Source organism: Nicotiana tabacum, chromosome 24, assembly GCF_000715075.1.
Source record: "Nicotiana tabacum cultivar K326 chromosome 24, ASM71507v2, whole genome shotgun sequence".
Taxonomy (NCBI): Eukaryota; Viridiplantae; Streptophyta; class Magnoliopsida; order Solanales; family Solanaceae; genus Nicotiana; species Nicotiana tabacum.
This window is the reverse complement of record NC_134103.1, coordinates 109589651-109661739: the sequence shown is the minus strand read 5'-3', so window position 1 is coordinate 109661739 and position 72089 is coordinate 109589651. Positions and strand designations below refer to the sequence as shown.

Below are 72089 nucleotides of genomic sequence, written 5' to 3'. Positions count from 1 at the left end.
ATCAGTGGTTGCACAATAGGTACCTTACCCGACCTACTATAGCGTGGCTCGGTAGAGTAAAATAGGTACATATATATAATGCATGCTGGACTCATGAAATCATATTCTGAACCTTTCGGAGGTACATAAGGTTGGTAACCTCTGTATACGTTATTAGAGCTAACTCGTCATCATGAATATTATAGGAATCAATGTAAGTACTGCTAGCTTCTATGAGTGAAGTATATTTGGAGGCTCGTTCGTTTATATTACGTACAATCGGAGTCATGCAAAAGAAAGAAAGAAAGGAATAGTCTCACATACCTTGTATATACTGCCCAACCTCAAGTTGTGCAAAAGTCACGACTCTTTAGTCTACAATAAGAGAAATGATACTATCGTTATCTTTTAAGCATCGTAACTATTATATGTGGACCACGACCTATTTTATAATAAAACGGATAGCACCTCCCCTGTTTATATGGTTTTCCACAAGTTATAACAACCCACAACAACCAATATACATATGTATATGATAGCTTTATACACTTTTTTTTTTCAAATTCACGAAGCATAATAATAACAACACAACCACAACATCAACTAAAAACTATAGCTATACCGACACTATCGTTAAGCAATCAAAGAGCGACAAGCTCCCGAGGCTTTATACAATGGTGTACTCCACACCTAACCTCCTTTTAACAACAACCAAGCGTTACACGAGCTGCCACACTACCACCAATCTCCATACCATAGGGAAGGAGCCCATAACCTATTTATACAATTACTATGACTTGAACTCACAGCTTCTGATTACCGTCCCGTGAGTTCTCAGTAATTACATGCCTTAAAATAAAACTTACATTAACTGGATGTAAGAAAATATGGAGAAGATGTACGTAAAAGAAAACTTTGTGCACTTCATTGTTTTAGGGAAAAAAGAACGAACAAGATGGAGTTTCTCCCCACATAGTTGTTGGAGTGTAAATATATGTATCTAATGATTACCTCATTTTCCAAATGATAAGGTGTCTTAAACACTATGTTTATAGAGGATATGGTCGGCTGAAATACATCCCGTCACCAACTATTGCAAAAGTCTATTTCTTAGTGTAGAAGAACTCAAAGCATTTTGAATATATTGAAATGATTTGTCCTTTACCAAGACTTCACTAACTTTAAAATTGAGTAAAATATCATAACATGCCATGTAATACTAGGAAGTCTCTTAAACAGATTACTATATCTACTTTGATAAAGATAAAATACTTATTCCATAAAAGTTAATACTTATCTAATAAAAATATGTGGCTAATGTTATTTACAAACTTATATATTAATTGGTAATTATAATATATGGTAACAAAATAAATATGTTAATATTTTATAAAGGTTAGGACGTTGACAAACAAAATTATATCCTATCAAATTCTAATTTTTCCCAACATAATATCAAAATACAATTTTTTCTACTATAAGTTCTTAAAACGATAAAAAAATAACTTTCTCGCTTTATGAGAAATATTTTCTATTTTTTATAATAAAGAAAATCTCATTTATAAACTTCCTCATATCCCGTACTTAATTTAATGCATGTCCAAAAAGTAAAAATAACAATAACTACATAAAAGCAAACTTAGAGGTCTTTTTTAACACTGTCATAAATCCCCCTGTAACCGTATGAGTAACCTTAATCCCTTCAAGCTTATATGGATTTAATACGATATATCCTAATGCCCAGGTGCGGTATATTACATTTATTACGTTAGCAAAGTTTTAACGGGAGCATTAACTCGCTACCTACATTTGAAAAAACTGGCCTTAGCTCTCGTAGTCACCGCTCGGAAGCTGAGGCCCTACTTCCAATGTCACCCGATAGCTATGGTGACTACTTTCCCTTTGCGGAACATCCTCCATAAACCCGAGCTCTTGGGAAGATTGGCCAAATGGGACGTCTAAATGAGTGAGTTTGACATGGAATATAAACCAAGGACTGCAATTAAGTCGCAAGTCTTGACTGACTTCGTGGCCGATTTCAGTCCGGAACTACTGGCTCTGGCAACCAAAGAGGCAGTAATGGTGTCAGAATCGACATCGGGGGTCTGGACCTTACTTACGGACGGAGCTTCCAGCGTAAAGGGGTCTGGACTCGGAATAGTCTTAATCACGCCTTTGGGGAAACCATAAGGCAAGCCATCAGGACGATCCCTTTAACTAACAATGAAGTAGAGTATGAAGTTTTGATTGCAGGGCTCGAATTGGACCGGAGACTTGATTCCGAGGTGATCGAAATTAAATGTGACTTGCAACTGGTGGTAAATCAGGTCTAGGGGATCTTTGATACTAAAGAAAAACGTATGAAACAATTCGTGGTAAAGGTCCAGGCTCTTTTGCCGCGATTTCGGGAGTGGTCAATCACTCACATACCGAGGGAGGATAACGCCGAAGCGGATGCATTAGCAAACTTAGGATCATCGACGGAAATAAAGGGATCATAATTCAGGATGGTAGTACAACTGATGAGCTCGGTCCTGGATATGGATGGTTACTATGAGGTAAATTCGACTAGTGTGGTTTGGGACTGGAGAAATGAAATGATCAACTATCTCGTGCACGGGAAATTGCCTAAAGACCCCAAAGCATCACAGGCATTACACGCCAAAGTTGCATGATATAGCTTCAAGAGAGGCCAATTGTATAGAAAATCCTTCCAAGGCCCGCTGGCCCGGTGCTTAGGAGCTTCAGAAGCTAATTATGTCATAAGAGAAGTTCATGAAGGGATACACGACAATCACTCGGGCGCAAATTCTTTGGTGCTAAAGTTGGTACGAGCAGGATATTACTGGCCTCGCATGGAACAAGACGCCAAAGACTTCGTACGTAAATGTGATAAGTGCCAACTCTAGGCACCACTAGTACATCAACCGGCATAACCCTTACATTCAGTTGTGTTCCCATAGCTATTCATGAAATAAGGTATGTATATCATCGGACCGCTGCCACCAGCTCCCATAAAGGTAAGGTTTCTTTTAATTTTGACTGACTATTTCTCTAAATAGGTATAGGCAAGTCCTTATTAGAAGATCGGAGAACGCGAAGTGGTCAATTTCCTGTGGGAAAATATAATTTATAGGTTCAGAATACCAAAAGAGATAGCATGCGACAATGAGTCATAATTTATAAGTGCAAAAGTTACAAAATTCCTCGAAGATTTGAAGATAAAGAGGATCACATCTTCTCCTTATCATCCAAGCGCAAAACGGTCAAGCGGAGTCAACAAACAAAGTGATTATTCAAAACCTCAAGAAAAGATTGGAAGTAGCAAAGGGCAAATGGCCCGAAGAATTGCTCGGAGTTATATGGGCCTACCGAACAACGGCCAAATCGAGTACAAGGGAAACTCCTTTTTTCCTCGTGTATGGTGCTGAAGCCTTAATCCCAATGGAAGTAGGTGAACCAACTTTGAGATATTTTTGGGCAGATGAAGAATCGAACAACGAAGCAATGTTAATTAACTTGGAACTGCTGAAAGAACGCAGGGACTTGGTGCATATAAGAATGGTATCTCAAAAGAAGAGAATGTAGCCATATTATAATCGAAGAGTCAACTTCCATTTTTTCAAAATAGGAGATTTGGTTCTGAGGAAAGTAACCCAAAATACCCGGAAGCTCAACGCGAGGAAGCTAGGTCCAATGTGGGAAGGTCCCTACCGGATTTCAGCTATCACTGGGAAATGTTCATACGAGTTGGAGAAAGAGAATGGAAACAGGTTGCCTAGTAACTGGAACGTGGCACACCTCAAAAGATATTATTGCTAATGAACGTTAATCAAGCGGAAAGTATGTGCTGCACTCTTTTTCCCTTCGTTCAGTTTTTGTCCCAATTGGGTTTTTCTGGCAAGGTTTTTAATGAGGCAGTGACAGAAAGCATACTACGAAGACAACATCAATAAGACCTTTGATAGAAAGTCAAACAAACAAGCTTCCACTCGGGGACGATTAGATAATCTTTGGTTCGATTGCAAATTTCCACTGGGAATTTAAGTTTGCTACCGAATAGAGGTTACCCGACCGTTCACGAGCACAAACCACTAGAGGACTTTTAGGTATTCTTTCACTCGATAGCATGGATTCCTAAGGGGAAGTAAGGTATGTTGCCGAGTGAAGGATTACCTAGCAATTCATTAGTGGAATCTTCGAAGATGCAAGACTTCAGTGTTCCAATTCGCACTCTTCGCATGATATGAGGATACGGCAATCTGAAAACTAAACGCATCATCAGGACCGGGGATTGCGCAGCCAGCCCCGTAGAAACAAGTTGTACAAGATAGCCACAAGTAATGGCAATTTCTTTTCAGCATAGCAAATGCTTATGTATTTTTTGAAAATAGAAGGAATAAAATAAAATCCTTTTGTTTTATCTTGTTTCTTATTTGAACGATGAATAAACTTTGTCATTTGAAAGTTAAATAAGTACTTCAAATGTTAGTGCTATAATGAACATGAGACGTCCTCTTCAAGAGCACCGTAAACATAAGAGGGACCTCTCTTATAAAAACCCTCACGTTAAAGGGTTGGTTCCGGAAGAATTTATGCCCGAAATCTGAAATGCCATCGGGGAAAAATACACCCGAAGTTGCATATGAAAAGGACGCAAAAAGTTAACTTGAGCAAATACTTATAGAAACCCTCAAGTAAAAGGGACAATACGCGGAACCAAAGTGCTTTAAGGAAAGCACATTCGAGACCACACATAGTAAAGCGCGAACAGGAAAACATGCGCAGAACTCTTGAGTAAATGCAAAGATTAAAAACTTGCATGGATATTCAAACGAAAGTAAGACTCAAACGATACTTGAGAAAAAATATGTATTTATTTACAAGAACGTGCCAAAATGGTAAAAGTAAAAAATGGGAAGAAAAAAGGAAAAATTAAACTGCAGCACCTCGAGAATCAGGAGGAAGAGAAGTGTCTGCATTCCTGGGAAATGTAGGTGAATCCACCGATGGCTCAACATTTTCCCCAGTTTGATCTTCAGAATCATCGCCTTCCGATCCCTCTTCAGTTTCTGAAAACTCGGAACCAGAACTAGAAGAACCAGGAGCATCAGACTGCACCGGGAGTCCATTCTTAGCAGCCAACTCAAGCTCTCGGGCCTTAGCAATTTCGGCATCAACGTCAATGATACCATCTTTGGCCTCTTCCAAGGTTTTAATCCTCATGTTGTACATGAAATAAGTTTTTTCGACAACGAGGGAAGCCGCTCGGCGCTTAAGTTCTTCTTTGAGTTGGGTAACCTCGGCAGAAAGTCTTTCCCGGGCGGACCTAGCAGATTTAAGGCTGACGTCGAGGTCGCGGACATTTGAAATAAAGATCCTATTATGCTCAATAGTTTTCCTGTACTTCTCTTCTAGCTGGGCGTGTTTCACCCCCACAGTAGCAAGCTCTTCGATTTTGGAGCAAGGCTGCCTCCAAGTTAATCACTCTTTCAGCATAGGAAGCCTCATGATCGGTTGCAGCAAGAAAGGCATCTTGAACTTCAGCCCATTTGGCCTTGGCTTCATCAAATCTAATCCTCAGCGGGCCAATCTCTTGGCTAAGAATTACCACTTCTTGCTCGCTCTGCTGCAAACGAGCCTCCAAAACAACGGCCTCAGTAGATTTGGTGTCCAGTTCTGAGAGGTGGAGAACAGTTTGGTCCCGTTCCACCAAAAGTTGATTCCGTTCAGAAGTAAGTTCTTCCTTTTCACGAATCAACCTTTGAAGGCCCTCAGAAGTAAGAAAGTTGGCCTACAAGACAAGAAGAAGTAAAACTTAGAATACATTCATACAAAAGTAGAAGAAGTAATAAAGGAAGAAAAGAATGTACCGCTGCAGCATTGTGCATGGCATTGTTCAACAAACACCCTCCCGAGAGTGCCTGAATCTTTTCCCAGACTTTTTCTAAAGCTAATGGCTTCAGATAGTTAGCAAGCTCCATCGGCCGGGATAGCAAGTTGCATCCGATAGAGACCGAGAGAGTAACGTTCCTCCTCTTTTGTGGATATTCAAAAAGGGCAGCATAATTTTGCCCCAAATTCCCATGAACTGGGGACTGTGGAAGAGGAATACCTTCTTCATGGTCAGGTGCGGCCGATGGAGGTGATGTAGCAATTGCTGGTGGAAGAGTGGATGAAGATGGAAGTGATGTAGCAGTTGCTGATATTGGTGAAGGTGGAGATAAAGCTGATGGAGTTGAAGAATGAGAAGCAGTTGCATCAAATGCAGTGTCGGCTGTTGGATGCTCGCCAACTAAAGACGGTAAGGACCCGGTACTCAGCTCCGCAGCACCTGTTACATCAGTTGGGGCCCGAAAACGGGAGTTGGCATATTCTACCAAATCAGATTCTCCCGAAAGTGTCGAGACATCATCTTCAGCTGGTGTAACTATCTCAACAGGTCGAGCATCCTGTTGAGATGATGAGGATCGTCGACTTCTGTGTAAAAAAAACTCCATCATCAACAGCTTCATCATCATCATCAATCATCACAGTGTCTATGACCAGCCCGGAAGGAGGACCAATCATCATCGCCACCGAAGATGACTCGGGGGCATCAGTCTTTGCCCTCTTATTATTTTCCTCGGCCGCGGAGGAACATCTTCTCTTTGGTTGCTTATCCTCCGGCCGGGGACTCCGTAAAGAAGTGTTTGCACCCGAGACAGGGCCGAGGATACCTATTTGAGTAAGTGCTTCCTGAAGCAGCCTCGCTGCATCAGCAGGATCAGTCAAAACGTCCTCCTCGGGGACAGCAACAGAGCTCGCAGGTAGACCTAATTTCATGAACGAGTCAGAAGGGTTCAACCAAGTTTTTCATAATGGAAGCAAGGTAAATTAAAATTGCCATGATTTTTGGCCTTCCACTCTTATTTAAGGGTCAGTTCTTTCCACAAATGAGTTTCGGGCATCGTGACGTCCAAGATCTTCTGAACCCACCGGTCCAAATCTTCCACCACCGATGGGATCCATCGAGTTGCTAAAACATGCGAAAGGTGAAGAGTTGATACGACCACAAAGGAATATCTAGTAAAAAGAAATACAAAACAAAGAACTTACGAGTGCAGTTCCAAGCGACCAGAAAGGATGAAGCCGTTGTCGGAATGATGTCGTTGGTGGCAACTACAATGAACTGTTCCATCTACCCACAATCGTTGTCATCGTCCATGCAAGACAGCAAAGCATAGTGGCCACGCTTGCAGAGGTTTATCATTCCCCCGTAGAAGATTTTGGGGGAATAGAGATTCATCATATGAGCTAAGGTTAGCTACTCTCCAGTTTCCTGGTACAAGCATCGAAGACATGTGACCGTCCTCTACACTAAAAGACTTACCTGTGCTAAACACACTTGGTAGCGAAAGCAAAACTCCGCAATCACGGAATCAAACTCTCCACTCAAAGAAAACGCACCCAAAGTAAAGGGATACGCGTAAAAGTATGTAAAACCTTCCTTGGGAAGGGTCACTCGCTCTGATAGATCAGGAGCAATGATATTCAACTCATGGCAGCGACAGTCTTCCTTCACAGCAGGAATACTGGAAGGACGAATGGAAGAAGAGTACTTACTAACATCCAATATACGAGGGTTAGTAGTAGGGAATTTCTCTTCTAGGTCCTTTTTGGTATTGAGTTTTCTTGGGATGATGGAACCAACCGTTGGAGAAATAGAGTCCTCGATTTTGTTTTTGTTCTTTGTAGAACCAACACGCTTATAGGAAGAAGCCATTGAAAAAGAAGAAGGAAAAGGTTTAGTGTTTAAAGAGAACTAGAGAAATAACAGAAAACAAAGATGCAAATCAGGATTTCGAGGAATTATGAAATGCAAAGGAAAAGAATACAGCGTATAAGTAAAATTTTGGCGGCTAAATTCATGGCCATGATTACCTCGATAATCAGAAAAAGTTGTGCTGAATCATGGGATGATGCGTGTTCGGGATATTAAATGCGGAGAGACGTGCGTCTAATCAACTGCCAGGGACCTTCAGAGGGAGAGATAGTAATTCCCACCAAAAAGGTGCTTCTACCAACTTTCCGGTAACACAAAGTTATGTCACCAAAAAGCAGGGGGACTATCTTTATAGGGTGAAATATAATATGATATGTGGACGTCTAAAGAGAGGACACGTGGAACCCAAGACAGGAATGACCGAAGACCGAACGCAACCATTCCGCTTGTCACCAGAAAGGATAACGTTCATAAAGGTGTGTTAAATGCTCTGCGCCCGATAGCATTTAATTGGAAATATTCTGCAGCATTAAGAGCGACGGTCCGTTACAAAGAATTTGATATTTATGTTCATCGTTATGTCTTTATCAATGACCCTCATAATTGACATTAAAGGAGGACATGATTTTAGGACTTCCTTCACTAGACATAACTATAAATAGTGAGCTCAGTTATCATTGTAAAGGAGACGAATTTTCCTGCTAAACTTACATTCTATTCCATACAAACCTTTATACAATTTTACTTTCTTGCTTTTTGATCTCATCATCGCTGTGCCCGGAAACATTGTTCCCGAAATTATCATCTCTGTTGTTTTCATCTATTTTTCAAGGCTAAGTATTATACATTTCTCCAATTATTGAATTATTTCACGATCAAATTAATTCACTTATCTAGAAACCACGTATAAATTCAACTGTACCGTTTTACGGGTAAATAATAAGATTATTTATTTTCTTAATATTTAAATGTATAGTTTTATTAAAAATTGATAAAATACAAAAGAAATTACGTAAAATACTAATTAAACTTAATACTGTATTAGTAAAAATTTATTAAAATTATATGATGGTTGGTGGTGGTGTGAAACAGTGATTGTTATGAGTATTGACCGGGATGGCAGTTAGTGGTGGTATTGACTGACGATGGTAGTTGTGAGAAATAGTAGTTAAAGGTGGTAGTTGATAGTGTAACTAGTAATGATGGCTGATAATTATGGGGGATAATGATGATAACTAATAATGATGGCGACCAATAGCGATAATTAGTGATGGTAATGGGTGGTGATTTGTGGTTATAGTGGTCGGTAGTGATGATTTTAAATGGTTATTGTGGTACGGTTGATTGTGTTGATTGGCATAGTAGTGGTAGTGAGTCATGAGTTTTAATGGTAGTGGTAGTGAGTAGCGACAATGGCGGGCAGTGGTATAAGCGGGTAAAATATTAGTGAAACGCCTTCTTTGCATAAACCCTTAAAATGAAATAGCAACATCTTAACAATATTAAATCTTTGTTATAAACCTTAATCATTCAAATTTATTTAGACACATGTAATAGTTGTAAAAAACTACACTTAACGATTGAAACCTAAATAATTAAAATTCATCAAGGGCGAAAAAAAAAGGGTCTTATTGTTGTCTATTTGGATTCAAAACACTCCCTTTCGATTGTCGCACTCAATTCTTTAACTACTAAATCACCTTTTGTAAACAGTAAATACAACGAAGTAATTTTTTCCCATTCTTATTTAAGTGGATTTGTGAAATAAACCTATAAATGTACAATTCTTAAAAAAAAAAAAAATCCAACTTCAATCCCGCTATTAACTCATGAACCAAACATAGGATCCTATTATCTTAATCTCATCGACAAGTCTCCTATCATTTTGAACACACGTCTTGTTTTCTCTACAGACATGTATATACATCTTACTTTCTCTATAACAATTACTATATTTTAAGCTCACCTGCTTCTCTTTAAGCCAAATGGACTCGAACAAAGTGGAACGAAACGGAATAAGAGGAAAATTGTATAGGCCTGTATTTAACTATGTTTTGTTTTAGTACAGTATTTCAACCGAATACCAAAATATCAAATTGAAAATTTCCAAAACTATTAGTCACCTTAATTTCAAAATTCAGCCAAAAAATATAATTTCTTGTAAAAATATAATATACAAGAAGGCTCCTTACCTTAGGAGTGAGATGCCTTAGGAGCGAGATGAGTGATAGATCTTGCAAGCACCAATGAAGAATGTAAGCAAAGCTGGAGCTCGGGTATTGATTTCCAGATATCTTAATATTGTGAGAGCTTGTATAATTACATGCAAAATGTTCAATATTGATTCTTATAGTACTGCTCGGGATGTGAACTCCTTATACCTATTTATAATAAAAATTTATATTATGCCAGAAGTATACTCGTCTAGCATAATTTAGAAAAGATGGAACCAGATAAGTTTTTTGCTTTTATAATATGTCCTGCCTATAATAGAGAGCGGAATAAAACAAATACAAAAATAACATAATCAAAGTATGCTGGCTAGAAAATCATTATCATTAACAAATATCTGACACATGCAAAAAATAAAATCTAAAAATATTAAATGACTAATTAAAAAACCATTGTACATTTATCAAATCTCCACATCTATGTGTACTTGACATGATTGCCACATCATCTAAAGCATCGCTTTAAGTTAATGTCAATGTAGCATGCCATATCGTCATGTCTGTCGTCTTATCTATGTTTATGTCGCGTTCCACCTCAACATAAGTAATGGTCTTTTCATGTGGCTTTATCGAAAAAATAACCCGCAAAATTGTATTTATTAGTGATTATAGGTAATGATATTCAACTTAATACTACCTATGTGTTCACCGTTGCATTTAAACAATACGACAACATTTTTACGGCGTTATAGGTGACATATGTTGTTAGAAAATCAAACTATATCGAATTTAATTACGTAGAGTTTTTCAAAACCGTAACCAATAAACACACCAAAGAGCAGTCCGAGCTGTATCTTTGCCTACAAATACCGCATGCTGTGCAAATGCTGTTTTACATTTATACTTGAATTTTGCTATTCTTTTGGGAGCTTACTTGACTGCCAAGAAAAACAAACCCAGAAACTAATCATGCATTTGACAGCTTTGAAGTTTGAATTCATCGCTTTCAAAAACACATCAAAATTATTTTTATATCCCATTAACAGCTGCAACACACTGGCTTCTACAAGAAAGTGATTTAACTTCACCCAACTCGATCTATTACAACACCAAACAGAAGCATACTATCTGAAAACAAATTATCAAAACGAAAAGATACTAGTAAAAACCACAAGGTAATTGTAAGATTCACATGCTCCTAAGCGATCAGGAAAGGTAAAACGGTTAGCATGAAGGACTCGTAAGAGAATGTAGCCGAGCCAGAATATGAAGTATCCTTCTCCTTGAATTTGTCAGTTAGTCCCTGCAAAAAAAAAAAAAAACATGTGAGAACACAAACACCCAAGTGACTATATAAAATGGTTGGATCCAGCTCGGAGAATGTATTCAAATGCCAGAATAGACAGAAGACAGTGTAGCTTTACCTTCACAGTGAGGCAGCACCTGAATCAAGCAAAGGAAACAAAAGCGCAAATACTTAAATTAGTAAAATGTAGAACAAAAGAGCCGAGGTAGACATAATAGAACAGTAACAAGAAAGATTTGCATTAATGCAGAGATACATACTCGATGAAGTTATCATATTCAATGGCCTTATTCTTTCCACCAGTTTTGTCAAACTTGGAGACCAGCAAATCCAGGATAGGAGGTGATACAGCATATCCCAGGCTAAGTAATGCGTCTCTCAATTCAGATGAATCAATTCTTCCACTCCTATCCCTGTCGAATCTCTCAAATATTCCCTGCGTACAGGAACTTCCAATCAGATTGTATAAAGAGGGAGATCCTTTTTAAGCCAAAACATAGAACACAAAGAAATGCATAGGTGAAGATATAAGAATTTTTCAACTTACTCTCCACTCTTGAAGACTGTAAAAGACTGAAGTGAATTCTTTGGGACCTGCTTCCAGATAAGAAAATAGATCAACAAGTTAAAAAAAAAAAAAGGAAAAGGAAAAGATCAATACACTCAACAATTTTCCCCCCATAAAAGTATATCCCCAGCTCAAACTCTGTCGGCTTCGTCAAATGATACTCCTGATTAACTTCAGAGCCAATAACACTTGGAAATTGGAAATATAGAGAAAAGGCCAGTAGGAAGATAAATTAAAAAATCTTTCCGCTTTCACCTTTCCTCTTCAAAAATGTCGAGGAAAAGATAAGTTTAGAGCACATATTTGCACACAAAATTATTTACTGCCACACTGAAACTAAAATTTCTAAAGTTGAATAATGGTTCTTCCAGGACAACTTTTAATCCATAAACAATGTACAAAGTTGCATTTTTCGATAGGCCGTTTTGTTCTGCCATCTAACACTCAAGACGTGCTTTAATGAGATTCTTAAAAAGAACGGAAAAGAGAAAGGAAAGATTAAAAAAAGAGAGAAGGGAAAAGGGAACTTCGGTCGCTATTCACCATATTGCCACAGGCTCATTTTTGTTTACTTTACAGACAACTAAATGCAACCACTAATTTGATGCATTTCATCCAACTCTGCTACAGAAATATTCACTGAACATCGGGGCCTCAATATAATTGCCAGAACAAAAAATTCAGACATGTTTTAAATTCACAAGTGTGCGCTCTCTCACACACACACACATTTCTATATATAGTTGGAAGAGGTCAGGTCATATGAAGTTTTCAGCTTACAACATGCTCTGGATTTTCTTTGCTTCACAAGGAAACTATGTAATACAGCTTAGAACAAGAAAGTATTCAATTTATCAAAATAATGTTCATAAAGCAAGATAGTATCAAATTTAGCAAGATAATTTTCAAATATGAACTTATGAACACGCTTGAGTAAATTAATCTATTTGCCAATTTATAGGAAATTCTAATCTGCTTTGTAAAGATTTTCCTGCTGGAAAAAATGTCCTTTTCCCCCTTTTTATATGGTAAACCCCACCCTGAAATTTCCCCATCAAGGGACCAACAGTTTCTTCTCTTAATTTTTCCCCTTGATGACTCAAAAACCTGTCTCATGGTAGGAGGTAGACTGTCTGCTTCAGCAGGTTAAAATATATGTCAACAAGATGAAAAGAGATATTGGTTTGCTACATGTCCAACTCAGAAGAAGTAAAATGGTCAGGCAGTCTATGTAACTAAATTTTGTAGGCCTGTTCTAGGTCATATCTTCCGGGCCAATATATGCGTTAAGGATGGCCCACCAATGCAGTGGCTTAATGTTCATAGAAACTATACAGCACTAATCAGAATAACTTATCTATTACAACTGGTTAGACCAAATTACCTTCTTCAACCACTCCGCTCACAAATCAACCTAAGCACTTTTTTTTTATTGTACATACTGCATATTATCTTTTTTACAAGACATATCATTTTCAGCATTGAATTATAACCAATTCCTTTATTTTCTACGAACCATGGGAAAAACTGAAATATTAATTGTTTTAACCACAAAATACACTGCAATTCGTTCTAAAAATAGACGCCCAGATGGAACAGAATGGATATTGAGGATTCAGACGATGCTGACCCCAATTAGTTTGAAGACGCACTCCCTCACTCCCATTTTACGTGACAATCTTTCTTTTTAGTAATGACACAATTCTATATTTAGAAACAATTTAACTCTAAACTTTCAATTTAGCCCTTAATGAGCTATGGCTTGTCTTACCAATTTCGTGCATATAATTTCAAACTCTTTTTTTAAATTCTGTGCTCGATCAAACACCCTAACATAAATTGTTGTTGGAGAGGAATCATACAAATAAAATGCGATTATGAGTGTGAAATTACCGATTTTTCTAGTATTGGTATTGGTGAAGAGGTACATAAGGAGATGAACAGTCCTCAAGCTGAAGCTCTGATTATAAGAAGAAAGCGCCTTCTGCAGCTCCTTATCATCGATTAACCCACTCCCATCCTGGTCCGCCAGCTGGAAACACGCTATCACGTTCGGATCGGTGCCAGGTGGAAAAGCCGAGGGCACTAGTGATGCAAACGGGCTCGTAGCCCCATAAGGAGCTGGCGCGTGGTACCCACCGTAAGGAGAAGACGCGTGTGGGTTATTATCTTTCGGGGGTTTGTTCGGATCACCGTAAGGAGCTGAAGGTGGTGGAGCCGGGTAACCACCGTAAGACTGCGGTTTGTTCTCTTTTGGGGGTTTATGCGGATCACTACCGTAAGACGGAGCACCGGCGGAGTACGGAGAGGGGACGGGTGCGTAAGGGGAGTGACTTTGTGGTGGGGCCGGGGCACCGTATGGGGAGGAGGAGTGACTTTGTGGTGGTGGGGCACCGTAGGATGACGAAGAGGGCGGTGGTGGGGCACCGTAAGGGGATGCTGAATGTGGTGGAGCAGCGCCGTATGGGGTGGAGGAGTACGGCTGGGGTGGTGGTGGCTGACCGTAACCGTAGCCGGGAACGTTATGCGGGTAACCGGACATTTTAGAGAGAGAAATTGAAAAAGATTTTCTAATAATGTGAAAAAGGATAAAGAATAATATTTCTGTGAGTTTGTAAGGAGATTCGATCGATTAAATAGTACTAGGGGAAAGGTCCTGGAATTGGGTATTATTACGCGGTTGCCACTTCTCTGCTTCGTTAAGCTGCCGCTGATTTTGCAAAACCAAAGACTCTCCAAAAAAAATATATATAATACTGCCATACCTTTCTATACCAGTTTCGTTTATTTCAAATATTTTTGAATGTTATAGAGAATTGTTATTATAAAGAATATATATTATAACATAATATGAAAATTAGTTCCGAAAAAAATCTGACTTTTATAGTGAAGTGTTGTTAGAGGTCTGACTGTAATAGTACTTATTCCTCTCTTTCCTTTTTCTGCTGGTACTTCATTTGTGTTTCATATTTTTAGTAAGTGAAAGTATTTGAATGGCTCGAAATGAAATACTTGTCATTTATTATTTAACCAAATATGAAAGAGTAATTTCGCATGTTGCATGAACTATGGTCCATAATGAACCTACTGGGAACAAAATACTTTGTTTTGGTAGAATAAGAAAATTAAATGATTAAACAAAAGCTCTTTTCCTTCTATAAGTTAGCGGGATATATCATACACAATTAATTACTACTGTAGTTTAATGAAGAAAATTGATAAGCGTATTTTATTTTAATTTTGTATTAATTTAAAACTATAGAGATACAACTTGTTATTAATCTTACTATATTTTCTTTATTTGTGAGTGATTGCATTACTGCAGTCTCATTTTTAATAATGTCTGAACTCTTTCTTTTGTCTAATAAGACAAAACATTAATCCAGACAAGCCAATTGGCTTTTCAAGTAGAGAAAGGTGAAAAAGAAACTCTAGGAAGGTAGTCATTAAATAAAAAAACGTGTAAATATAATATATAAATATATATTTAAATTAGTAAAAATATTATTCTAACGGCAAAAAATTAATTAAGAGATAAATCAAGATATCTGAACAAGCACTAAGTTATTCTCGTATTCTTAAATAAAATGTAGTAGAATAATAAATCTATTTCAGTAGGAAAAAACTAAGTAATAACTTGATTATGGTTATCTATCGTTATACCTATAATATAATGATCTGGCCATAAAGAGCATTTACGTATTTATATAACGAAAATAATATAATAGGTCATAAATTGGGGAAATTTGCATTGCATTAAATTTGCGATAAGTTCTGACGCTTTATCGTCGGCAGCCACTGATGTGTTAGAAAGGTATTAACGTAATTGTCTGCATATAAAGGGGTATTAGTGTAATGTAAAGATGTTGCTCCGACCCTTTAACGTTAGGTACGATTTACGCGCATCCAAATGGACACATACAAAAGCAAACAAGTCATCAATTTGAATGAGCTGCTTTTTTTTGGTCCCAAAATTATTGTTTATTGCAAACCGAAGAACTTAATATTTTCACTTTGACTTTTGTTGTTAGATTAGGTGAGAGAAGGAGAGGAAATAATAATAAACAAATAAAAAGGAATTCCCACCAGCAGTAATTCAAGAATTATGACATGTTTGTTTTTTTAAAATTATTTTTCAAAAAAAGTACTTTTGGTGAAAATCGATTTGTGTTTGGTTAATTAATTTAAAAATAATTTTTGAACATAAATTAATATTTGGTCAAATTTTTGAAAAACTAGTTCTAAATGTATTTTTCTTAAAAATACTTTTGAAGAGAAACTACATTTTTCTGCTTCTCAAAAATTGCTTTTACGTCTCTTCAATTTTTTTTTTCTTTTAAAAGCTTGGCCAAACACTTCATTTTTTGGTCAAAAACACTTTTGGCCCCAAAACAAAAATTGCTATTAGTCCAGTGGAGCTGACGGGAATTGATCAAGTCCGATTTGTTTGATCTTTTACTTTTCTTATTTTGATTTAAATAAACCGCATTATTAATGCAAAACTAATGTAATTGGTAGAGTCTAATTATCGACAAGAAAAAAAATTAAGTAGACACGTTTATGAAATTAATAAATCAATTTCACCTTTCATAGTGTACGGGTTTAAGATAGTTCAACGCACAATTAATTTTTAAATTTTCAGTCATTCTGCTCCAAACTTAAGAATATTAATGCAGTTCTCAAAACTAATTTAAATCTTTTGAGTAATATTTAGTATTAGGTAAAGTTTGGGATATATCAGTCCGCCTTTATTTGCTTTCCACTGCCACTGATGCGCGCCGTGCGCCGTTTCTCGTCTAAACCATCCGCGGCGATTTTCCTTCCTCTTTGGAGCTCAGGTCAGTCAAAATAGCATTTTGTTCATCTACTGTTATGGTTTATTACGGTGATTTCTATTTTTGCTTCCCTCTTTTTTCCCCTTCTTTTTAGAGCTGATAGTGTATTGAGTGAATGTGATATCTTGATATTCTTTTCTTCCTGCTTTTTAGAGCTTATTGTATATTGAGTAAATCGTGTTTTGGTGCAAGGAGTGGTGTATTACTAGATTGGATTAAAATGGCATGCTAAACCACCAATTCTTTCTGCTCATTCAACAAGATTTTGGTTTTTTATCTACGAAAAAGTATTTAGGAATTGGCATGATATGAGTTTAAGTTGAGTAACGGGGTCTGTGAGGATTCGCGTAGTTGACCCTAGCCTGTTTGGGACTAAGGTGTAGTTGTTGCTGTTGTAAAAAAGTATGCAGGAAAAATAAAACATTCATAGTATGAACATTAGACAAGAGCAATGACATTCTTTGTCTATTTTTTTAATCCGTCTGCAAACCAACAATGTATAGTAGTAGTAGTAGTACTAGTACCCGTGCAATTGCAAAAGTAAAAGCAACAAGATTACCGGAAATTGTACCAGGATGTTTGAGTAAGGCTTGAGGTAGGAAGACACAAGTTTCATGACCTCAGGGTATTATTTGGGACTCTGCAATAATACTGCCATTTTAGCAATACCTCATGCTTCTATAACTTCGATTTCTTTTGGATTTCATGCTTTTATTGCATCCCATGTAACCTTCATCAATCTAAATATTTTGGATTTTTAGAGCTGTGTGTAAAGTTTCATCAATATCCATGGGAAAGAAGCGGAAACACAGTGAAACTGCGACTGTGGCCAATGGGAATAAACATGAAGGTGCACCAGAAAGGCCTAAGAGGACTCTCTTAGGTTGGAAAGATGATTCCATTGACGAGAATAAAGAAACTAACTCTGGGGTTAGTTTTAGAAATAAAGAAAAGGTCTTGGTTACTTGTTCTCGTCGCATTAGCTTCAGGTTCATTTCTTCTGCTTTTATTCTTTATAATCTTACAAGAATCCAATTTGTTGATGTGGTTGATTTGAGATGAATGTTTGTACTTGCTGTTGATTTGTATTTTCAGGTATCGGCATTTAATGCTGAACTTGGTTTCCCTTTTGCCTCACTGTAAGAAAGATAACAAGGTGGAGTCTAAGGATAGTAAAGGTGCAACTTTGAATGAGCTAGTTGAGCTGAAGAGCTGTTCGTCTTGTTTATTCTTCGAGGTACCCTGTCATTTCTGTTGCACAGTTTCAGTCGCCTTGCAAATTCAACTCTTGAAATGCAGTGGGTGTTACTTTGTTTTGACTTATCATAAGATTTTGAGTGAATCAATCAAAACCATGCCACATATAAACGTGGACTGACTTACCTGCTTGAACTACTCCTCTCTCTCCTCCTCCTCCTCCTCTAGACCAATTTAGACTTGGTTAGTTGACATCTTCAGTGCTAGCAAGTTTCTTCCATCTGTTTCCTATTTGCTTCTTCTGTTCTAGTCCTGCCAGTTCAATCCAGTTTTGGGAGATTATAGTCCCACCTTATACCAAACAACCCCTTAGCTTGTGGATTATGAGAATTAATTAGGCAATAACCTTTTCTTTTTTTTGGGGGGGGGGGGGGGAGGAGGAGGAGATGTACAATCTCTAGGAATAAGCTCAGGAGTCAAGACTGATGCGCTGAAAGGCTGGCAGAGTTATGTGGCAGAAAATTCAGTGCTTATTCCTTTTTCTTTTTTCTTGCTTAATAATGGGGGTTACCTTGTCATCTTCAAATTCCTCCAAGATATTATTGCTATGAGGAAGGATTTCCTTTCAGAGAGAAGCTTGAAGCGGTTATTATTCTAGATGATGTAGTTAGATGAATTCTAGCTGTCCCTTTAACCATTTTTGGCTAGTCATGGTGGATTGATTGTTTTAAAATATTTTAGCCTTTTGCATTTGGAAACTATGGTTCCATCACTTATTTGTCTTTTGTTGATTCAGCTGTCTCCTAGTTTCCGTTATGCTTTTGACATTTATTATGCTTTATTTTCTGCTTTTCAGTGCCGGAAGGGAAAGGACCTTTATCTATGGATGGCCAAGTGCCCGAATGGTCCTTCTGTGAAGTTCTTAGTTAATGCAGGTAAGTGGATTATTCTCCTTACCAAGTTTTACAAATTGATTCTGATACAATTTGTATATGTTTACTGAACAATAAAGAGCAAAATACAAAATTGGTCGATCGGCAGAAACTATTGACATCCGCTAGCCAAAAAGTGTATAAATTATGTATATTATATGTGTATAATACACATATATACAAAAAATATTCATTTTGTCGGCTATTATTTCTCGGAGGCGGCTACAAATATACATTTCTCAACAATATGAATAGTTGTCCGTCACACCTTATCTTTTCTTTAATTATATACAAAAAATATTCATTTTGTCGGCTATTATTTCTCGGAGGCGGCTACAAATATACATTTTTCAACAATATGAATAGTTGTCCGTCACACCTTATCTTTTCTTTAACGAGGAAAGCTTCAAATTGTTATACTTTTTCGTCTGTTCTATCAGTGCACACGATGGAAGAATTGAAGCTAACTGGAAATCACTTGAAGGGTTCACGGCCTATCTTGACTTTCTCAAGCAACTTTGATAAAGACCCGCACTGGAAGCTTTTGAAAGAAATGGTCATACAGGTAATTCGACCTCAACTCAGTCATTCTACTTTGCACTTATCCCCATAAGGACTTATCTAAGATATAACAGTTGATTGTTTCGTATTCCATTTTTACTTTTTGCTGATAATCATAACAGTTACTTTCAAGTTTTAAGAAATTTACCTCAGAATAGACAGAGAAGTCTACTTCTTGATCCTAGTTGCTAGACCTACCGAAGGTGCTAATCTTCATGAAACATTGTGTATTTGGGAGTACTGTGTTGGCACTTCCTCCATACCCCACTAGCCTTTTCCTTCATTCTGCCTGCACTATAATCTTGTCCAGTTATTTTGTCTTCTCTGTTTTACAAAATTAAACAGTGGTCGGAGCATTCTCTTTAAATTTTGAATTATTTAATGTGATGTCTCTAGAGGTAGAGAAATATATGGTTGAAATACAAGATTATCTCCTTTGAGTTGAGTTTTATTATTTCATGATGTTTAAGATAATCACCCTTTAGCTCTTACCTTTTCTTTGATGTGATTTTTTCAGTTACTGTTCGGATTCTTACATATCTTTGTGTTCTTCTGTTTCATCAGATTTTTGGAACTCCAAAGGATCACCGCAAATCTAAACCTTTCCATGATCACGTTTTTGTGTTTTCAATCCTTGATGATCACATATGGTTCCGTAATTACCAGGTTTGTTCTTATTCAAAGACTGACCATCTTCGTATGTTTTTTTCATAAGTAATTAACAACAACAAAAAACCCAGTATAATCCCACAAGTGGGGTCTCGGGAGGGTGGAGTGTACGCAGACCTTACCCCTACCCTTCTGCGGTTAGAGAGGCTGTTCCCGGTGGACCCCCGGCTCAAGGAAAGATGAAAAAGAAGCAATAGCGGCAAGCAGTGGGTAAGCAATTAAATATTTTATAAATAAACTTGCACTAAGACAGTGCTAGTGGCTAGATGATTCAACTAGTTTCTTTTGGATCCTCAGTAGGAAATCTATTAGGGTTGGAAGTGTCTCTTGATACCTTCATCATAACTTCTTTCTAGCTATAGTTTAAAAATTTACAACGCAGCTAACTTTATTAACCAGAGACTAATATATAAGGTTGCAAACATAGTAGAAAACCTCTTAGGAAAATCTAGGAAGTACAAATAATACATGAGATCACACAATCGATTAGTCTTAAACTCTTTGTTCGGGGTAAGGTTTCTGCTATTGAACCATACTAACCTTGCCTCTGAGGGACTGGGGAATGTAGAGTTACTACTTTCACCTCCATCTCAAAATACAATTGTAGCCGGTAGGTAAGTGCAGCCTGAGTATTAGTTAATCTTTTAGTAATTATGACTTTGGGTTTTAAGTCCTATCTAGAATAAGATGTCTGCCAGTATTTACTTCAAAGCTGTGTTATTTCTAGGGTTCTCTCCTCTCTTTTTTTAACAGATGAGAAGGGTTCTTCTTTACCCGTATACCATGTATTCTTAACGTATGTCATATGACTTCTTCAATTTTGGAACAGATATCTTGTCCTCATACTGGAACACAAAAAATAGACCGTGGGGACCTGGAAAAGATGACCCTTGTTGAGGTTTGCTATAAAACTCTAACCAGCTCAAATTGTGAGGTCTGTGATGTTTGATATTTAATTCATGTCTTTATGCGGATAGGTTGGTCCAAGGTTCTGCTTGAACCCAATTAAAATATTTGGTGGTAGCTTTGGTGGCCCCACACTCTACGAGAATCCATTTTACGTTTCACCAAATCAGGTAACATTCATCCTCTGGTCCTTATCGTTTCGCTCACTAAAATGTAGATTGCCTTATTTGTCTACAAGGCATTGGGGAAGAAGTGGCTTATTAGGAGCAGATACTAAATGTTTCTCCGCTCTTAAAATGCTTCCAGATCCGATCATTAGAGAAAAAACAGAAGGCCGGGAAATATGCTAAGAAAGTCAAAGCCAAGACTAGGAGAAAAATGCATCAGTTGTCAAATCCTCTAGAAGTCGATGAGTTTGCTGATATGTGGAAGGAATGATGAATCATTGCCCAAACCTAGCATCTTTTTTGTTTTGCCGTTGTTACTAAGGCTTTTTTTTAATCACTGGACGCATCAGGGAAATGAGAGCATCGCCAAGATGCTGCAGTTTTGTTCTATTAGAGTTATGTTTGCTATCCATTTTAAACGCTCTTCAGATTGTTTTATTTTGTAGTGGGAAAGTATTACAGGGTGTAAAAATGCCCGTTATTTTGTTCTGCAGTTTTCTATTATCATTTCTCTTGCATAGAAACATGATAACTTCCATGGATTAGATGGTTGGGTTATTTGTCTTTTGAATGCACAATATATAGCTTGTAGTTTATCAGAGGGATTAATTAAAGTTCTGCTTTGAGTTGAATCCTTAGGACTGAATCATTCTTATAAAAAAGAAGACTCTCAACGTTGAATTGTAGAAGGATGAACTGTGCCAGTTCCAACAAAAACTGGAATTCTCGTAATAGTCATGTGAATAAGGGGAGTTACCATATCAATTACTGGCTTAAACATTTCTTTTGTATGGCGCTCTTTATGGTCTTGTGTTCAAGTACTCAAAATATCTGTCTATAGAGTTAATAACTTTTTTACATCGACAGTGTAAAGTACTTACGCTACAGGTTCCATAAGAAATAATTACAGTTAATCGCGCTTCTAATAACTGTTGATTAGTTATCTGAAACTTCTGCAATAACATGTTAACATGTATTACAACAACCACCTAGTGAAATTTTACTAATAGGGATTGGGGAGGGTAGTGTGTACGTAGACCTTAACCCTATCCCGAAGGAGTAGAGGCTGTTTTCGAAAGACCTTCGGTTCAAGAAAACAAAAGGGCAAAAAGAGACAATATTAGTATCACCAGAGCAATCATAGGAAAAATAGGAACACCATAAAATACAGAAGAAAGATGCAAAGCAAAGTGAGACAATATTAGTATCACCACAACAATCATAAGAAAAATAGGAACACCATAAAATCCAAATAAGATGCAAAGCAAAAGCGATAGCTAGTAAATAAGACATGCACTGAAAAACGAAATAGTAAGATACATAATTGCCACTAGCTATCTTAGACAAAAACCCTACATGGCTAGTCCCACAATGGTACGAAGTAAGGCACGACTCAACTACCTCCTAACCTATAACCCTAATACTCGACCTCCACATCTTCCTATCAAGTGTCATGTCCTCAGAAATCTGGAGTCTCGCCATATCTTGCATGATCACCTCTCTCTAATACTTCTTAGGCCGCCCTCTACCTCTTCTCGTGCCCTCCATAACCAGCCGCTCACATCTCCGTACCAGAGCATCCAAGCTTCTCCTCTGAACATGTCCGAACCATCTAAGCCTCGCTTCCCGCATCTTGTCATCAATGGGAGCTACATGCACCTTCTCCCGAATATCATCATTCCTAATCTTATCTATCCTAGTGTGCCCGCACATCTACCACAACATCCTCATTTCTGCTACTATGATCTTCTGGATATGTGAGTTCTTAACGGGCCAATACTCATCCCCATACATCATGGCCGGTCTAACCACCGCTTTATAGAACTTACCTTTGAGAATCGGTGGCACTCTCTTGTCACACAGGACTCTAGATGCTAACCTCCATTTCATCCATCCTACCCCAATACGATGTGTGACATCCTCGTCGATCTCCCCTCCCTCCTGGATAACCGAGCCAAGGTACTTGAAGCTGCCTCTACTCGGGATGACATGCGAATCAAGCCTCACATCCACGCCCACTTCCCCTGGCTCAGCGCTGAATTTACACTCCAGGTATTCCGTTTTCGTCCTGCACAGCTCGAAACCCTTAGACTCAAGAGCCTGTCTTCAAAACTCCAGCCTCTCATTAACACCGGCTCACAACTCATCAATCAAAACTATGTCATCGGCGAATAGCATGCACCATGGCACCTCCCCTTAAATATGGTGTGTTAACGCTTCCATCACCAGGGCGAATAAGAACGGACTGAGCGCAGAACCTTGGTGTAACCCCATTACAACCGGAAAATGCTCAGAGTCGCCTCCTACTGTCCTAACCCGAGTCGTAGCCCCATCATACGTGTCCTTAATCGCCATAATGTAGGGAACTGATACACCTTTTGCCTGCATGCATCTCCAGAGAACTTCTCTAGGAACCTTGTCATACGCTTTCTCTAGGTCAATAAACACTATGTGCAAATCATTCTTCCTCTCTCTGTACAGTTCCACCAACCTTCTTACAAGGTGTATAGCTTCTGTAGTCGAACGATCCGGCATGAACCCGAACTGGTTGTCGGATACAGACACTATCATCCTCACCCTCGCTTCAACCACCCTCTCTCATACTTTCATGGTATGACTCAGTAATTTGATACCCCTATAATTGTTACAACTCTGGATATCACCTTTGTTCTTATACAGTGGAACCACCGTACTCCACCTCCACTCATTCGGCATCCTCTTCGCCTTAAAAATAATATTAAATAACCTAGTCAACCACTCCAAACCTGATTTAGTTCAAACTGAACAGTTGTTTAATTAATTAAATGGAGTATTTTTATAAAATAAAAACTGTAAAGTAAATACAAGTATAGAGAGAAACTGATATATTATTCAAACTTCAAACTTATGTACATAATGAACTGAAAACTCCTCTATTTATAGAAGAAAGGAAGCAGCTACGAGGCTTTTCAGGAAGCAGCTGCAAGGCTTTTCTTTATCTGCTTGTAAGCTGTCTGCATGAGCTGCTTGCAACCTACATGTTTAATAAGAAGCTGCTACAAATCATTTCATTGAGCTGCTTGCAACCTGCCTGCATCAGCTGCTTGTAGATAAACTTCAACAGAGTACTAAATGGATAATCTTCTTCAGGAAGATTATCTATAGCGGAGTAATAAATGAATATCCACAATATAATTATTTTTATAACAAAAATCATAAAATTTTATCCATTAAAACCTTACTAGGAAAAACCCACTGGGAAAAATCCTAGTGAAGGAAAAAAAGTACACATATTTAGTAATACGCATTTCTAGATACCTCATTAAAAATCTTATAAGGAAAATCCTGTGGGGAAAAACCTTAGTAAGGAAAAAAGAGTACATTGCGTATTTTACTCCCCCTGATAAAAATCTTGTTTCAAATATTTGAGTCTCCGCATTCCAATCTTGTATACCATTTTCTCAAAAGTTGAAGTTGGCAAAGATTTAGTGAATAAATCTGCCGGATTGTCACTTGAACGGATTTGCTGCACATCAATGTCATCAACATAAACATGGACAAGATATTTAATTGCCTTTTGGAGCTCTTCTGGAGTTCCAACAAGATTTATGTCATCAACATAAACAACAAGTATAACAAATTCTGATGTCATTTTCTTTATAAAAATACATGGACAAATAACATCATTTATGTAACCCTCTTTCAGTAAATATTCACTAAGGCGATTATACCACATGCGCCCAGATTGCTTTAAACCGTACAAAGATCTTTGTAATCTGATTGAATACATTTCTCGAGATTTCGAATATGCTTCAGGTATTTTAAATCCTTCAGGGGTTTTCATGTAAATCTCATTATCAAGTGACCCGTACAGATAAGTTGTAACCACATCCATCATATGGAAAGTTTCATCATTATCTTATTTTGATCCACGTATCCCTATATGTAATCAGGAGGTCCAGAAGATCATCCATTTACAAAATATAGCAAATTAAATGCCAGACGCATTTACTGATTTGAAAAGGATAACTAAGTCACATATCCCTGCAGAGAATGTGCCTATACGAATTACTGTCCTAGCAGGACCATCTACTAGCATAAGAACTAGTGAACCTAAAGCACGCCTGAAGCGTGGTAGGTCTTTGGGTTCTAAGGATCGAAATCCTAGAAAAAAAAAGTCGACAAATGATCAAAATGATATTATGAAGGGATCTCCTAAAGAGACCCAAGATCTGATTAGTTCTGAGATTCCTGAAGAAAACAATGAACCCGAGACTCAAGTGAGTGAGGAACTTTTAATAAGTTCTACTGGTGATGGGATTAATTTAAATCGATCTGAAATAGTGGTGGATAATACTTTTGCATATAATGTTGCACTTAACATTATACAAGATAGTGAGGATTGTGAACTCCGATCTATCGAAGAATGTCAACAAAGATCTGATTGGCCAAAATGGTAAGGGAAAATTCAATCAGAATTGAACGCACTTGCTAAAAGAGAGGTCTTTGGACCAGTAGTCCAAACACCTGCTGGTGTAAAACCAGTTGGTCATAAATGGGTTTTTGTGCGAAAAAAAAATGACCAAAATGAAGTTGAAAGATACAAGGCTCGCCTTGTCGCACAAGGATTCTCACAACGACCTGGAGTCGATTATGAAGAAACATATTTACCAGTTATGGATGCCATAACATTTCGATATCTCATCAGTTTAGCCTTAACTTCTCTTTTGATTTCCTTTTTCTCTCCCCCTAATTGTGAGAAATTTGTTTCATTAAATCGACAATCTGCAAATTGAGCAGTAAATAAATCTCCCGTCAATAGTTCAAGATAGCGAATAATAGAGGGTGATTCAAACCCAATATATATTCCTAACCTTCTTTGGGGGCCCATCTTACTGCGCTGTGGTGGTGCTACTGGCACATATACAGCACATCCAAAAATTCGTAGATGGGCAATATTTGGTTCATGACCAAAAACTAATTGTGACGGAGAATATTTATTATAATGTGTTGGTCTGAGACGGATAAGTGATGCTGCGTGCAAGATAGCATGGCCCCAAACAGTAGTGGGCAATTTTGTTTTTATAAGTAGTGGTCTTGCTATCAATTGCAGCCGTTTAATAAATGACTCTGCAAGGCCATTTTGAGTATGAACATAAGCTACAGGATGTTCAACTTTTATTCCAACTGATAGACAGTAATTATCAAAAGCTTGAGATGAGAATTCTCCAGCATTATCAAGGCGAATAGCCTTTATAGGATAATCTGGGAATTGTGCCCTTAATCGAATTATTTGGGCTAATAACTTTGCAAACGCCAGGTTGCGAGATGATAGTAGGCAAACATGAGACCATCTTGAAGATGCATCTATTAGGACCATAAAATATCTAAACAGCCCACTTGGTGGGTGAATAGGTCCACATATATCCCCATGTATACGTTCTAAAAAGGTAGGGGACTCAATGCCAACCTTCATTGGTGATGGTCTAGTGATCATTTTGCCTTGATAACAAGCATCACAAGAAAATTTATCATTTGTAAGAATCTTCAGGTTCTTTAATGGATGCCCACTCGAATTTTCAGTAATTCGTCTCATCATCATTGATCCAGGATGGCCCAAACGGCCATGCCAAAGTACAAAAGTATTTGAATCAGTAAACTTCTGGTTTACGATAGAGTGTACTTCAACTGTACTAATCTTTGAATAGTATAAGCCAGAAGATAAAGTTGGTAACTTTTCTACAATGCATTTCTGGCCAGAAATATTCTTTGTAATACAAAGATATTCCACGTTCATTTCATCTATTGTCTCAACATGATACCCATTTCGGCGGATATCTATAAAACTCAACAAGTTTCTTCGGGACTTTAAGGAGAATAATGCATTGTCTATAATAAGTTTTGTTCCCTTAGACAGAAATACAATAGCTCTTTCGGAGCCTTCAATCAAACTTATATTACCAGAAATTGTAGAAACATTTCCTTTTTCCTTATGCAAATAAGAAAAGTATTTCTGATCTTTGAATATGGCATGAGTTGTTCCACTATCAATTAAACAAATATCTTCATGATTGGTCTTTGATCCAAACATAATTTGAGGATTATTCATATTCTTCAAAATGACATAAACAAAATAAATATGATAGTAAACATTATTATCAAAGCATAACTTTTATTTATGTACAACAATTACATAACCATACTATCTACTACATATAACAAAAATTAAAATATTTACATTTCTACATATTCACTACCGATCGCATGACTTGTTTCTCCTTCTGGGAGTGCAAAATAATCAGCTACATCCAAATGCATGAAGTCTAAATTATCTTCAGAAATAAAATTTGCTTCAACATTTTTCTTTGTCTTCTTCAGGGAGGCTTGATACAGCTCAACCAAGTGCTTTGGCGTACGACATGTATGTGACCAATGCTCTTTTCCTCCACATCTATAACATGCATTTTCTGGCTTTGTTGTTTGCACCGCTTCATGCTTTTGTTCCTTCCTTTTTCACTGCTAGTGGTGAGAAGGGTTCTTTGGTGCATTGTTATTACCACGATTAGAGTTTTCTCCCCGACCACGGCCATGACCACGACTGGGGCCACGTCCTCTTCCACGCTTAGCTTGGTGGAAGTTCGTCTCATTTACTTCAGGGAATGGACAAGAACCAGTAGGTCAGCTTTCATGATTTTTCATTAATAGCCCATTATGTTGCTCGGCTACAAGAAGATGTGAGATAAGTTCAGAATACTTTTTAAATCTCATCTCTCGATATTGCTGCTGCAGGAGCATATTTGAGGCATGAAAAGTGGTGAAAGTTTTCTCCAACATATCATGATCAGTAATATTATCACCACATAATTTCAATTGGGAAATAATTCTGAACATAGCAGAATTATACTCACTGATAGATTTAAAATCTTATAGCCTTAGATGAGTCCAATCATAACGTGCCTGTGGAAGAACGACCATCTTCAGGTGGTCATATCTATCTTTCAAATTATTCCATAGTATGACTGGATCTTTAACAGTAAGATATTTCATTTTCAGGACCTCATCAAGGTGATGGCGTAGGAATATTATTGCTTTGGCACGGTCTTGGTTTAATGCCTGATTTTAATCTTTGATGGTGTCTGCCAGACCTATCGCATCAAGATGAATTTCGGCATCAGGTGTCCAAGACATGTAGCTTTTGCCCGATATATCCAGGGCTACAAACTCAAGTTTAGAAAGATTTGACATTATTTAGAAAAAGAAAGTTCGTACCTCTGATACTTTCAAAGTATTTTCTCGAGATGGCAGAGTCTCGTGCTGATAACGTGTTATAAAATAAAAACTGTAAAGTAAAAATAAGTATAAAGAGAAACTGATATATTATTCAAACTTCAAACTTATGTACATAATGAACTGAAAACTCCTCTATTTATAGAAGAAAGGAAGCAGCTGCGAGGCTTTTCAGGAAGCAGCTGCAAGGCTTTTCTTTAGCTGTTTGCATGAGTTGCTTGCAACCTGCCTGTTTAATAAGAAGCTGCTACAAATCATTTCATTGAGCTGCTTGCAACCTGCCTGCATTAGCTGCTTGTAGATAAACTTCAACAGAGTACTAAATGGATAATCTTCTTCAGAAAAATTATCTATAGCGGGGTAATAAATGTACATCCACAATAATTATTTTCATAACAACTCTCAATTTTTTGATAATTGTTTATTACTCTAGAGACTCAACCACAATTTTTTTTCCTGCGGTTGTGGTTGCGTATTTAGATCTTTGACGTATAATACTAATATTTAATCAATTTCAGAGCACAACTAGCTTCGATTGCAGGACATGAGTTGAAGTGAATGCTTCAAGTGGATAATCTTCGGCGCTCTCAATCTAGTTTGGATCGTTTGACTAAGACTGTGTTCTTTACAATCCTAAGCTCTAGCATGTTAAAAACATAGGCGTATCTAGGTTAACGGGCATGGGTTCACGTGAACCCATACTCCTTTTCGTAAATCATGTATAGCAATGTCATATTTCTTCAAAATTATTTAAATATATGTGTGTACACCCATGCTCAAAGACTCATATGATGCAATTATTATTGGGTGCACCTCTACAAGTGATATTGGCCGTTCAAATCTCACTCCAAACGGTCTTATTTTCGGTACGAAATATAGATATATATGTGAAACTTAATAAATTTTAAATTTTTTTTTAATTTTGAACCTATAATTTCAAAAGTGTAGTGGGTTCATGATAAAAGACTAAAGTTAAACCCGCGAAGTATAAATTCTAGATCCACCTCTTCACAACAGTGCACCCATCCTCTTGAAATCCTGGATCCGCCTCCGGTTAAAAAGTATCAATTTTTTCTATCTTTTCTATCTGCTCCTTGACATCTTTAATGAGTGACCTCATGAAATTGATGTAAGTCGAAACAACTCTGTCTATCATATTGTTTTGACACAATTCATAAGCTATTAGATTTAGATAAGAATACCTTAATGTAAATAGAAACAAATGAAGTAGGGAGCTCAAGCTGCCCAAAGATGTAAGAAGGTTGGAATTTAATGTCCTTCAGAGAATCAGTAGAGCTAGGGCTAAAGAAAATCCCCTTTTGCTTTGAGTTCTGTTACTGGTCGAAATGAATGAACATATTTCTTCACATTTTTTTCATCCCTGACTCTTCCTCTAAACGGATAAGGATCACACTTAAACATAATCTAATATTAGTCTTCTCTCATTTAATGTTTTATTAATCAACTAATGAATGCACATTTCAGAATCCAAACTGAGCTCCTCCGTAATTGATTAAATATTAGCTCAATGATCCAGATCTAGATCTGGATATAAGCAACCACAATGTCAACGAATATAAAATCCATATTTCTCATGATTTCAATGGTCCCGAAGCTTCCTATTTGAAGTTTGAACTTGTACACGGTAGAAGTTGAGTTCGACTATAACTTGATAGAATAGGCTTGGAACGTGGCGATCAAGGATCGAAGATCGACCTCGAGTCCCATCGAGCTAGAACCCGAGGTCGGAAAGCCTGTCTTCGAGGAACATTAAGTCTGGTGTCGACCTTAGCCTCAGAGAAACGTTGTTGAGATAACTAACATAAGTCCGAAATATTCATGACCGATCGAATATTACGACGGGAATCTCGGCACGAATCAATAAAAAACTGGCAATCAGCGAATCAAGAGACTTTTACCTTTTATAGAGTTGTATCTAAGGTAGGATTCCTCTACTATATAAAAGGATGTTTGATTATTCATAGCAGACATTGTAACACGTATCCCAAAGCAATATATTATTATTCTCTTTAAATTCTTATTATTCTCTTGTTGTTCTGATATCGATTAAAACACTTCTGGCTCGAGGGTGGCTAACCTTCCAAGGCTAAGACTGTTCAACTGGTGTGGTTTGCATTTATTTTTCCATTACAAATCTCCATAACACACACTACTTTATGCTTGCTCTTTGAAGTGTCTTTGATTTACTGTTTTGTATCAAGTTAGATCACGTATCCTTAAAATCACTTACAAATTCAATTATTATCCGATTTTACGGGTAAACAGAACTACCTAAGCCAAATTAACAAAAGAAGGAGAGAGACACGTGATATATTTTTAACAAGTAAAACCCAAAACTTCCTTTATAAAAAGCTGTATTCATTTTCTTCACCTTGTAAAAGATCTCGACTCAGCTAGTGAGTTCCCTCTCATTTTTGAAAGAAATTACAAGTCTTATACAAATATGGAAAGAAGCGTACCTGAGGCACTAAAGAGCCCAAAGAAGGCCACAATCGCAGAAGAATCTTGAGTTCATTGAAGAGGTAACTAGCAAAGTTTAAGATGTTAGAAATAGCACACTTTTATATACTTAATTATATGTCTTCAACAATACATAATATTCAACAATACATAATATTGCTAAAAGGGCAACTGCAACAATTCTTTGCTCAGACTCTTACCAAAGCATGTACTCCCAAATGCTTTGTGGTCTCTGCTAAAACAAACAAGTGCTCCGAGTTGGCCAGGCGTACGAGCTTGTCGTTACCACATATTCTGGTATCTTGCTGTTCGCAATTGGCATCATTCGTGCCATCCGATTCTTGGAGAAGCACTGGTCTCTGCTTTGTAATGATATCCGAACCGGAACCCTTAACACCCAAATAACTGATCCTTCAGTGAGAGAGGCAGTGATGGAAATCCTCAAACCTGACCCAAAATTAGCTGATTTTATTGAGGCTGAATGCAGCAAAGATTCATGGCGAGGGATCATCACTAAGTTGTGGCCTAATACTAAGGACCTGTTTGGTCATGGGTTTTGTCAAAATAAATTTGGGATTTATTTAGCAAACACATATTTGGCCATAGATTTTGCCCACATTTTGGCAAAATCTCAAATCCCAAATCCAAAATCCCAAAATCACCCCAATTGGTGATTTTGGGCCAAAACATGACCACTATATTTTTTAAAATTTTTAAATATTACCCTAAACTTTTATAGTTTGTAAAAGAGCTCATATTTATTATGACCAACTAAATATTTGATGAATATGCTCCCTTATCAGCTCAATCCTTTGTGCATCTTACTTTTGCTTCTGATTTGTAGGCTAAATGGCTTTCTGAATACTCATATCAGTTAACTTTTTCTTTTTAATTAGGAGCCGTAATTCTCTAATGGGATTTCATTGTAATTAATGATTTATATAGTTCATTATAAAAATGATAATTTTGTACCAAACTTATTTACGTTCAGGACTATAGTTTGTGATAATGGTACTATTAGGTATTTGTGATGGTTTTTAGAACTTGTAGGGCATAAGTCATGTTTCATGTTTTTTCAACTAAAAAGTGAAATATGTTTTGAAAAATCATGTCCAAACACATTTTCATCTTCAAACCAAACTTCACCCAAATCAGATTTTTTAAAACAAATTTGGGACTCTATGGCCAAACGCTAGCCAAGTATGCGGATGTTATTGTGACGGGAACCATGTCACAATATGTACCAACCCTTGATTTATACAGCAATAGCCTCCCTCTTGTCAGTACCAGATATGCTGCCTCAGAATGTACCTTTGGAATCAACTTGAACCTTTTCTGTAAGCCCACTGAAGTCTCTTACACCCTTATTCCCACCATGTGCTATTTTGAGTTCTTACCATATCACGGAAATAGTGGAGTCATTGATTCTATCTCCATGCCCAAGTCGCTTAATGAGAAAGAACAACAACAATTGGTCGATTTAATTTGGCTGATGTCAAGATTGGCCAGGCGTACGAGCTTGTCGTCACCACATATTCTGGTATCTTTCAAATGGCAAATTAAAAAGCTCTTGACACATTCTTTTTTCTCTTTTGTTTATCCATTTAATTTATCTGTCAAACATTCAGTCTGATAATGCTTTAACTTTACTTGAATTTGTGCCATATCAGGACTCTACAGATACAAAGTCGGTGATGTGCTCCGGGTTGCTGGATACAAGAACAACGCCCCTCAATTCAACTTCCTGTGCCGGGTGATGTTTGGCTTAATGTAGGCATATTTTGATGTGTATTGCCTCACATTGTGCTCATGTCTCGTAGATTTGAGATGTATAATATAATAATTTGTGCTAATTTATGGTATTTCTATGTGTAGGAATCATTCGGATGCGATTTAGGACGAAAGTGTGCGAATTGGAGCGAAAATGGAACGAAAAGGAAAAAGTGCACGTTTGAGGGCCATAGGCAGCGTGGGGCGTTGCCTGTGGCGCACTTTACAGAAGCTTGGGAAGCTGAGCGCCAGGGCCAGCGCCCCACGCTGCCTGGGCGCCCAAAACGCAAACATGTCCTAATTCGACTAGGACTTGGTTATTTCGCCCCCAAGACGCCCCCAACTCATATAAAAGCTAACATAAACCTATTTTTAGGGGAGAAGGGGGTGTGACTTTGAGAGAAGAACAAAAGTACGAAACACTCGGGAGTACGAATTTGATCACTTCTTCCATTCTTCGTCTAGTATTCATTGATTTTATGTTTGAAAATATTATTTTTGATGATTGTATGAACATGAGTGGCTAAGAACCCTATTGTTCTGGGGTCATGGTTGCTACATGAATGTTGATGTTTGAAGTTTAATTTGACGAGTCTGATTTTATCATATTGGGTTATTTATTTAATTTTATTTTTAATTATTTTGCTGAGTAGCTAACAGTGAAATACTATCTACGAATCTAGAGTTGAACTCGAAAGTGAGAATTCTAGATTGCATATAGAATTAAATAGAGCAAGTTTTTGAACCTGGGCATCGGGGAATGGATTCACAATTAGGATAGACATATACCTAATTGCCTTGCTTGGTTATAATATAGGAATTGTAAATGCATTCTTGTTAATCTTAATTCCATAGACATATAGGCATTAAGTTAGCTTGAATAGGCGAGTAAGAACTCGACATATTCTTATGAGCAATATCAACCCTGTCAATCAACGATTCAGATAAATCAATTAGTCATTTTTAGCTAATAACGCAACATGATTTCTAGCTAATCTATGACCCTGGAAAATCCTCTCCTACTGATTGTTAACCAAAATTGCTTAAGTGTTGTGGTTGATTTCTAGTTATTTCATTGCTTGATAGTTTCTTAGGTAGTAAATTAGTCAAGTCCATATTTTGTGATAAATCTCTTGAATCAATAAGTTGTTTGAGTTTGAATCAGTCAAAAGTTATTCATAAGTTTTCGTGGGAACGATACTCTACTCACTACTCTATTACTTGACGACCACGTATACTTACGTGAGTATGTTTGGTCGCAACAAGTTTTTAGTGCCGTTGCCGGGGACTTAGAAATTAGCTATTTGACTGAGTTAAGCTTTTATTAGTTATTTGTTCAAGTTTTAATTTTCAGTTTGCCTTGTTTGTGTTAATACAAGCTCTTCTCTTGAATGCGGAGGAGTAGAAGCGCAAATAACCTCCTTCTTCTTGATCCTGAAATTGAACGAACACTTCACAGAGTGAGGATGGAAGTCGAAGCTAGAACTAGAATAGAAAGAGAGTTGGACATCGTAGTTCAACCACAACCAATAGAGATGGCAGGTAATGAAGAGCGTCCGGTGATAGACGTCGCAAGGCCCAATATTGCTAATATGACTTAGGCTATTGTGAAGCCTGATATCACGAGGCATTTTGAACTCAAACAGTACATGGTACAACTGATTCAATCCACAGGGCAATACGTGGATCTATCTCATGAAGACCCATAGAGGCACATTCAGAATTTCTTGGAAATTACGTATACTTACAATTATCCGAACGTTTCCAAGGACTATGTCAGGCTGACACTGTTTCCCTTTTCACTACTGTGGGAAGCTAAGGAATGGATGAAAAAGGAGACCGCAAACTCAATTTACACTTAGGATGATCTAGCAAGGAAATTTTTAATTAAGTTTTTCCCCACTAAGAAGACAAAGTCGCTGAGGAGCCAGATTCTTGGGTTCCAACAACGGGATAGCGAGACACTTCGTCAAGGTTGGGAAAGATACAAAAAGCTACTCAGAGACTTCCCGCATCATTGTCAGACTGATGAGGTGTTGGGTCATACTTTCGTTGATGGGCTAGACGAGACATCAAAGATGAATCTTGACTCAGCTTGTGGGGGTAGTTGCATGGAGAGGCCGTATAAAAAAATCAAGCTCCTGCTAAACAACTTCAATGCTAATGATCATAATTGGCAAGGAGATGGGGAATCACGAAGAGCAATTAAACAGAAACCAGCCGGTGTGATTGAGCTTGATGACTTCTCAGCCATGAGAGCAGATATAGCAAAATTGGCAAATCAGATGAATAAAATGACAATGCACCAAATACAACAGATGCAACATGTACAATAGATGTCTACTTGCTGCGAATTATGTGGTGACAGTCACACGAGTGACATGTACCCCACGAATCCGAAATCTATCTACTATGTGGGGCAACAAAGTAGATGTCCAATAAATTAACATGCACAATATGGGAACACTTACAATCCAAATTGGAAGAATCATCCTAACTTCTCACGGGGTGAAAATCAGCCGACTCAGAATCATTATAGGCCCCAAGGAAATTTCAATCAACCTCAGAAGCCACCCCAACAAATAGAAGAGAGTACGAATGACTTGTTAAAGAAGTTGTTGCTTGACAATCAACAACTCAGAACCGATTTCAGAAATCTTGAGAGGCAAATGAGGCAGTTAGCATCGAATCAAAATATTAGGCATGCATGCACTCTTCCTAGTGATACAGAGAAGAACCCTCAAGTTAATGTAGTTACACTCAGAAGCGGGAGGGAATTAGAAGAAGTGCCAAAGAAGAGAAAGGATAAGCCTGTATCTGAGGGGGATTTGATTCCTAAAGCAACACATGAGTCAAAGAAAGATGATGCAAGTTTAGAGCCCGCGGAGTCTGCAAGGCCACCACCACCTTTCCCCCAAAGATTGCAGAAGAAGAATGATGATCGCATGTTCAATAAATTTCTCTCTATGTTGAGCCAGGTTCGATTGAATATTCCATTGGTAGATGTACTTCATGAAATTACAAAGTATGCTAAGTACATAAAAGATATAATGGCTCACAAAAGGAGATTGACTGAATTTGAGATAGTCGCACTTACTGAGGAGTGCACTTCAAGGGTCCAAAACAAGCTTCCTCAAAAGCTTAAAGATACTGGCAGCTTCACCATCCTTGTGTGAATTGGTAATATCGATGTGGGTCGTGCTCTTTGTGATTTGGGGGCTAGCATAAATCTGATGCCCTTGTCCTCGTTCAAGCAATTGGGTCTGGGAGCTCCAAGACCAACCACTGTGATGTTGCAACTAGCTGATAGATCCATAGCCTACCCTGAATGAGTGATTGAAGATGTGTTGCTGCAAATTGGGAAATTCATCTTCCCAGTTGACTTCATTATCATAGATTATGAGGCTGATGAACACGTTACGGTCATATTGGGACAACCTCTCTTGGCTACATGTGATGCGATTATTAATGTGTGAGAGGAAAAAATAATTATGAGGGTGGACAACGAGGAAGCAGTATTTAATGTCTACAAGGTGATCCAACTTCCCCGCCAATATGAGGAGCTCTCAATGATATCTAGTGTGGAGGTGGATGAGCAACTTCTTGGTTCGAGTGTATATCCAGACGATTCTCTAGAGAAAGCACTCATGTTGTTCGATGAGATTTATGATGAGGTTGAGGAGATGATGCATATCCTAGATGCATCCTGTGCTTACATGCAGGGAGTAAACCCCTTTGAGCCCCGAAATAGGCCAAGTGGGCCTCCTCCAAAGCCGTCGATTGAAGAAGCTCCAAAATTGGAGCTTAAACCCCTGCCCCTCACCTTCAATATGCTTATTTTGGCAGTTTTGACACTTTACCTGTTATTATTTCTTCTGACTTGTCTAAATTGCAGGAAGAAAAGCTATTGAGAGTGCTACGTGAGCGCAAGTGAGCAACTGGGTGGACGATGTCTGACATTAGAGGCATTAGTCCAGCTTTCTGCATGCATAAAATTCTCATGGACGACGGACACAAGCCAAGTGTAGAGCAACAACGCCGCCTAAATCCAATCATGAAAGAGGTGGTAAGAAAAGAAGTGATTAAGTGGCTTGATGCATGTATTGTATTTCTAATTTCTTATAGCAATTATGTAAGCCCCGTCCAATGTGTGCCTAAGAAAGGGGGATGACTGTAGTGGTTAATGAAAATAATGACTTGATTCCCACAAGAACTGTCACTGGGTGGAGAATTTGCATAGATTATAGAAAATTAAACAATGCCACCCGAAAGGACCACTTTCCCCTCCCCTTTATTGACCAAATGCTTGATAGATTAGCTGGCCAGGAATACTACTATTTTCTAGATGGCTATTCGGGGTATAATCAGATTGCTATAGCCACAGAAGACCAAGAGAAAACTACATTTACATGTCCCTATGGCACATATGCATTTAAGAGAATGCCTTTTGGTCTCTGTAATGCACCTGCAACTTTTCAAAGGTGTATGATGGTTATTTTTACTGATATGGTTGAAATAATTGTAGAAGTGTTCATGGATGATTTTTCTGTGTTTGGGTGCTCTATTGATAATTGTTTAATGAACCTTGATAAAGTGCTTGCTAGGTGTGAAGAGACAAACTTGGTACTAAACTAGGAAAAATGACATTTCATGGTACGTGAAGGTATAGTCTTGGGGCACAAGGTGTCCAAAAATGGTTTGCAGGTGGACAAAGCAAAGGTGGAAGCAATTGAAAAATTGCCCCCACCGACATCCGTCAAAGGCATTCGCAGCTTCTTGGGCCATGCAGGGTTTTATCATCGTTTCATTAAAGATTTTTCAAAAATTTCTTCTCCTTTGTGCAGGCTTCTTGAGAAAGATATCCCCTTCAAGTTTGATGATGCATGTCTGAAAGTATCTGAGGAGCTGAATGGAAGGTTTGTGACTAGACCAATTATCATTATCCCGGATTAGGCGCAGCCATTTGAGTTGATGTGCGATGCAAGTGACATAGCAATCAGAGCTGTTTTGGGGCAAATGAGGGAAAATAATCTTTCACTCTATTTATTACGCGAGCAAAACTCTGAATCCAGCCTAGATAAATTACACTGTTACTGAAAAAGAGTTGCTTGCAGTGGCGTGGGCATTTGACAAGTTCAGATCCTATCTAGTGGGAACCAAAGTCATCGTCTATACACATCATTCAACTATCAGATACTTGTTTGAAAAGAAAGATGCCAAGCCGATGTTGATTCGTTGGGTCCTCCTCTTGCAAGAATTTGACTTGGAGATCCGGGATCGAAAAGGAACAGAGAATCAAGTGGCTGATCACTTGTCCAAATTAGAAAATCGGAACCATGTAGCTGAGGGGGATTTGATCAAAGAAATATTTCCCGATGAGCAATTATTAGCAATCAACTCGAGTGAAGTCCCGTGGTATGCAGATTATGTGAATTTTATTGCAAGTGGGGTAACGCTACCAGAATTGACACCTGATAAAAGAAGAAGGTTTCTACATGATATGAGGCTCTACATGTTGGATGAGCCCTTCTTATATAAGCAATACACAGATCAGTTGGTACGAAGGTGTGTTCCTGAGGAGGAGATGAACGCAATATTGCATGACTGTCATGTTTATCCATATGGAGGTCACCATGGTGGGGAAAAAACTGCCCAAAAAGTGTTGCAATCGGGTTTCTACTGGCCAAAATTATTTAAGGATGCACACGCCTTTGTTAAAAAGTGTGACAGGTGCCAAAGAACCGGAACAATCACGAAGAAGCACGAGATGCCTTTGCAAAATATTCTGGCAGTAGAGCTCTTTGATGTTTGGGGGATTGATTTCATGGGACTATTCCCATACTTTAATGGTCACAGGTACATCTTGGTGGCGATCGACTATGTGTCTAAGTAGGTGGATGCCATTGCTTTTCCTACTAATGACGCAAAGTTAGTGGTAAACTTTGTAAAGAAGCACATCTTCACATGCTTTGGGACTCCAAGGGTGTTGATAAGTGAAGGAGGAACTCACTTATGTAACAAATTATTGAATAATGTTCTAGAAAAGTATGGAGTTAAGCACAAGGTTGCCACCGCCTATCACCCCCAAACGAGTGCTCAAGTGGAAGTGTCAAACAGAGAGGTGAAGCAGATTCTGGAGAAAACAGTAAGTGGAAATAGAAAGGACTGGGCCGGAAAGCTGGACGACGCATTATGGGCATATCGAACTGCATACAAGACTCCCATAGGTACTTCTTCGTATAAGTTAGTTTATGGGAAGGCGTGCCACTTGCACGGCGAGCTTGAACACAAAGCCTATTGGGCAATTAAAAAGCTGAATATGGATATGGACTCAGCCGTTGGGAAGAGGTTGTTGCAACTTAACGAGCTTGATGAGTTTAGATTGCACGCGTATGAAAATGCCAAATTGTATAAAGAAAAGGCCAAGAGGTGGCATGACAAGAACATCCAACATTGCGAGTTTAAGCCAGGTCAAGAAGTTCTCTTGTTTAATTCGAGGTTGAAGATTTTTCCTGGAAAGCTTAAGTCTCATTGGACAGGCCCTTTCGTTGTGGTAAGTGTGAGGCCTCATGGAGCAGTGGAATTGCGTGATACGAGCTCAAGTGGTACCTTCTTGGTAAATTGGCAGAGAATAAAATATTATTGGGGTGGTAACATAGCACGTCATAAGACCTCGGTGGACTTGGCCGATGCTTGAAAACGTGTTGAGTCGTGCTGCGACGTTAAATCAGGCGCTTGTTGGGAGGCAACCCAATTTTTATTGCTTTCGTAACTTAGCTCTTTTTTTTCTTTTAGTCAGAGTAGACTAATTTTTGTTTTCTCTGTAGTTATAAAAATCATAGGTGAGAATGGTGTGGGGTGTGTATAATGTATGTATTGAGTGCTCGGGTAGGAGGGAATTTATAGTAAAAAAAAATCGCGAACGAGCACCCAGGCTAGCACCCCACGCGCACTTTCCAGTGTCATCAAAATCCCCAACGCCAGCCCTAGCGTGGGGCGCTGGGCTAGGGGGTCAGGTAAGGTATAATTTTTTTTTTCCGTTTTCTTGGTTTAATTTTTTACTGACCCAACCCATATAACCTGACCCAATTACCCATATACACACATAACCTTACCCATACCTAGTTACCCTAACCTTTCCCCCAATTAAATTAAACTAACTCTCACCCAAAACCCCCATCTCTCTCATCGCTGCCCTCTCTCACCGCTGCTCTCTTCCCTTTATTCTCAAATTCATAAATCTTTCTTGCTCACTTCCATCTCAAGACTCAAAAGTTGCTATGGCTTGTGTCAGTGTTGCCAAAGGAAAAAGGGGTGGGGAATTCCTCCACAACTGCTCCCCCTCCCAAAAAACGTAATCAAGGTGAGGGTTCTTCCCGGCAAGCTAAGGGAAAGCAAATTGCTAACGGGTCGACAAGGCCACCACGACTTCGGGTGGAATTAGTTCGAGATGAAGCCATCAAATGGCATGATAATTTTGTTCCATATGAGATATATGTCTCCAAAATGGGGATTAATGTAAAGGTTTTAGAAAGGAACTTTCCGGATATACTTGACCGGTTGGTAGATATGAAGATGGATAAGCTCAAAGAATGTCCGGGCCCTGCAAATATGAGCATGGTACGAGAGCTATATGACAATTGGAACGAGGGACTGTTCCAGTCATGAGTCAGAGGAAAAGATATACCAATGGATAGGCGATCCTTGTGTGACTTCTTGGGAGTTGATAGCCCTAATCTACGGAGGCTACATAAGTTCGTCAAAAGTCCATGCTACCAGGCAATATATCACACACTTTGTGGCGTTGATTCTAATGCGAGGTGGACGCGGACTAAGGGAAATGCCCACCTTGAGATTCTCCAGTTCGACTTCAACAAGACGGCTAAGGTATGAGAAAATTTTGTGCAGGCTAGATTAATGCCTGTTGAGCATAACAGCGAATGCACTCGAGCTCGAGTGTGTGTGATCTACTTTCTGATGACCGGCCGACACATAAATATGGGTGAGCTCATGCTTGGGGAGATGGCTCGCACCCGTTTTGGAGGGAGGATCAAAAGGTTCTTCTTTGGAAACATCCTGATGCAGTACATGCTATCCCGTGGGGTACCAGAGTACCCTGGTTATGATGAGGTAGTAAAGGCACCCAAGGTATTGCTAGACATCACATCCTTGCTAGAGTCCACATCAATGCTTACCCAGGTTGCAAGGAATGAGAGGGACGAAAATTTCAACAGGTATCTTTACAGTTCCCTCAATGTTATAATGAGCAGGCTAGGGGTGTCACATGAGGAGCACATGCAATTGCGAAATGATCTCTCCAGTTCTTCTAAGGAGATGTTGGGCATAGCACCGGGCAATCCCATCCATCTGTCTGAGGATGAGAACACTTACAAGGGATCTGATGATGAGGATGAGGATGATGATGAAGTTACAAGGCTCATGTATTTGGTGCCCTTAGGGGATGATGATGAGCCCAGAGCCGCAGCTGGTGGGCATTCTGAAGAGGCGGACTCCGACTAGCAGGGAATTCTTTCTTTCCACCTTACTTTGTTTTGAATTTGTTATGCATCAGGGACTATGCATTGTTTTAGTGTGGGGGTGGGGGAATACTTATTGACTTGTAATTATATCAATTTTTTTGTTCTTTTTACTTTTTAGATTAGTTTAGAACTAACATATTCTAATTAGCTAGTAAAAAAAATAGAAAAAGCTCGAACTTTTTCCGAAGATGGATCTGTTGGACAATTTCCTTGAGGGATTACAGTCTGATTAAAAATAGCAAAAAGATTTCTTTTTTTTGGGATAGTTAGGTAGTATCCCTTGATTTTTCTCTGGACGCCGGTTCTTTTCCAAGGTTGTAGCTCAAACCAGGTGTTTTGTTTTATTTTATTTTATTATTCTTTTGAGGTACCTGTTGACATGTTTGGTATTGGCACGTTAAGTTATGGCATGCCTCTGTCTTCCTGAATATCTGATTTGAATTGTAATGCCCAAGTAAATTAAGTAGCCTACTCTTTGACGCATTTTTCTCAGTGGTTGACTTGTATGCCACCCAGTGCATTAGTGCTTAAAAATTCTCAACTTGCTATGCTTGCTTGACTTGAGAGTTGCACAGAACCGTCTTGAGTGAGTCAAGTGCTATGTGTGTGTAAGAATTGTTGATATTCTGTGTTGTTAACCAAAATTGCTTAAGTGTTATGGTTGATTTCTAGTTATTTCATTGCTTGATAGTTTCTTAGGTAGTAAATTAGTCAAACCCATATTTTGTGATAAATATCTTGAATCGATAAGTTGTTTGAGTTTGAATCAGTCAAAAGTTACTCACAAGTCATCATGGGAACGATACTCTACTCACTGCTCTATTACTTGACGACCACGTATACTTGGGTGAGTGTGTTTGGTCGCAACACCGAGAAAATATGATCTTGTGCGTTGATGATGAGTTGTCTAATGAAGTTGAGCTACAAAATGCAGTTAAAAATGTTGTGGACAGTATGATGCCATTTGATGCACATGTAACCGAGTACACCAGCTATGTCAACATTACCACCATTTCGAGCCACTTTGTACTATTCTGGGAGCCGAGTGGGAAAGGCTCTACCCCAATTCCTCCTTCAATCTTTGAAGATTGTTGCCTCACAATTGAAGAATCTCTAAACATCCTCTACCTCCAGGGCCGTGCGTCTGATAAATCCATCGGGCCTCTAGAAATCAGGGTGGTGGAAATTGGAACTTTTGACAAGCTCATGGACTATCGCATTAGCTTAGGTGCTTCCATGAACCAATACAAGACACCCCTTTATGTGAAAAATGCACCCCTTATTGAGCTATTGAATTCTAGGGTCGTGTCCAGCTACTTCAGTCCCATGTGTCCAAAATGGGTTCCTGGCTACAAGAAATGGGACAACACGAATTGAATGTCAAGCTTCCAATTTCTATGCTTGTATCTTCATTCACTATGCAGAAAAAAGACAACCATTTGTGGATTATTTTAGTAAATCAAAATCATCCTAACCAAGTTAGTCTTTCATGAACATGGTATGGCTTTGTATTTGTCACAAATAATACACGACACTTGTTATCTATAATAATTTTATTGTGTTGAGAAGTTCAGTGCAGACATATATGAGGAGAAAAAGTTAACACTTTTAGTGTGGGTTAAATGGTCTTAGCTCACTCAACCCGTGTAATGTTTAGGGGAAAAAACAGTGTACTGTTGGGCGGGTTGGACGAATGATTAGGAAAAAATCCATATTGTTGGCACAAGGCCTAAGATTTTCTAGGATTCTCATGGCATAAGTTTACAAGTCTCTCAAGTGAGAAACAACAATGTATCAAGTAGTACAAAATAAACAGTAACATTAGGAGAAAACTACTGCAAAAGTGTTAAAAAACTAGATTGGCAAACATTTACAAGCTTTAAAACGAAAGATTCCAAATTGCTAGGGTAATATAACAGAAAGACTTGTAAGTTGCAACCCCAATTAAAAAAATGACTTGTTGGTTGCAACCTGAAGAACGAAATAAGATAACCCCTGATTAGAATCAATCAAGGGTTTGCTAAATTCTTTCAAATGTTTCTATGTAAGCAAGCTTCTTTTATCTGTACAGTTGATCGTGTGAACATCATTTGATAGTTCACCCTTTAACATATAGAGCTCTACTTCTTCCTCTTTTCCTTTACCAAAAAAAAACTTGTAAGCATTCCAATGTATGTTTCATATAACACTACAAATGAAACGAAGATAGAGAGATTGATGTCAAGACCTATCTTTAGCTTACAACATAGAGCAAAACAATTCTTGCAACTCTGCCTTTCGAGTCTTGGACACCTCAAACGTATTATGTTTATTTGCCATGGCCCTCAGTTGAACCTGTCACAACCAAAATCGTAGGGCTACGACGGGCACCCGATGCCTAACTCAACCGAGTACCAACGTAACGTATACTTCTTATCATACTATCATAGGTAAATGAAACAGAAAGGTTGTCGTAGGATAACTAGAATAAAACATGTAATACCAACTTCGGCCTATAAGACCAAAATGATCACTCGTACACTAAACATAGGCCGACAAGGCCATACAAACTTTTACATACATGGCATATGTCTACAAGCCTCTAAGAGTAGATAAATACCATAAAGGTCGGGACAGGTCCCCGCCATACTAAACAATACACGTCCAAATCATACTGGCCAAATAAGAAACTCCAAAGCAAATGGAACGCACCAACATCTTCCGCTGAGCTGATAGCCTACTTGGAGGACTCTCGACCTGTCTATCGGGACCTGCGGGGATGAAACGGAGCGTCCCCAGGCAAAAGGGACGTCATCACAAATAATGTACCGAGTATATAAGGAATGAAAATTAGTAAATAATAGACATGAGAGAAATATGGAGTAAAAGACTCGATATGTAAGTCTGAATAGCTCTGTGAATCATTTAATATTATAATGTCATGCATATGCGTATAAATGTCATACCATGCATAGGTATATGCATTCATAACATCATCAAGCCTCTGAGGGCATCCCATCATATCATCAACGTATACCAGCTGAGCAGGTGGTGGTGCGTATATAACGCCATAACCTTTTCTCATATCCCATATACATATAATATACGCGAATATAACGCCTTCTGGTCATGGGTCAATGTACGTGTATAAATGCATAAAATGCATAAGAAATACGTTAGTACAATTTCTTGAATATCATAAAATCAATATGTCTTTCGGACAAACTTTATCAAATACGTATTTTTTTGAGACCCATGAACATAGGATATAATTCAAATGAGGAATCAAGAATATAGACACCACTAGTATTTCTATGAATAGAGTAATTTATGAAAGTTGCGTATTTTGCTCGTTTCGTTTGTATCATTTGGATCATGCCAAAAAGAAAGGAGGGATAGCCTTAACATACCTTAACTCCATTGAGTCATTAAGACCTTCCAATAAATTCTTCAAACAACTCAACTCAATCTACCATAGCATAAGGAGATTTAAAATCAGTGTTGAGTAAAGGCTAAGTCCGCAACTTAAACTAGTAGCTCGTTTACGTAAATTTGGGCATCATCTCCCCTGTAACTAGGCCCTCCTCCAATACCATATACCAACAACAACAAGAACACAACAATAAAAATATGTAAGCATCATTTTACAACCTTATCTCCATCACAATATACCACAAAATAGCCCACACACCCTAATCACTTCATACATAAAACGACAACCAAAGTAGTGTCAAACAATTTAAAATAATGTAACGACGAACAAACAGCCCACCAATACGTCACTATGTGGTGTTTCTCCACACCATTTGTCCTCCAAAACTCTATTAAACAGTAGAAAAATATACAGCCCAAAGGCAGCACGAAACAACCCACAAAACAGTCTACTACAAGTCAAATAATTCAAACTCACGACTTTCGATCACCGTCCCATGAGTTCTAACTATTAGGAAATAAATTTATCAACATTCCTTGATATTTAAACACTTAAATACAGAAAGTACACATTTTATTAACTATGAAGTACCTTCCAAAACTCAAACTACAAAGAAAAAAAGAGGCGATATAGTGATACTTAAGTCGTAGGGATCGTTTTAACGTTATCGCTTCTTGATTTCGTGCCCGGGATGATAACCTTGTTTGAAGCTCTTGCATAGAGCTTAGGAGTAAAGTTAGGTGTGTTATTTGGGCGATCTCTCTGGAAAAATGGAGAAAGAGACGAGATGGGATGTAAATATTCTATTTTTTTAAAAGTCAAAAAGGTACTACTTGGCATCCTATGATTGGCCCTTCTTCCAACGCTTATAACCTTTTATCCGGGTGTTGTATGAATGAACGGTTAAGTGTGTTAGAAACTAAATTCCAAGACCTTTAATTTGGTATATAATATGTCCCAAAAGGACCTCATATAGCACACGAAATATATTTTTTTTATACAAAGCTACACAGGGCCACAATCATCAATAACACCAATTGCCTCACACGACCAATAACAGTAACTAACATAAGAATCAAGTACCATATACGTACCTAAAGGCTGTGATATCTCGGTCCGATCCTTCTCCGGAAGTGGAAACAAGTGAGGATACCTAGTATTCATTTCTTCTTCAGCTTTCCAAGTCATCTCCTCCACATTATTGTTAATCCAAAGTACTTTAATCGAAGCTACATACTTAGTTCTTAATCTCCGAACTTGTCTATCTAGTATAGCAACGAGAGCTTCTTCATATGATAGTTTCTATGTAAACTGAACATCGTCAACTGGAATGACTTTGGAGGGATCTCAAATACACATACGGAGTATAGATACATGAAATACTGGAAGTACAAACTCCGATTTGGAAGGCAAGTCTAACTCATATGCTACTTGGCCTACTCTGCGTATAATCTTATAAGGTCCAATGTACCGAGGGCTTAGTTTTCCTTTCTTACCGAATCTCACAACGCCTTTCATCAGTGATACCTTTAGGAATACCCAATCATCTACCTGAAACTCCAAGTCTCGTCGTCGATTATCTGCATAGGACTTCTGACGACTCTGAGCTGCTAATAGCCTTTCCCTTATAAGCTTAATCTTCTCAACTTTCTGTTGTACCAACTCTGGTCCTACTAACTTAGTTTCCCCAATCTCGAACCATCCTATATGATACCTACACTTTTGTCCGTAAAGAGCTTCGTATGGAGCCATCTGAATAGTGGAATGATAAATATTATTATATGAAAACTCAATAGGTGGAAGATGATCATCCCAGCTACCTGTGAAGTCCATCACACAAGCCTGTAGCATATCCTCCAATATCTGAATAGTACGTTCAACCTGACCGTCTGTCTGAGGATGAAGTATTGTACTAAGACTTACCTGAGTCCCCAATCCTTTTGAAAGGACCTCCAGAAATTAGTTGTAAACTGAGCACCTCTATCTGAGATAATAGATATAGGGACACCATGAAGTCGTACTATCTCCCTAATGTAAAGCCTTGCATAATCCTCTGCGGAGTAAGTAGTCCTGACAGACAAAATGAGCTGCTTTTGTAAGTCTATCGACAATAACCCATATAGCATCGAACTTACGTTGGGTACGAGGTAAGCCTATGATGAAATCTATATTAATCACTTCCCATTTCCAAGTCGAAATCTCTATAGCCTATAACAATCCACCGGGTTTCTGATGCTCAATCTTAACCTGCTGACAATTAGGGCACTGAGCAACAAACTCTGCTATATTCTTCTTCATTTCGTCCCACAAGTATATTCCCCCGATATCATGATACATATTTGTCGCTCCTAGATAAATAGAATAACGAGAATAGTGAGCTTCTCCCATAACCTGCTGGCGCAACCCTGCCACATTAGAACACATAATCGACCTCGATATCTGAGGACTCAATCTCCTGTAATCTCAAATGGTGTATTCTTATTTTGAGGGGATGTATCTCTGTAATGATTTAGCACAGGATCCTCATACTGGCGTTCCTTCACTTCAGTTACTAAAGAGGATGTTGTCGTGTCCTGAATAGTAACTCTGGTATCACCTGAGTCCCGTAATCGAACTCCAAGACTAGCTAGCTGATGAATCTCATGGGCTATCCCACAGTTCTCTGGCTGTAAATATGAGAGGCTACCCTTAGATCTACGGCTGAGGGCGTCGGCTACTACATTCGCCTTCCCCAAATGGTATAAAATATCAACATCATAGTCTTTCAGTAGCTCCAACCATCTCCTTTGGCGTAAATTCAATTCCTTTTGATTGAAGCTATATTGAAGGCGCTTATGATATGTATAGATATCAACATGAATGCCATACAAATAGTTCCTCCACATCTTTAGTGTATGAATCACCGCGGCTAACTCTAAATCGTGGGTCGGATAATTCTTCTCGTGCTTTCTTAGTTGTCTTTAAACATACACAATTACTTTTTATGGTCGTTCTTTCACTTGTTGCATGAATACATGTATTATCTCATTGCCCACAAATACTAGTATTTCCTGTAACTCATATGATTTCAAATATCATCTTTTGATTTTTTTTTTTCCCGTTCATTAGCCACGATATGTGCCACTTTCTTATGGAATGCATACAATGTTGTTATGAGACTGTTGTTACAAGACCATTTCTTCCTTATGTCACTATGCTTAAGTTGAAGTCTTCTTCCTTATTCCTTCAGCTAGTCTTTCTTTGTAGTACTTAAGAGAGACCCTTTGACTTCTGTAATGTTGCGAGCTTATTACATCGTATACCCGAAAGAATTTTTGACGTTCTTACTCGCCTATAATTATCCTTAATTACTTACCTCCGCGCCCTTGTGCTCGTAAGGTTGATTCTGAACTGAAATTTTTTTGACTGTCTTCTTAGTGGCACCATTTTTTTTTTTTTTGTAACACTTATACAGTATCTTTAACAACCCCAACTCTTATCTGAATATTTCTCAAGGATTACGATATCATCATATTTGCGAGACTGAATTCCTTATGTTGGATTTTGCTATGTTTATCTTGCATAACCTGCTGATTTGTCTGTTTCCTCTTGTTTAGACATGGCTAGACTCTTCCTGAATCAACTACTAACTACACGTTAGTCCATTCTCATATCTATATTCTGCGTAATCTCCCTTGGGTTATATCCTTTGTCTTAACTTATCCCGCACATTGGCTCCTTATGTATCCAGTATTCATTTGCACTTATTTATCTATAACATCTAGTGATGGAACCCTTACTGCCTCTCCCCGTCGTCATGCTTACATAATGTTCTGGAGTCGTATCATATCCGTAGGATCTAAAAAAAATGCAACCTCATTCCTTTCGCCTTTCTACCACATTCTTCTTTTACTATTCCATAGTTACCTTAACCACATAACTCCGACTTAATACCATATCACACCATCTTCCCCCATTTAGGGGAGTACTAACATTTATTGCTATGAAGATTTACCTATAAATGTTTTACCTCTTCATATTTGGCGTCTTTTCACATCTTCACGGACTTTTACTTGCCTTGCAGTAACCCTTCTGTACTAGGGATAATTTAATTTCTTACACCCAAAGGTGACACCTAGTGTAACTGGCACACTTAGTCCCTTAAACTTAACTCTGCTCACAATGCTTGTTTTAGGGAAACGTCTTCCTGAATGACCTTTAAAAGTTATCCTTCTATTGTCCATTCAATTATCGCCCGGAACGCGATCTATGAAATTCTCACGATGTCAACTATTATCAAATCCTTTGGTCCCGAATTCATGTTCAGTTTATCTTATTCACTAGCCCATACTAATTTTTATTACTCTGGGGGTCTAACTTTTCCTTCTGGTAATCATGTATGGGTCACCAACTCATTTCTCGAAATCTTTATGGCTTATACTCTTTTATTGTCTCAAGGCTTGTAACTTCTTGTCCTTTCCTTCACTTGACTATAGAATCTGTAGTCTTGTCATGTTTTGATTTACCGTTATCATCCATTTATCACATCTTACTCATAATGCTTCATTTACTTTCTTCTTATTCTCCTGCTAATATTTCTGTCTATCACCTTATTATGAAAACTTCTTCAAAATATTCTTTCACTTTATGCCCCTTGATTCAACTCATTGGCTCTTCGGGTCGCCTAACAATCTCTCTTTACTAGGGACGAGAGCCATACAAAGGTAAATATTTATCCCTTCTAGGATTCCAATGCCAATTTTCTAAAATTTCTGAACATTCTAGTATTCATATCTGATTGTACTATTCTAGAGTGCACCATCTGGGTGTATCACAAGGAGAACCATTACCACATTTGCAATATCCCTTGTAAATGTGAGCTAATGATAACAATCCATCCAGAATTTTGGATTACTCTATCCCCAGCTGGATGCCGATATCCCGTCCTTCTCTAAAAGTATATTTGTTAGCTCCCACATGGCATAACTGAAATGGGTGTTGTCAAGTGAATATATCTTTGTTATTATTGAAAGTAACTTAGAATGCTTATATTTCTCTGCATGAATTGTAAATTCAGATAATCTTCACTAACTGGGTACCTCGTATCCTTCTTCACCTAGCTTCTTTTACTTGTTGAAACTTGTATCTACCTTCTGATTCTCTCGTTGCTTTTTACCATAGGGGTAGATAGACATTCATGCCTTAGGGCTCCTTATCAAGAGGCTCACACATCGTAGTACACACATATCTACTGAAGGCCTTACATTTACTCATCATAAGCATGACGCAAAATCGAGTTCCTCTGACTCAACTCTTCCACAGCCACATTCAATCTCTTACCAACTGTCTTTCTGGATGTAGATGTCGTTGTATAACGAATAAAATAGAATTTAGGAATTTAAATTTCTTACAACTGAGATCTACTACACGATCTAGAATAAGAAGAAAGAGTGACAGTCCTAAATGCCCTGTAGCCTCCTGCTTATAAGTGTGGTGCACAACATATCCATAAACAAGACTCTACTAAACACAACTTGTAGACTTCCTAGGACAGAACTGCTCTGATACCATTTCTGTCACAACTCAAACCGTAGGGCCGCGACGGGCTCCCGATGCCTAACTCAACCGAGTACCAACGTAACGTATCATTATTATCATACTATCATAGGTAAATGAGACGGAAAGGCTGCTGTAGGATAACTATAATAAAACATGTAATACCAACTTGGGCCTATAAGACCAAAATGATCACTCGTACACTAAACATAGGCCGACAAGGCCATACAATCTTTTACATACATGGCATATGTCTACAAGCCTCTAAGAGTAGATAAATACCATAAAGGCCGGGACAGGGCCCCGCCATACTAAACAATACACGTCCGAATCATACTGACCAAATAAGAAACTCCAAAGCAAATGGAGCGCACCAACATCTTCCGCTGAGCTGATAGCCTACTTGGAGGACTCTCGACCTGTCTATCGGGACCTGCGGGCATGAAATGCAGCGTCCCCAGGCAAAAGGGACGCCATCACAAATAATGTACCGAGTATGTAAGGAATGAAAATTAGTAAATAATAGACATGAGAGAAACATGGAGTAAAAGACTCGACATGTAAGTCTGAATAGCTCTGTGAATCATTTAATATTATAATGTCATGCATATGCGTATAAATATCATACCATGCATAGGTATATGCGTTAATAACATCATCAAGCCTCTGAGGGCATCCCATCATATCATCTCGGCCATTGTGGGCAAATCATCAACGTATACTAGCTGAGCAGGTGGTGGTGCACATATAATGACATAACCTTTTCCCATATCCCATATACATATAATATACGCGTATATAACACCTTCTGGTCATGGGTCAATGTACATGTATAAATGCATGAAATGCATAAAAAATACATTAATAAGATTTCTCGAATATCATAAAATCAATATGTCTTTCGGACAAACTTTATAAAATACGTATTTTTCTGAGACCCATGAACAGAGGATATAATTCACATGAGGAATCAAGAATATAGACACCACTAGTATTTCTATGAATAGAGTAATTGATGAAAGTTGCATATTTTGTTCGTTTCGTTTGTATCATTTGGATCATGCCAAAAAAAAAGGAGGGATAGCCTTAACATACCTTAACTCCATTGAGTCCTTAAGACCTTCCAAGAAATTCTTCAAACAACTCAACTCAATCTACCATAGCATAAGGAGATTTAAAATCACTGTTGAGTAAAGGCTAAGTCCGCAACATAAACTAGTAGCTCATTTATGTAAATTTGGGCATCATCTCCCCTGTAACTAGGCCCTCCTCCAATACCATATACCAACAACAACAAGAACACAACAATAAAAATATGTAAGCATTAATTTTCCAACCTTATCTCCATCACAATATACCACAAAATAGCCCACACACCCTAATCACTTCATTCATAAAACGACAACCAAAGTAGTGTCAAACAATTTAAAATAATGTAACGACGAACGACCAGCCCACCATTCCGTCATTATGTGGTATTTCTCCACACCATTTGTCCTCCAAAATGCTATTAAACAGTAGAAAAATATACAGCCCAAAGGCAACACGAAACAACCCACAAAACAGTCCACTACAAGTCAAATAACTCGAACTCACGACTTCCGATCACCGTCCCGTGAGTTCTAACTATTAGGAAATGAATTTATCAACATTCCTTGATATTTAAACACTTAAATACAGAAAGTACACGTTTTCTTAACTATGAAGTATCTTCCAAAACTCAAACTACAAAGAAACAAAGAGGCAATATAGCGATACTTACGTCGTAGGGATCGTTTTAACGTTATCGCTTCTTGATTTCGTGCCCGGGATGATAACCTTGTTTGAAACTCTTGCAGAGAGCTTAGGAGTATAGTTAGGGGTGTTATTTAGGCGAGCTCTCTGGAAAAATAGAGAAAGAGATGGGAGGAATGTAAATATTTCATTTTTTTAAAAGTAAAAAAGGTGCTATTTGGCACACTATGATTTGCCCTTCTTCCAACGCTTATAACGTTTTATCCGAGTGTCGTATGAATGAACGGTTAAGTGCATTAGAAACTACATTTCGAGACCTTCAATTTGGTATATAATATGTCTCAAAAGGACCTCATATAGCACACGAAATATATTTTTTAAAAAGCTCTGTTACATGGCAAATCCTTAGTGGGTGTTTTCACAATTTTAATCCGATTTTCCCCAAATTTCATACTTTCTATCCAAACATCATATATAGCCATAATATGACTTTAAAATCATTTAATCATGATTAACAAGTCTCATATTCATTACGTCTCCTTGGGACGCACAGGGTGTAACAGAACCGTTTGATGAATTCAATATTTATGTTCGGGTAAAAGATGCTGAGTTTAGTTCAATCCGCTGATTATATAGTGCATACGCCTGTATAAGCTAGAATATGTAAATACGAAAACCACGAACAAAGGAAAATGAAAAATACGAAATTTAGTAAAGTATAAGGTTTGTGCAGTACTGTTTTCATCTTCTTGAGAAATCAATTGTTCCAATCGAGGAATCAACATATCAAAATCATGTTTACGCGTCACCAGGCTGAGTCTAACATAATTATTTTCTACAAAGAATCCACTGCTTGGACGACCTGTGATTTTTGCTTCTTGGAAGAAGACTTGTGGGTAGTTTTTATCTTCTTTCCTCTCGCACTTAACCCATGCAATTGACACCATTTTTATATTAGAACGACAAGCACATACACGCCCACACACATCAACCTTCACAGAGACAGGATATGCCAGATCAATAGGGATCTACCTCAGTAGTTGTACCAAGAGGATTTGCAACTTTGGACCTATTAGACGATTCATGGAACACCTTGCGCGCATCCGTTTTGCTTATGCATTCAGATTTCGCATCATAGATTTGCGGCAAAGATGAGTTGGTTAAATTGCTCTATTGGGGCTGAACATATGCAAGGCATGGAGAAACTTCATCTGATTTACTGAAGCCCCACGAATTAGCTTCCAAATGACTTTGGTACTCAACCACAGAGGTTACCTGCCGGAGTTTCGCTAATCTCCCTTTCTGTTTAATCGAATTTTCACCTTATCAGCAAAATGTGGCCAATCAATTAATTACTTGTTTCGAAATAACCACCAGTACCATTCCAATTCTTCACCGTCGAGGTAGAATGCTCCGCTTGGAATATCCAAGCCTCTAGATTCTCGCCTCAAAACCGCCATAATTTGGCATCCATAGCCGTGTCTCCAGGTTGAAAAGAGGTCGGAGCCTTTTTTTCCCACAACCTCCAGCAACATTAACGAAATTCAGCGAAAGCCTAGAGTACTTTTTGGTCCTCCATTAGACCTCTGGATAAAAGCACCAATCAAACAACCCAAATAATACACCAAACCAACTGACTGTATTAACTAACTTAACACTAACTAATTACAAAGCAAATGCTAACTATAGTAAAGAAATTGCAACAGAAAACTAACAGCTTGTTTGGATGGTTGTTATGTATAGCTTCATAACGTTTTCATACAGTACTGTATTGTATTATATTGTATTGTACTATATTATTTTGATGTATACAATGTTTGGATAGATTGTATTGTTTTTTATCGTTTCATGATATCATGCAACAACAATATGGAAGAATAAATTTGTAATATTATAAAAAAGAAGTAAGGTACGAGGTAGAATTATTATATAAAAAAGTAGGGTAAATGATAAAATAAGATAGTTTAATAATATGGAAGAGCAAGATGAGAGAAAAAAATAAGGGAACGACGTGACAACACCGTTTGTTGTTATGTAACAATACGATATAATATAATTTAACTAACAATCAAAATAAATATTATATTTAATGTAACAATACGATATCATAACAACCATCCAAATAAGCTATAAGAAGAAAGGTGATGTGATGAGAATTAGACTGATGAATGAGAAAATACACTGAACTTCACAATCATACCATTTGCTAAATGGATCTCGATACCAAATAAACTATCCAACATCTTATTCAGCTCAATAATCCTGACCGACTCAGTCTCTTCACCAACTGTAGCCCATAGGAGTCAGCTTTTGTTAAAACTATCCTTTTTTTTTGGTTAGGCAACTTGAAGTATTATGTCTAGACTAGAAGTGGAGAAAGATTATGTTATTTCTAAACTTGCATGTGTTTAGGTTATCAGCTGAGGGTGTTTGGATCGGCTTTTGAGCTTCTTTTTTTTAAATTTTTTTTTTTAATGTTTGACAAAGTTAAAAAGTGTTTAAAATAAGTTTAAAATTGCTTAAAACAAATCAAAAGCAACAAACTAGACAATCCCAACTTATTATTTTTTGGCTTAAAAACTAATTTTGCCGAGAAAACTATTTTTTTAAAGCTAATTCAAAAAGAGATAGTAGTACCTTAAAAACAAGAAAAAAAGAGACATTATTTTAGCAACAAATTTTGTTTTCCACTTATCGACACACCATTTTGTGCTATTCTTATTCTCATATGAGCTTTTTTTTTCTCGTTCTAGAATTCTGCACTTCAAGTTTTTTTTCTCTGCACTTTAAGGACCCGTTTGACTATAGATTTTTTCAAAATAAACTTGGGTTTTATTTGACAAACACATGTTTAGCCATAGATTTTGCCTAGATTTTGGCCAAATTCCAAAACCAGCTCAATAACTGGTTTTGGGCCAAAATATCACTATTATATTTTTTTAAAATTGTCCCAAACTTTTGTATTTTATAAAAGAACCCATCATTTATTATTTTGTAACGATGTTGCTTCGTCTTCTCGATCATCTGATAGTGTATCATGTAGTTCATTATAAAAATGATAATTTTGTATCAAATTTATTTATGTTCAGGACTATGGTTTGTGATAATATAATGAATGTTATTGATAATTGTACTATTGGGTATTCTGTGATAGTTTTTAGAACTTGTAGGTATAAGTCATGTTTCATATTTTTCCAAACCAAACTTCACCCAAAATAGATGTCCAAACATATTTTCATCTTCAAACCAAACTTTACCCAAATCAGATTTTTCAGAATTAATTTAGGAATCTATGGCCAAACGCTAGCTAAGTTGAAGTCCTGTCTTTTCTCTCTATATATGGCAGCATTTGGAAAATCAGTAGAGCTTTGGCTCAAAGCAAATCTCCTAGTAGTAAGTACTCTTTTATTCCTTAACCAACTGGTTTCAAATTCAAGCTTTAGGTATAACGTTTTAACTATCAATGTAGGACTCTTTAAATTTAGCTGAGCCCTAAAGCGGCTAACGGACACCTAGTAATTTTTTTTTAAAAAAAATACATAACATTTGGAGCTGTATGATAATTAACAATAATTAAATTATATACTACTATACAAATATCAAAAGTAATTTATGGGGCCTCATATTTTTTTGGATCCTGAAGCAGAGAGGCCTTAGTTACTTGGAGGTTCAGCATACGTATTAGTTAACTAATCCGCTAACTAATTCACATTTCAGAAATTAAATACTCCCCGTTTTAATTTATGTAAATCTATTTCCTTTTTAGTCCATACTAAAAAGAATGACTCATTTTCATATTTGGAAACAATTTACCTTTATGTAATGATTTATAGCCATACAAAATATATGTGATTCATTATACACCACAATTTCTAAAGTATTTTTTTTTTAAATTTCATACCCAATCAAATAGGTTCACATTAAATTAAAACCGGGAGAGTATTGGTAACATTGTAGCTCAAAGATCTAGATCTAAAATACGGGCTCAGAAGTCACAAATGTTAAAAGTACGTTTTAAAGTTGGAACTGAATCAACAAAAGGAGAGACACATGATATCTTTTATTGTTTATGCAGAGATAATTACTATTCAGTTGTTACGATAGTGTATTCACATATATTTGCATTGTTGTATTCATGAATACAACAACAAAAAACTCCTAAAATCAGAGTAGTCCAGCTGTACGCGCATGTATTTACATGTATTCGCGCCATGTATTCATGAATACAGCAGCAAAAAGTGCCTAAAATAAGGGCAGTCCAGCTGTACGCGCATGTATTCACATGTATTCGTGTCATGTATTCATGAATAAAGTAACGGCAATCCCTTAAAAATATGTATGTTCAGCTGTCTAAGAGAGAGGAAAAACATAAATAGCGTATTTCATGCCTCAATGGTAGTATAAACCATAAAATACTTATTTTGCTATAAAATATAAAAGGTAGCTATAGAAAATAATATTTTAAAATAATTTTAGTTTATAATAAATAGGGTGTATACATTTGCTATATGAGGTAAAATTTTCATTAAAAAATGAACCAAATCGAACCGAATTAATTCAAAACTGAGCGAATCTGCCAAATGTACACCCTAATTCAACCTCCTTGACTAGTGATAAGTTTACATTAAATACTCAATGGCACACGTATCCATCAAATACTGAATCCGCCCGACCTCGAGTATTCCACCAAGTACCTTTCACGCAAATACATGATAACTCTGCCATCAAATACCAGAAAGTGGATCACTTTTTAATTGTGAAATGGGTCTGCATAAAAGTCAAGCAAAGAAGAAAAGTTGCGCTAGCAAAGTACTAATAGCATTCCATGGACTGCTAAAGTAACTGTGATTTAGTTCAGCTATCCAAAGAAGTAAAGAGATAGTAATTTAATGTCCTTCAAAGAATCAGTAGAGCTTGGCCTATAGCAAATATTCTTTGCTTTGAGTTCTTTAACTGATCAAAATGAACGAACAGATTTCTTCACAGTTCTTTTCATCACCAGCTCTTCCTCTTAGTATAGGGATCACGTATTAATATAATAGTAGTAACAATTATTAGTCGGTAATCATTTAATGTTTTATTAATTAACTAATTGGTTCACATTTCAGAATCCAAATTGAGTTGCTCTGTAATTTCTTAAATAGTATTATAGCTCAAAAATCCAGATTGGGATAAATACTATTTGAGTTAAATACTATTCATGAATACAGTAGCAAAAAGTACCTAAAATTAGGACAGTCCAGCTGTACGCGCATGTATTCATATGTATTTACGTCATGTATTCATGAATACAGTAACGGCAATCCCTTAAAAATATGTATGTTCAACTGTCTAAGAGAGAGGAAAAACATAAATAGCGTATTTCATGCCTCAATGGTAGTATAAACCATAAAATACTTATTTTGCTATAAAATATAAAAGGTAGCTATAGAAAATAATATTTTAAAATAATTTTAGTTTATAATAAATAGGGTGTATACATTTGCTATATGAGGTAAAATTTTCATTAAAAAATGAACCAAATCGAACCGAATTAATTCAAAACTGAGCGAACCTGCCAAATATACACCCTAATTCAACCTCCTTGAATAGTGATAAGTTTACATTAAAAAAAAATGGCACACATATCCATCAAATACTGAATCCGCCCGACCTTGAGTATTCCACGAAGTGCTGTATTACTTTAGTTTATCATCAATCAATTTAATGGGTGTAAGCTATTGATTTAGAGAGATTTTGATTCATAGCATATCGCATACCCAAGGAAATAAAATTAAAAAACTAACTGTATTGAATGAGCAATAATTCCAAGAAACTAAGGCCCCGTTTGTTCATTTTTTAAAAATGTGTTTGTCCATGAAATTTTGCAAGTTTTTGAAAGTGAGTTTTTTAAAAAATCACTTTTTCAAAATTTTCAGAAAAACTTTTTTTCCTACTCGCAAAACTGCAATATTATTTCAAGTGAAATGCATATTCAAACATCGCAGGGAGTAGATGATTAAGCCAGATGGATATACATACATGTACTTATCTTTGTTAGACAATAATTTGAGGTTTTAAATATATTAATTAATGTAATAAATTTTATGTAAAAAAACACTTGCCAAATACTTAATATTTTAATGCATATAATAATATACCCAAAACAATCAATAGCCAGACGTGGGATCGATGTGATAATAATAATGCAAATAAACATATAAAAGGAGAGGAAGTAGAAAAGCATACCTAAAAGAGTTGATCACTGGTTGTTGATTGATGGCGATATACAATAACCTAAAATTTTAGAAATGCACTTTAGTTAAGATTGAAAAGAAAAAAAACAGAGAAGTGGGAAAAACATGCTACTATTAAATTTCAATGACAAACATTAGCAAAATAGTTGAGACCACGAGGAGTATTATATTAAGAGTTGTTGTTTTATTTATAAAAGTTGTTTGCTTTTCTGTTTTTTTAAAGATGAAACCAATTTGCTTACGCAGAACTAAATTGTCTTTCAAAATGGATTCTATTGTAGGAGTGTTCTACGATAGGTAATTTACAATATTTAGACATTTCGGTTCGGTATTTTTGATATTCGATTTCTTTAAATACTATACCAATACCATACCTAATTAAATTCGGTATGATTCGATTTTTCTCCTTTCGCTTTTGGTTTATTCGGTTCGGTAACTTCAGTTTGAATACTAATTAGTGCATAGAGCCATAGACTGTAATATTCCTAACTAAAGTACTTAAAAATACAAAACTAAAAATGTTTGTTGACAAAAGTTTAGTCCAAAACCAGCAAATATAAACTCATAGAGAGAAAATTGTACATAAATGAATAAATTTGATCATTAGAAATATCTTGTTGCTTGTTTCGAGTTAATCGATAAACTTAGAGAATAAATGAAAGTAAAATTTTAAATTTTAAATTTTTTATATTTATGTTATAATTAATAATATGTGTATTGTATTGTATAATATAATATATATTTCGGTACGGTATCGGTATTTCGGTATTTTATTTTAAAATACCAAATACTAATTTCTATTTAAAACTTAAACCAAATACCATACCGAATACCAAAATACTAAATATCAAATATCAAAATTTTCGGTTTTAATACGGTGATTCGATATTTACCAAATTATGCACATCCCTATTCTATTGTTTAGTTGAACTCGATGTTCAAATATTTTTGAAAAAAGAGTAATATCAAAATTTTAAAAAAAAAATTTAGTTGAAGGTATAAAAGTCAGGTCAATATTTTGGAGATATTTATAGAGATAGCCTTGTGCAGTACCGTTATCATCATCTTGAGAAATGAATTGTTCCAATCGAGAAATGAGCATATCAAAATCATGTTGACGCGTTACCAGACCGAGCCGAACATAAGTATTATCTGCAAAGAATCCGCTGCCCGGATGACCTCTGATTTTTGCTTCTTCAAAGAAGACGTGTGTGCAGTTTTTATCTTCTTCCCTCTTGCACTTTACCCATGCAAATGCTGCAATCGACACCATTTCTATATTAGAACAACAACCGCGCGCGCACACACCAGCACATGGTGTCATATGCCGAATTTCGCGTAATTCGTATCACAATGTTGTAATTATGCTTGTAATAAAGTAGACCTCTTTGGGGACTGTAGTTGTTGAAAGTCTCCCAAATTGGTACTCTTTCCACACTTTAAATGATTTTAAATTTATCTTTTATCATTAATTAACAATAAAATTGATCATATTAACCTGCTTATTGAAAATATAACAAACAACAACTAGACTCTTTACTTCAATGACAACTTTATAAAAAAAAAGTTAATTCTTTTTTGATATCCGAACAAATCTAATATTGTGGACAACAAAAAAAAAAGTCAAAAAATCACTTAAAATGGACCGGAGGGAGTACTTTTTTTTTTTCTTTTTTTTTGTATTATATTTTTAGTGACGTCGGATGCATCCATAGCAAAGGGCATCTCCGCGGCCACTAAGAATCACAAAGAAAGAAATTTCTGAGATGACACGTTGGTAAGTTAAGTTTTGGGGCCCTAATACAATATACAACATTTATTCAAAAACCTCTTAATTTTAATAATCTTAACCATAATAAGTATCTTAAAAATCTCTGGAAGCGCTTGGTCAAGTAAATTTGATACGGTTCAATTTTGTCATGTAAAAATTTAAAATAATAGTACAGAGGAATCCTTTCATCAGTCACGTGGTAGGTTGTTATAAAAGAGATTAACAGAGCATGGGAGGTAGTGCTAGGTGACAGCAGTAGATAAATAAATAGTGAGAATGAAATCCGCATTACCAATACGGATTGTGACAGTGTTAAAATAGTTTATTATTCTGAATCAGAGATTTTTGGTTCGAATTCTGATACAAAGTTGTTTTTGTTGGAGAATGTTTTAATCCCAATGTGATAATTTCTAACACGAACAAATTTAGTTAGGCTCCAATAATTGAACATCAAACCCAAAAAAAGAAGAAGAGAGAATGACATCCGCACACCATTTGAGTTAGTTTCAAAAAGAATCGCCACCTTTATATATTTAATTTTTTTTTTTAAATTCTGTCTTTTCATTTGTCTTTTAATGAGACTCTCTAATAATACCATATAGTAGGAATTGGCGACATGTCATAAGACCACAAAATTTGAAGAGTACTTTTAATATGTTATGGTACCTATTTAGTTTATATATGTATAAACAGTGTTTATTCCTTTCATACGTTCAATATCCAGTCAATCATCACCAAATAAAATAAAAGAAAGGAGCAGTAGAAAATGACTTCACTAGTAAAGGAATAAGAAGATGAGAAGAAATATAACCTGGAGATGGTTCTCTTGCTCTGTCAAGAAATGTGCAATACTGAGTTGGAATATGTTGAATGCTGAAACGTTTAGAAAAGGAGAAGATGTGACTAATTTTTTCCCAGCGATCTCTCAAGATTTCATGCGCAAAATTGAAGAATTTCTTGCCATCTCCTTCATTAACAACTCTCAGAATAGTTAAAGCTCTCAATAGTGTATCTTTAGATATCTCCATATCAGCCTGATGAATATATTCCTTCATTCGATTATACACATTCACGTCCTTCACAACAGCCCACCTACACAAATGCATGTGGATCAGAGGCGACGAATCTCGGATTTTAATTCTATGGATTCATGACTCGGATTTCAATAACTGAATCCATCACCTCATTTAAGTTATGGTTTCATAGTTCAAATATAACAATTTCAGTGAATTTTACACAAATAAATCAAGGTCCAGACAAAATATTTGTAATACTCATTCCATATTGCTTCTGTTGTATTAGTATAAGATTTCATACAAAAAAGGGCAAAGGGCTAGTGCACGAAACATCCCGCGTTTATGCAGGGTCCGGGGAAGGCCACACCCAAAGAGGGTGTGATGTAGACAACCTACCCTGATTCAAGCACTAGTGGCTGATTCCACGGCTCAAACCCGTGATCTATAGGTCATACAAAAAGCAATTTAGATTAAATGTTGGTATATTACCCGAGTCTGGTTCCAGCATGACCAGTTAGCTTAGACAAGGAGAAAATCATGAGATCATCATCAGCAGGAGCTGGAATTGCTGTGAACTGAGGCCAATAATAGACCCTATCAAAAATGTACTTCACATTTGGGCCGCCTTTCAGAACTGGACCTTCTAAATTCCCTTCGGGATTGCTAGGTGAAGTCACAAACTCAAACACATCTCCACCAATATCAGAGTTGTTCAACAATGATGGATCTCCTATAAATTCATAATGTCGCGTTTGCAAGTAGTCCGTTTGAAGCTTATAGAACTGACAAAACCAAAACCAAAACCAACTTAGTATTCAAAACTCAAGGATAATGTAAAACTTTGTCATAGGGTAATGGAGAAGAAGGTACAAACCGGATAATGAGGAGGTTTCGCGAAAAATTTTGCAGGGTAAGGAGAGGAAGAATAATTCTCCATAGAAAGAGAATGAACTACAGCATTGAGTAGGCGACTAGCGCCTACACCAATAGCGATGTATCTTCCATCTGTAATAGCGTTCTTGGCATTTGAATGTAACTTCCTAATGGTTTTCTCGAGCTCCTGGGAAAGGTGAGAAGTTGGATCAGGAAAGGAATAGGCCATTCTATGCCAACCTGCTATCACTACTGCACTGCTTTCTGCATTTTCCATCCAGAATGGCTCATAGAATAGAGGATCCCAACTACATTAACGAGTTAAAAAGACTTGTTACTAGTGGTAGCGGCAAAAACAGGGTTTTAATTAAAGGGATTCAAAATACAAAGAAAGTAAACACATAAAGAAGTCTGCCTACATACTATCCTATCTAAACCCAGAATCCACTTGGTTGTTGTTGTTGTTGTACAAAGAAGTCAAGGACATATACTACATATGAATAAAAGATAATTTTGGCCAATTGGCCTAATATATTTTCCGACAAGAGTGGGTTGCTCTAGTAGTGAGCACCGAGTCACCCCAAGATCAAGGTAGGAGTTCTTGGAGGGAGGGAGCCGAGGATCTATCGGAAATAGCCTCTCTACCTCAGGGTAGGGGTAAGTTCTGCGTACAAACTACCCTCCCTAAATCCCATTAGTGAAATTATAGTGGGTTGTTATTGTTGTATTGTTGGCCTAATATATTTTCCAGCAAAGGCGGTTCGGATGAATCTCCTTCCGCGCCCTTAGCTCTGCCTATGCTTGTTACAAAGAAACCAAAACAATTACCCGAAAGCATTAGCAGAACAGTTGGGAATAAGTAAAGAGCAATCAGGTCCAGTATAACAGGTATAGCATTCACAAGTAGGAATTCCATCTACGACAAGGCTATCAAGATAGGCTTTTCCATGGCCTGAGCATGAAATTGAGGCTACTGCTTCTGCTTCCTCTGCTGCTCTCTGGCTCCAACTCAGCTTCTTCTTCTCCTGCTCTCTGCATTTGCTCTTTGACTCCAACTCTTTCATAAAAAAGAATATATTCATGATTAATAGTATTAAAACCAAGAGATACATGACATAGTTACACCTCTGAATCTTTGCCATAATCTCTGGTCTGGGTTTCCTTTCTTCTTTGAAATGTTTGTGACTCTGTAGCAAAAGAGTAGTATATTTGTTGGGAAATAGTATCCCACATGGAAATATTAATATCAACGGTAACTAATAAGAATACGGCAAAGGGCATATAAGAATGTACTTTCAATCTAAGAATATCCTTCGTTATACTATTGGGCTATATATACCTTTCCTGTCATACTTTGGAACAAATATACCCTTATTTTGGATGGAGTGCCACGTGTCAGCACAAGATGAAAACGACTCATTTCATTTTTTTATCCGATTCGTTTTAAAAAATTCACAACCCGACCCGCTTTAAAATTCAGTTTTTTTAAAGCATATATTTTGTAAAAACTAGATTTTTTTTTGTAAAAACTAAAAAAAAAAAAAGAATTTGCAAAATATATATTTTTAAGTCTTTTTAGTTTTTTTAAAGTATTTTTTTTTTGTAAAAATTGAAAAAAAATATTTTTTTAAAAAACTGAAAAAAAAACTCTCCAAAAACAGTAGACTACACATGCATTAGTTTTTAAAAAATGAAAATATTTTGCAAAATCTTTTTTTTTTCAATTTTTACAAAAAATGACTTTAAAAAATTGAAAAAACTGAACGTGAAAAATATAATATATGAGTGGAAGAATATAATAGTATTATAATAAGAAATTTTCCACTTGCAAGAGACTACTACACAAAGTCTGGAGAGACTATTACACATTCAAAAATAACAACTCTTTTTATTTTATACAGCTCACATATGATACAATAATACTCAACACTCTTTAACCTTTTCTTGACAGACTGTTTTCTTCACTGTCTGTGAACTGCTACTCTATTATTTTCTTCTCACTCCTTTTTTTGGGGTACTGAAATGAAACAAACAAGGATCTTATTTATAACAGTGAATGTAATGATCCAGAAAAGAAAATATAAAAAAAAAATTAGCTTTTGCTATATGGAATTATCGAACACAAAAAAGGAAGCCCCACCCCAGAAACACAATGCTGCAAATATTATAGTAAGATTTAGGAAAGTGTATTTCCTAGGAAAAAAACAAAAATAGGAAAGTGTATTTGGTTTTGGTTACATATAAATATGGATCTACGGCCATGATTTGAGATGTACAGATTTAGAAATGTAGTGTAATGATCATTGTGGGCTCCACTCCATTTCTTACAAAATTAATGTGATGCAGTCTTACGGCTGGACTCCATTCCTAAAAGACAAGGGTGTTTGAATTGACTTTTTAAGTTTGTCAAATAAATTTTTAAGTTTTTTTTTTGTTATATCATTGTTTGGTAAAGTTAAAAATTATTTAAAATAAATGAAAAATTGTTTAAAACAAACTAAAAAGGATAAGTTAGGCAACCCAATTTATTGCTTTTTGACATAAAAACTATTTTTTTAAAAAAAATTATTTTTTTCAAGCCAATACAAACTGACCCAACTAATGCCCAGTCACAATCAACGTGTCCCTTTACCAGGTTCATCACCAAGTCTTGTTACGTTTGTGCAAAATCTGTTGCCACCACTCAATCATTATCTTCCCTTTTTTATTTATTTTGATTGGGTGGATCCCACAATATAACGTCAACCACAATTAATCGTTGGATTTACAAACAATAAAAAAAGAAAAAGAAAAAACATTTAAAATGCTAACATAAGAGCCCTCATTTTCGCTTAGAAATTCAATAAAATAATGAGAGGTTACAGTAGAGTAATTAAAAATTTTCTATTGAAGTTGTGAACAATACGAAAATTATCGATTACTCACTTTTACTTTAATGGTTCCTATGATCGAAACTACATTGTTCCTTTACCACCTTTCGGCTTACATGATAAAAAGCAGTAATTAAGTTTGGGCCACGATAATCACATGGTATTCAGGACCAAAAATAGATGGGTTCCTACCAATAATTTTATTTCATTTTCTTCTTTAAAACAAAATATCCAACAAGACCCTTTTCTCTCCTCCCCCTTGTTCTTTCCCAATTCATCGACCAAATTTACACCAAAATCAAGGTAATGTCCATCTTTTCTTTTCTTTTTCTGTATTACATTACGTTTTTGCACTGGTTTTTGTGATTAAGTTGTGACAAAATGAGAGAATGATTTTGAAGATTTCATTCTTTGTAAATACAATAAAAATGTGTTTAGTCACCGTACATACCTAGGATTATATACAAAAGAAATGAATCTAGGACTACATGCTATATTACCAAGTGGCAATGTCCTATTAGCTAGTATAAAGTTGTACATAAAATAAATACAAGGAACAAAGAAATAATTAAAATACATGGTGTAATGTGCTGAGCACTATGGGAATATTTTGGAACAATGTAGTAATAAAAATAAATAATTAAAATACATGGTGTAATGTGCTGAGCACTATAGGAATATTCTGGAACAATGTAGTAATTGTACTTTATAATTAGAAAATCCTAGACATTTTTGTGCAAACCTTCATCTCTCCAACACTCCTCCTCCCCCTCCCCTCATCTCCAACACCCCACCTCAAGTTGGAGGGGGAAGGAAACACACCCAACTTGCCCAATAAATCACGATGAAGAGGTCATGTGAGTGGTTTTGTGAAGAGATCTGCCAACTGGGCAGAAGATCGAACAAAAGATAATGAAATTAGCCCTGGTAGATATTGTTCTCGCACAAAATGACAATTGATTTCAACATGCTTCGTCCGTTCATGAAAAACGGGATTTTTCGCTATGTGAATTGCTGTTTGGCTGTCGAAGTGAAGGGTGACTGGAAGAGAAATAGGAATTGACAGATCTTCAAAAAGACGAACCAATCATGTAAGCTCTGCGATCACTCGCCTCATAGATCTGTATTCTGCCTCGGCCGAACTAAGTGAGATTGAAGTTTGCTTCTTGGATTTCCAAGAGATCGGAGAGGTGCCGAGGGAAATGTAAAAACTACTCACCGACTTCCTCGAGTCCGGGCAGGTTGCCCAATCAGAATCACAAAAGGCTAGGATCTTGAATGATGAGGAAGAAGACATAAAGAGCTCAAGCCCAGGATCTTTGAGAAAATAGCAAAGCACACGAAATGATGCATCTAGGTGTGGTTGTCTTGGGTCCTGCATGTACTGGCTGAGGTGCTGGACCGTGAAGGACAAGTCTGGTCGGGTGTGAGTGAGGTAGTTAAGTTTTCCAAGGAGATGACGATACAAGGTGGGACCCTTTACCGGTTTCCCTATTTGAGTAGACAGACGAGTAGATGAATCAAATGGAGAAGAAACATGTGGCAAATAGAGGGAGTCAAATTCTTGGAGAAGGTCTAAAGTGAATTTACGCTGAGAAAGGATGAGTCAATCAGTTTCTCGGATAACTTCCATCCCTAGAAAAAAATGTATGTCCCCAAGATCTTTAATTCTGAATTCTTGATTGAGAAATTCTTTCAATGCATGTAATTCTGCACTGTCATTTCCTGTCAAGAGTATATCATCCACATAGATAACCACTATAGAAATGTAAGAATTTAACTTTTTAAAGAACAGGGAATAGTCATTTAACGAGTGAGTGAATCCCTTAAAGTTCAAAGCAGCTGTAAGTTTTGCATACCACTGTCGAGATGCTTGTCATAGCCCATAAAGCGATTTCGTTAACTTGCATGCATGAGTATGTGAAGGAGGTACAATCCCAGATGGAAATTTCATGTACACTTCTTCATTTAGGTCTCCATGTAGGAAATCGTTATTCACATCTAGTTGGTATACACCCTATCCTTTCGTTACTGCAGTGGCCAATATGTATCTGATTGTGATCATTTTCACCACGGGTGAAAAAGTTTCATTGAAGTTTATGCCCTCTTTCTGTATGTCTCCTCTAATGACTAATCTTTCATTTAGTCTTTCCACACTACCATCTGAATGTTGTTTAACCTTTTAAACTCATTTGCATGGTAAAGCTTTCCTCCCAGGTAGTAATTCAACCACTCCCCAAGTCTTATTAAGTTCAAGAGCCTCAATTTCTTTGTCCATTGTTTCTTTCCACCTTGGGTGATGTGCTGCCTGTAAATAGTTGAGAGGTTCTTGTATATTGGACAGTGTATTTAGCATGTGTTGTTTAGTAGAAGATAGTTCACTGAAAGATATACAAGTGGGTGTAACAGGTGTGAGAAAGCAAGAGTTGCTAACATCTGTGAGTTGGAGTGCATTACAGATATAATCCTTGAGATAAGATAGAGTTGTGTGTGGTCTGGTAGACTTCCTAATAAGAACATCCATCATAGGATCAGAATTTAGAGAAGAAAAAGCAGGTAAAGATGTATGTGATTGACTAGATAATACTGGAGAATCTGGAAAGAACTTAGAAGAAGAGCTAGAGGAAATATGTGTGCTAGGATGAATTGAAGAAATATGAGAAGAACATAAATCAATTGATGATTCAGTAGGCTCTTGGGAAACTTCAGTATGAGGTCTGGTAGCAAAGGGTGAAACTTCAGGATTCTGATTACTTAGACTAACTTTAGCAGTGGGTAAAGAAACATCAGAAGAAGAATTAGACTTAATAGAAGCAAATGGAAAGAATTCTTCATGAAATACAACATCTCTAGAAATGAAGGGCTTTAAATTTTTGAGCTTCAACACTTTGTAACCCTTCTTTTCATGAGGATAACCTAAGAACACACAAGGAGTAGCCCTTGGTTCAAACTTAGTTCTATGATTTGAGAGAGTAGAAGCAAAAGACAAACACCCAAAGTATATAAGGTTAGAGTAATTTGGCTTGCTTTTAAAGAGAACTTCATAAGGAGTTTTAAATTTTAAAACACTTAAAGGAAACCTGTTGATCAAATAGGTTGCTGTAAGAAGGCAGTCACCCCAGTGTGATACAGGTAGGTGTGATTGGTATAACAAGGCTCTAGATGTCTCTAATAGATGCTTGTGCTTTCTCTCCACGACTTCATTTTGTTGTGGGGTGGACACACAAGTGGTTTGATGAATAATACCTTGTGACTAAAAAAATTCTGATTGAATGTTCAAAGGCATTATCTGACCTTATAATTTTGACCTTGCTGTTAAATTGCCTTTCTACCATGGCTAGAAAGCCTTTTAGAATAGTGAATACATTGGATTTGTTGGTTAGTAGATAAGTCCATGTCCCTCTACTGAAATCATCAGCAATTGTAAGAAAATACTTAAAACCATCATATGTAGCACCATTGTATGGTCCCCAGGTATCCACATGAATTAATTCAAACACTTTCTTGCTAGAAATAGAACTAGAGGGAAAAGGAAATTTGGATTGCCTTGCCATAGGAAAAAATAACACATGGAGTGGAAAATTTAGAACAGTTGGATATAAAAACTGATGAAACATTTTTCATATTGCTAAGGGGCATATGGCCTAATCTGTAGTGCCACAACTTTTCCTTTACACTTGAATCAGAAAAACTAAAATACGATCGTAAACCATGATTGGAAACAGAATTCCTTCTTGGAATAAAAACTCTTCTAAACTTAGGTGAAATCTTAGACACTATTGATGCATGTCTGGATCTGAGAATGTAGAAGCCTCTTTCCTCTTTACCAATCTCCATTGGGCTCTTCATTGAAGGGCCTTGCAGAAGGAAACATGAAGAGGGAGTGAATTTAAACATATTGCTTGAGTTATCTACACAACTTGTGCACAGATAATAGATTATATTTAAAAGGATGGAATGTAAAGAACATTTCGCAGAATCAGATTAGGCACAAGAGAAACAGTTCCTGAATGAGTGACTTTAACTCTGGAAGAGTTTGGGAGTTTAACCATGAGAGGTTCAGGCAAGATTTTCAAATCTATGAAAGATTGTTTGTTGAAAGACATATGTTCTGTTGCTCCACTATCCAATATCCAAGAATCATCATTGATTTGAATTAAACAGGCAAAATAGTCAAAGAAATTGGTTATACCAGCACAACTCACATTTGCTGCAACATCAGAGGTTCCTGCACTGTTTTGTCCCATTTTCACTTGCTGAAGGAGCTGCAGCAGTTCAACCACATTCTTCTTGGTAAGATTATGACCTCATGTTGCATTTTCTTCTCCCTGTTCACTTTCCTCATTTGAAAAGAAAACGTTGTTTCCCTGGGCACCTCCCTGAAACCTTTTCTGCTTTGTAAACTTGAAATCTGCTGGAAACCCATGAATCCTATAGCACTTGTCTATGCCATGTCCAGGCTTCTTCCAATAGTAACAAATTTCTGTATTTTTCTTAGATTCAAAACTTGTTTTCTGCATCCCGTTCTCATTAAATTTCCTGAAGTTTCCTGGTTGGTTTGTAACAATGAATGAGGCATATTCCTATGAGTATGAAGGGGTAGCATGTATCTCCATCTGTTTCTCATCTTGAATCACAAGAAAGTATGCATGTCCAATAGAAGGTAAAGGTGATGACAACAAAATGTTGCTCCTTACCCCAATAAATATGTCATTCAGTCCCACTAGGAACTGCAGTAGTCTCTCATCTTGGTGTGCTTTAAAGCTTTTGACTTTTGCTCCACACTCACACTCACAAACACAAGCAGAAAATATGTTGGGTACATCTAGTTTATCCCATAGGCTCTTCATTTTGGTGAAGTAAGTTGCCACACTTGAATTTCCTTGCACCACTGAACTTAGCTGCTTTTGTAGTTGGAATAACTTTGCTCCATTTGCTTGACTAAATCTGTCTTCCAGGTCACTTCATAAATTATTTGTACTCTATGAATAGAGAACACTCTCAGCAATCTCTTTGGACAAGGAGTTGAGCAGCCATGAAAGTACCATGTCATTGCATCTAGCCCAAACTTGCTGGATTTAAGAATCAGCCTTAGGGACAACCAGGGTACCATCGATAAATCACATCTTGTTCTTTGCAGACAAGGCAATAATGACTGCCCTTCTCCAACCTTCGTATCCTTTTCCATCAAAAGCTGAGGACACAAGGTTCATCCCTGGATAGTCAGAAGGATGAAGGTAGTAAGGGTGGGTAGAGTCAATCACTCCTGAACTAATGGTAACTGAAGGTGCATGAGCATTGGTGGTGGTAGTAACAGAAGCTAGAGTATCAACTGACTGTGGCGAAGAACCCATAGCAGACAAGCTTAAGAGAAGAAAGAAAATGAAGAAGGAAAGCTGATTTATGACTCAGAAAGCAGAAAATGATAGCAGAATCAAACCTGCTCCGAAACCATGACAAAATGAGAGAATGATTTTGAAGATTTCCTTATTTGTATATACAATAAAAATGTGTGTTTAGTCACTGTACATACCTAGGATTATATACAAAATGAATGAATGTAGGGCTATATGCTATATTATCAAATGGCAATGTCCTATTAGCTAGTATAAAGTTGTACATAAAATAAATACAAGAAAAGAAAGAAATAATTAAAATACATGGTGTAATGTGCTGAGCACTATGTGATAATCAATTAAAATATATGGTGTAATGTGCTTAGCACTATGGGAATATTCGGGAATAATGTAGTAATGGGAATAAATAATTAAAATACATGGTGTAATGTGCTGCGCACTATAGGAAATAATCTACAAGAGGTACGACGTGGCTCTTGGCCAGATTCACCCTTTATTCTGGAGAATAGTGATTCTCCGTAAACAAAATCGATGGGTGATCCTTCACCCTGGATCGCCTTATGCATCTCTACAGTCCCCGACTCTATCAAGGGGGGCTAATCAAGCTTGCTCGTTGGGCTAGTAAGGCCCATTTCTCGAGTATAGATGAGGCTTGAGACCGAGGTTGGATGGGCCATTTTGTTCTAATAAAGACTTTAGATTTGATCCCTGCCGAGCACATGCCATTTCTCGAGAAATAGAGCGTGAAACGTAAGTATTACTTTGCCTTAAAAATTTAATCTATTGTTTCTCCTCTTATCTCTTTTTATGGGTGTTTTTGGTGTTGTAGCTGTGGCCTAGATGCCGGATGTGGTTCCTCAACTCAAGGAATAGGTCGAGGACCTTGTGTCACAGAGACCATACTCCGAGCGTGCTTGGATTAAATTATCGAAGGGTCGGTGGGAGGACCGTAATCATGGTAAGTTTCCTTTTCTGGTTCGATAAGGTTTTGACTTTCTCCTTGTGTTGTCGAATTCTTATCGGCTATATTTGTTTTTGTAGGTCTCCCCGAGCATGTTGCTATGAGGCCTCCATCCGAGGGTGAGGATGTGCCTCCCGAGTCCCCTACACCGAAGCAAGGTGACGAGAAAAAGAGGAAAAAGGCCCCGAGCTCTCTCAACTCAGAGAAGAAAAAACTAAAGAAAGGGCTGACGCGTAAAGCTAAGGAATATACCAGCGCTCTCCCATCGGACTCGATCCGCCGACTGAGGGATGAGTTCGAAGAAGAAGAAGATAACTCCGAGCTAGTGGCTCGGGTGCAGATCGCTTTGCCTCGAACTGAGGAGGCTGTTGAGAAGGCATTGGCCGGTACCTGCGAACCGGAACGGGGTGCGGCTGCTTTGCCCCAGGCTAGGGAGGTCGAGAGAGAGACCGGGGCCGACACTTCTCGGGTAGAGGGAGGTTTCCCGAGGGACGAGCTTGGGGAGATCGACCTTACCGGGTCCTCTCAGATCTCAGACGCCAGGATACGCGAGGCCAGTATGCTAGAAGGTCGTTCTTACGAGGGGCCTCAGGGGGCGACTGATATCCACAACTTCTTGGAAGATGTCACCGGGCTTGGTGACTTACTGGTACCAAGGAAGGTACCATCGTCGAGTGCCAGTGGGTCTTCATCGAGCCTAAAGCTGGTGGATCGATTCCCGACCCTAAGTGTTAACCCTGACCGCAGACAGTCGATAGTTAACTCTATTTCGAAGGGTGCCCGGGTTTTCTCGGCCCCCCGTGGGGGTTGCTATCTACCTTAATTGCTTAGTGACCAAAGAGGACCAAACTGTGATGGACGTGGTGGAAGAGCCTTGCCTATTCAATGAGGCCCAACACGCTTTGAATCGGGTAACTTCGAGTGTCACTCCATTATTTATTTTAAATATGAAGTTGTAAATAATCCTAAAACTTTTCTTTACTCTTACAGGCCTCGGTATTGCACCATGAGGCTTTTCTTCAAATCTGGGAAGAGTTAACCCAACACGAGGCTGAGGTTCAGGAGCTCACCGAGAAGAGGGATACTTATAAGCTTCTAAGTGAAAAGCTTCAGACCGAGTTAGAAGCGGCTCGGAAGGAGCATCGGGTAACTTCGAGTGTCACTCCATTATTTATTTTAAATATGAAGTTGTAAATAATCCTAAAACTTTT

At 37.3% G+C, this 72089-nt stretch overlaps 5 protein-coding genes across 8 annotated transcripts; 2 read left to right on the top strand and 3 right to left on the bottom strand.

Annotated features, from left to right (window-relative positions):
- Window positions 1-10919: 10919 nt before the first annotated feature.
- On the bottom strand, window positions 10920-14407 carry LOC107827669 (calcium-binding protein CBP). Its single transcript, XM_016654852.2, has 5 exons — window positions 13683-14407; window positions 11769-11815; window positions 11482-11657; window positions 11340-11358; window positions 10920-11218 (listed from the first exon to the last, which is right to left on the bottom strand). The coding sequence occupies exons 1-5, from the start codon at window positions 14329-14331 to the stop codon at window positions 11114-11116; spliced, it is 996 nt and encodes a 331-aa protein (XP_016510338.1). The 5' UTR covers window positions 14332-14407; the 3' UTR covers window positions 10920-11113.
- Window positions 14408-16487: 2080 nt separating this feature from the next.
- LOC107827671 (ribosome biogenesis protein BRX1 homolog 1) lies at window positions 16488-21545 on the top strand. Of its 2 annotated transcripts, none has more exons than XR_001657579.2 (9): window positions 16488-16627; window positions 17386-17613; window positions 17720-17861; window positions 18678-18756; window positions 19194-19318; window positions 19879-19980; window positions 20055-20193; window positions 20813-20881; window positions 20961-21031. XR_001657579.2 is itself a non-coding variant. In XM_016654853.2 (9 exons), exons 2-9 carry the CDS (start codon window positions 17414-17416, stop codon window positions 21325-21327), a joined length of 948 nt encoding a protein of 315 aa, XP_016510339.1. In that variant the 5' UTR covers window positions 16488-16627; window positions 17386-17413; the 3' UTR covers window positions 21328-21545. The 2 variants fall into 2 exon arrangements, 1 of the variants encoding a protein (XP_016510339.1); XM_016654853.2 differs by lacking the exon at window positions 20055-20193 and adding an exon at window positions 21196-21545 and having other exon boundaries at window positions 20961-21059.
- Window positions 21546-41992: 20447 nt separating this feature from the next.
- Window positions 41993-42490, top strand: LOC142178394 (indole-3-acetic acid-amido synthetase GH3.6-like). The gene has a single exon (XM_075247734.1). The coding sequence runs from the start codon at window positions 41993-41995 to the stop codon at window positions 42488-42490; it is 498 nt and encodes a 165-aa protein (XP_075103835.1).
- Window positions 42491-56251: 13761 nt separating this feature from the next.
- LOC107827672 (tryptophan aminotransferase-related protein 3) lies at window positions 56252-63706 on the bottom strand. Of its 3 annotated transcripts, none has more exons than XM_016654855.2 (7): window positions 62519-63706; window positions 61692-61998; window positions 61307-61599; window positions 60613-60893; window positions 59084-59287; window positions 58023-58070; window positions 56252-56561 (listed from the first exon to the last, which is right to left on the bottom strand). In XM_016654855.2, exons 1-6 carry the CDS (start codon window positions 62830-62832, stop codon window positions 58036-58038), a joined length of 1434 nt encoding a protein of 477 aa, XP_016510341.1. In that variant the 5' UTR covers window positions 62833-63706; the 3' UTR covers window positions 56252-56561; window positions 58023-58035. The 3 variants fall into 3 exon arrangements, with proteins under 3 accessions (XP_016510341.1, XP_016510340.1, XP_075103959.1); XM_016654854.2 differs by having other exon boundaries at window positions 56252-56512; XM_075247858.1 differs by lacking the exon at window positions 56252-56561 and adding an exon at window positions 57017-57121.
- A 3042-nt stretch (window positions 63707-66748) lies between these two features.
- Window positions 66749-68114, bottom strand: LOC142178393 (uncharacterized). The gene is made up of 2 exons (XM_075247733.1): window positions 67855-68114; window positions 66749-67517 (listed from the first exon to the last, which is right to left on the bottom strand). Exons 1-2 carry the CDS (start codon window positions 68112-68114, stop codon window positions 66749-66751), a joined length of 1029 nt encoding a protein of 342 aa, XP_075103834.1.
- Window positions 68115-72089: the final 3975 nt, after the last annotated feature.

Coding starts and splice junctions, on each gene's coding strand:
- LOC107827671 (XM_016654853.2), top strand. CDS start 17,414: ATGGGAAAGAAGCGGAAACACAGTGAAACTGCGACTGTGGCCAATGGG. Junction 19,981..20,812: donor TATGGTTCCGTAATTACCAG/GTTTGTTCTTAT, acceptor ATTTTGGAACAG/ATATCTTGTCCTCATACTGG. Junction 20,882..20,960: donor AAAAGATGACCCTTGTTGAG/GTTTGCTATAAA, acceptor TTATGCGGATAG/GTTGGTCCAAGGTTCTGCTT.
- LOC142178394 (XM_075247734.1), top strand. CDS start 41,993: ATGATCTTGTGCGTTGATGATGAGTTGTCTAATGAAGTTGAGCTACAA.
- LOC107827672 (XM_016654855.2), bottom strand. CDS start 62,832: ATGGCAAAGATTCAGAGGTGTAACTATGTCATGTATCTCTTGGTTTTA. Junction 61,999..62,518: donor TGTTCTGCTAATGCTTTCGG/GTAATTGTTTTG, acceptor TCGTTAATGTAG/TTGGGATCCTCTATTCTATG. Junction 60,894..61,306: donor CATGCTGGAACCAGACTCGG/GTAATATACCAA, acceptor GCATTTGTGTAG/GTGGGCTGTTGTGAAGGACG.
- LOC107827669 (XM_016654852.2), bottom strand. CDS start 14,331: ATGTCCGGTTACCCGCATAACGTTCCCGGCTACGGTTACGGTCAGCCA. Junction 11,816..13,682: donor TACCAATACTAGAAAAATCG/GTAATTTCACAC, acceptor ATCTGGAAGCAG/GTCCCAAAGAATTCACTTCA. Junction 11,658..11,768: donor ACAGTCTTCAAGAGTGGAGA/GTAAGTTGAAAA, acceptor TCCTGTACGCAG/GGAATATTTGAGAGATTCGA.
- LOC142178393 (XM_075247733.1), bottom strand. CDS start 68,114: ATGGCAAGGCAATCCAAATTTCCTTTTCCCTCTAGTTCTATTTCTAGC. Junction 67,518..67,854: donor AGCAAGGTCAAAATTATAAG/GTCAGATAATGC, acceptor CTCAAATCATAG/AACTAAGTTTGAACCAAGGG.